The sequence below is a fragment of the Oratosquilla oratoria genome, chromosome 12 (assembly GCF_046742065.1).
Source record: "Oratosquilla oratoria isolate Oo_2021 chromosome 12, ASM4674206v1, whole genome shotgun sequence".
NCBI classification, from domain to species: Eukaryota; Metazoa; Arthropoda; class Malacostraca; order Stomatopoda; family Squillidae; genus Oratosquilla; species Oratosquilla oratoria.
In genome coordinates, this window is record NC_134788.1 from 43,185,047 (window position 1) to 43,257,135 (window position 72,089).

Here is a 72,089-nt window from a genome sequence, read left to right on the forward strand (position 1 = left end):
TGTGTGTGTGTGTGTGTGTGTGTGTGTGTGTGTGTGTGTGTGTGTGTGTGTGTGTGTGTGTGTGTGTGTGTGTGTGTGTGTGTGTGATTTACCATGGTGTTGGATTACGTGTTGGACTCGGGATCAACAACTATTTTCCCTCCCGGAAGAGAGCTCAGAACTTATATATGACCGATCAATGGGTAATACTGTGACCTTACACGCACACGCCCACCCAACTCCCCGCCCACAAGAGTTGAAGTAACGACTCGCAGTGCAGCGATACTGAAATATTTTCAGTCTTCGACGGGATTCGAACTCAGACAGCTGTAGTAGCAGTCGTGAACGCTTCCACAGCACCATCGAGTCGTTGTGTGTTTGTGTATTCACCTTGGTCCTTGGATCACGTGTTGGATTCGTGATCGACAGCTATTTCCCTCCCAAAGGAGAGCTTAGAGCTCGTATGACCGATCTATGGGCAATGCTATGATCTTACACACACACACACACACAACTCCCCGCCCACGAGAGTCGGAGTAACGACCCGAAGCGCAGCGATACCGAAATAATTTCGGCCCTGGGCAGGATTCGAACCAGATACTGCCGGCACCACCGTACTGATAGTCCAATACTCTATCAACCGCGCCACCGAGTCGCTCGCGCGCGCGCGGGCGCGTGTGTGTATCTACCTAGTTGTATTTACCTAGTATTATACGAGAAGGAAGCTATGCTCGTGGTGATCTCATCTTTGTATCTTTCAGTATCAAGTTTATTCTTAAAATCGTGAAATTGTATGTGTGTGTGTGTGTGTGTGTGTGTGTGTGTGTGTGTGTGTGTGTGTGTGTGTGTGTGTGTGTGTGTGTGTGTGTGTGTGTGTGTGTGTGTGGGGGGGAATTTTAGATTTGAAAAATAGGTCAAGTTATCCTGGGCCTACTGTCACAATTATAAGGTACACGAAACAACACTTGTCGTTCCAAACATGTCTATACTTAAAACAATGAATAAATAGATAGATAGATAGATAGATAGATAGATAGATAAATAAATAAATAAATAAATAAATAAATGAATAAATAAAATAAAAAAAAATAAATAAATAAATGAATAAATAAATAAATGAATAAATTAGACAAATAAATAAATAAAATACATAAACAGATAAAAACATGTTTCAGGAATAAGATTAAGAACGTATTTATCCACAGGGTCGAAGCGAGTAGGACGAAGTCTTGGAAAATGGGGAAGACTTGGTACGATTATCTTAAATGTTTTGGATTGAACAAAAGAAATCTGCTACCCAAAGAAAACATTTTATACATATTTAGCCTCACCTAAACGACTGAAGTGTATGAACGAGCAAGAAGGATTCCGTGCATATAATATTGCATGACATGGAACATGTTGAGATAGCATATGCCACGCAGTAAATATAATAGGACAGGTCGTTTACAGTCTTATAGGAGACATATATAATATTATTTTCCTACTCTTTCAGGATACATAACAAAGAGGCGGCATATCTACACAAGGTAACACAAAGTGAAGTAAGGGGATATCGTACTTTTTTTACGCACGACAAACTTTCAGGTCAATTATGGGGTGGAATTCTATTCCTTTTGTAGTTTCCACTTGTGTTAATGTTTTTTCTATGTTTTATTGCATATTAATCTTTACGTTCCATAACGTGGACCTCTAAATTTAGTGTAAATTTTTGTCTTACTCATCAAATGAATTATTATAGAGGATGTCAGCGTAAAGTGTGTGATTGTTAATATTCACATTGTTGTGTAAAATGCCATCCTGAAAATTGCGTTTCTTTAGGAATAGGTATAACATAGCATTTATGAAAACAAATTAGTTACTGTATACAAAATTCTATAAGCAGCCAAAATTTCACTAATAGCTTTGCGAAAATAATCAGTAAGGCCATCTAATTTTCCATAAATATCAACATCTAGCAATAACTTCAATCTGGGTAATTGTTATAAGTAGAAATATGAATACAAATATACATACCATTTATGTACATATATAGCGCTTTTTCTTTGGACAAAATGTTTATGGATGTAAACAAAGGAGAAACATGAATATTGCTGTTTAATCTTCACATAAATATAAAAGGTAAACGATTATTTCCTACATGGGATTGGTATGATAAATATCTCATAGAACAATGGTGGTCACTGAATTTACATTTGAAGCACGGTTTCCTAAGATAACGTACCATATTTCAATATAATCGCATTGATGGAATGCTCCATTTTGTACATAAAATATCGATAGCAGTTGATTAATTGATCCCTGAAGGAACTTCCTGCTGTAAAAAAAATACAATAAAATAATAGCAACATTAACTCTTACTTGATCAGTATAATGAGTATTGGATTAAGTCGACCGTCATTTACAGCTAATTAATTTTCCAATCTTTCCAAATTCAATTTGATGTGTTCAACAATGACAAAAGTGGTCGTAATATTAAATAAATGTTTTTAGTGCAGGTGGAATTTTTATTACATTTATGTGTGTGAGTGTGTGTGTTATAAGGATGGCTTAGTGAGCTAGATTTTTGTTTGTGGTAATTCTTTTTAAAAAGTAACACAAAATAATCAAGAAATCATAGAATACCTAAAGCTCATAACCCAAGGAGACTATCCAGGGTCACGTCTTACATCGAATTTTTATCTCTTACAAGACTGTCCAGCCTGTTTTAGCATCCACTCTCCTTTCACAAATCACACTACTGGGCAAGACCTTGACAAATCATACTGAAGTAGCTCATATCTCGAACATAAACTTCAGGGAACTATAGCAACTCACATCCATTGTTCATCTGTCATATGCCTGTCTAGAAAAGTGTGTAGTATATTTGCACTAACTAAACCATTGGGAACATTATTTCATACATATAAGTTACTTATTTTATTTCTACCAATTTCTCTTGTACAATGAAAATGAGTTAACTTGAAACCATTGCATTTTTTTGTATTTGGTCATCTTCGTTAACTTTTAATACTTTATCAATATAAAAATATCAAACTTATTAGTACCTCTGAAATACTTCTGTATCTTTATCATATCTTCCACAATTCTTACCTCATAAGTGAGATTTCTTATGAATATATTAAAGGTAGATACAGAGATGATCCCAGGCTTGATGAAATTATACTGAAGTTATATTTTGTTTTAGGTCTCGTCTAAATTATACAGTAGAGTTTTGGCTTCCATGGAGATTCAAGAAAAGAATGACAAAAATCATTCTGTGTCTATCTAAATACCAATTATTTTCCTTATATGGTTCCTCCCTTATAAGGAAAAAACTTGCTTTATAGGTATGAAATTATTTTTTTCTTCTGTTCTCTTGAATCTTCATGAAAGCTAAAATTGTAGTATATAATTTAGATGGCACAAGATATGATTTCAATATAATTTTGTCAAACTTGGAATCATCTTGATTGTTGTCTTTTATATTCTCTCAGTTTTTCTGTTATCTTTCTTTAGGTATAGTGACTATGCCACTGCATGTTTCAATTTTCAATTATTTTCTTCATTGTATCTTTTTCCATATAATAAAATCCCACTCTTATTTTCTTCAGCAGGTTATGGATCTGTCTTCTTATTTTCTTTATATGAATTTCTAGTGATAGATTATCCCTAATTAAGACTGCTAGGTTCTTTTCCTATATTGTATTTTTCATCAATCTTCTTTTATTTATTTATGTGTTTATTTATTAAATTTTTATTTTCATGTTTTTTTTTTAATTATCTATTTATTTTACTTTGGCTCACTTCCATGATTTTGCATTTCTTTGTAATTGAATTCATTTTCCAATTTTGGCTCCATTCATAAACCTTAACAAAATCTTCCTTTGACAGTTTTCAATCTTCCTCATTCCTCACCTTCATGATCTGGGAGTCATCTACAAATAAGTTTGTATAGCTGTCTATTCCATTTATCATGTCATTTATATTTAATAGAAACCTTAGGGATGTCAGAACTGAACCCTGTTGGAGGTCATTAGTCCCTCTTCTCCAGTCTCACTTTTCATCTCTCGCCACTGTTCTCCTATGTCTATCACTTAAAAAGTTTCACCCATTTCAGTATGTGATTATATAATACTAATGACCCACTTTCGGAGAAGAATAAGTGAAAGTAAAAAGATCCCTATATTTTGGTCACTAACTGTGATCCTCTTCAGCAGCAGAAGAGGATCACAGTTAGTGATCAAAATATACGGATCTTTTTACTTTTGCTTATTCTTCTCCAAAAGTGGGTCATTAGTATTATTTTACCAATGTGCTTTTTGACATTACTTTGTTGTGATGTGATTATATATAAAGTGGTGCTTCTCTTTTGGGTACTGCACTGGGTTTCAGTTCCCAGCCTTGAAACAGAAAACTGGGGCGTGTTCTTTGCAAATCATATTTACTGTGTTTATGGGCAGTGAAATGGATTTCATCCATTAGTCATGGCGGGAAACTATTTTATGTCCTTTTCAATTTTCCGTTTTTCTGTGAACCTTTTCTAATTATCAGTCCATTTCTCCTCTTTTCATGCATTTCTCCACTATCTCCTCCTATACTTAACCTTCATACTATAGTTCATCTTTTCTTTGCAGTCAACCCTATTTCTTGTTTTTTACCTTAAATCTTAATTTTGGAGTTGATTAATTGATTTATTCTATTATTGTAATACCCACACATGCACAGTAATAGGTAATTTTGTATGTTAACATACCTTCATTGGGTTGATACTTGCTCTGGTGTCCACAGATTTATTATTTTAAATTCTCTGTAGAAGTGCAACAATGGTAGCCAATCTAGTTTTTCATTTTTTTTTTATTCATTTCTTTTTATTTGGTAAGGCATGGACTAAAATAGTGTATATAATGCAGAAATAGTAAATGTTAGTATGCATTATTCATTGAAAAGTTAGAAAACATTATGTTAGATTTCCTGTGAAAAAAAGAAGAATTATGCATTTTCCATTGCAGATGGAAGAGGCAGATATTGACAGAAAAACAGTGGATACCATTGTCAGCAGCTTGATGAACCAGGAAAGGTTTGTTTAATGCAGTGTTAGTTTTCTTAATTAAGGAATAGAAGAGGGGGAAAACTGTGTAATTTGTGACTTAGTACTGTACATAGTACAGGTAATTAGATGAAGCTTATTATTCCAGCTTGTGGTCTTCAGTGCATGAAGTTAATGAAGAAACCAATACCTCAGCTAAGGAAGGGCTAGGTGATGACATACTTGGGATTTCAGCTTCATCTCAGGAAGATGATGGCAACGGACATCAGACAACAACAATAAACAAAAGACCGCATAAATGTTCATTGTGCACCTCAGCTTTTGCTTTGCCGTCTGGCCTGAAGCAGCACATGAGAGTACACACTGGGGGAAAATTATACACATGTCATCTTTGCGGCAACTCTCTTAGCAACAAATCTGGTTTGAACAAGCACGTGAGGAGGCATCTAGGTATAAGGACCCATAAATGCGTGTTATGTGAAGCAGCGTTTTACGATTCGACTCACCTACGTATTCATATGACAACCCACACTGGAGAACGGCCCCACAGGTGCTCACAGTGTAATTCTGCCTTTGCTGGCATGTCGGACTTGAAGGTACATATGAGGACCCACACCGGGGAGAGGCCCTTCAAGTGCCAGCTCTGCATGGCGACGTTCAGCCAAGCCGGGCACCTTAAAACCCACATTATGACGCATTCGGGAGAAAAGCCGTATAAATGTAGTTATTGTGTCGCTGCTTTTACGACCTCGTCGACTCTGAAGGCACATTTAAGAACTCATACAGGAGAAAAGCCTTATAAATGCTCGTACTGTGATTCCGCCTTCTCCCGTTCCGACCACCTCAAGTACCACGTCAGTAGTCACACAGGAGACATGCCCCATAAGTGTAAGGAATGCAATGCTGGTTTTTCCCATCCTGGCTCGCTCAAGTTTCATATGATGACACATAGAGGGGAGAAACCGCACACTTGTTCATTCTGCAACGCCAAATTCACCAAATTATCGCACCTCAATACCCACGTCAGAAGTCATACAGGCGAAAGGCCATTTAACTGCGAGTTGTGCGATGCCTCATTTTCTCGCCGGGACACCCTCAGAACACACGTAGAGACTCACAGTGACGAGAAAAAATATAAGTGCATAATTTGCGATGCTCTGTTCAGTCGCGAGTTGTCCCTGAAGCGCCACCTGCGTAAGCATAGACAAAACAGTTTGAATAATGATCAACCAAAGAATGAAATAGTAGAGGTTCTAATAAGAGAAGGAGAAGGCCATGTTGTCTTAAATGATTCTATCAGTAGTCCAGAAGCGGAGGATTTTGATGAGACGAGGCATCCGATTGAAGAAGTTTTAATCAAAGTTGAGGGTGGTCTTGACGCTTCAGAAGACTGCACGTCCATGAGTGAAATGTCATATTCTCAAATTGATAAAGTTAAAATTAAGGAGGAGAAAGAAGACCAAGGGTAAAGTATTTAATTTCTCTTGATTCTCATATCATTCTGCGTTTTCATTTTTCATATTAGTGAATACATGTTGTGTTTCAAACTTCTCTGATATTCAGGAAAAAAGAAACATATCTGACCACACAACCAATTTTATTCACCAAAAGATTTATCACTCCCTTCGTGATAGTACTATATCAGATATTAATATATAAGGGTTTACTTTGTGCATCTGAAATATGAAAAACTTAATTGTAATTTGAGGGTACATGACAGATATTCCTAATTTTACACTTGGTGATTTTTTAGTTTTAGATAAATTACAATACTCATATGACCACTTTACTACTACTACCTTGGGTGGTTCCAGGGTAGTAATCTTACTTCACATGTGATTAATCTGAGTTCAAACCCCATGGAACAGACAGACATGGGTGCTGGTGTTTGTCTACTATGATGCTGAAATTGTATTATTGTTGTATATGGCTGGATATGCGTGTGTGATGTGGTGGGAATGAAGAGTGGGATTGAGGGCTCTTGCATAGAATTGTATGTTGCCTATTTTCTTGTACTGTTCTATGGATATGATTTTGATCTCAAAGTGCAGATGACCCTATCGGGAGTGGTTTTGGTGTATACCATCATTATTCTTTAATGTTTTGCAAGATGGCTAGCAATGCTGTCCATTTTTGAAGCCTGTCAACCTCCTCACCTCCAACAGGAGGTGCAGCCCTAAGGTACTGGCACTTGGTCCTTGAACCGGACCCGATATCTCTCTTTATCAACTTCAACTTTATTTCTTACACTTTTTTGCACACAGAGAGCTGACTACCTGCAATTGCTCTCTCCATTCTCTACTACTTTGACCCAGTGATATAGAAACAGTCCCACACTTCTACAATGCAGACAACAGTCCAAAGTTTCTTCCCAGAGAGATCTGTAGCAGGTTCCAAAGACTGTTGCCATCCACTGCAGGGCTGTAGGTTTTCCATATAATGAAAACTGAGTCAATAACTGCTTCAATATTTTACAGAAGAGAACAGACCCTTGTTCCTAAGGTTCCCCACTTAGGTAGAGGTGTCTACACTATACTGTGAGAGGCTGCAACTAACAAGTGATACACTTTGTATTATTGTATATTACCTTAAAGGTTGCTGTCACATTTCCATGATCAATTACTTTCCAGATCTACTCTATGTGTTGCAGGCATACTTTGTAATTATGACCACCCTACTTTCTCTACTTAAGCTACCTAATCAGCATTATTGCATTGTATGTACTAAGTGTAAATGTATGTACAGATGAGTTCTAACCTTAAAAGATTTTTTAGTAATGCCTAATTTGAATATTAGGATGACTGAATTTTATAAGAATTACCACTAAACATCATACATTATTGAATGGAAATTTATAAGAATAATCTTTAACAGTCTAGTACACTCTCATAGGAAAATTTATATCAGGATCCGTAACCCAAGTGTAAATCAGGGAGTACCTGTATACACATTAAAATTGAAGGAGAATGGGGGTGTGAAAAAGTACTGTGCTTTTTTTTTTTTTTTTTTTTATCCAGTCAAGTCTGTGAAAGAAAACAAAAGTGGTAGTTCCAAGATGAATGAAACTGAAATGAGTTGCTGCAAATCTTAATGAATATACATTTTTTTTGTATACCTTATGTTGCAGCTTAAGAAAAAAGATAGATCTTTTATAAGTAGGATATCAGATGATTATTTTGTATACTATGAAATCCAGTTAAATCGAGTAATCTGCACAAAGCACCTTGTTTCAATGAAATTTTGTTGACAAGCACCACATAACAGACATTCCTTCACATCTCAAGAAGGGAATACAAGTTTAAACTGTGTAGATTTATGTATCAGAATAATGTATATAAAGATATCATTGATGTGAGGACAGTAGTCTTTGGAATAAAAAAGGAGAAAGAAATTATCATATCTTATATGGCTGTTTATGGAAACTTAGATTTACTTACATTTATTGTTTTCTTGAATTATACAGAATTAACTTCATAAAAAATCTTTCTTCCTGCATGGGCTCTAGGGAAAAAAGGAGGATTCTAAACTTTCAGTGTTCAATCGTTTCAATTTCAATCACACCCTGCACAGTGGGGTCTCTTGTTCTAATCCAACAATTGCCGGTGACATTTACTTGCCCTATAAATCTGTACAAAGAGGGCAAAATTGACCTTGATCATAACTAAGCACTTGGTGTGAGCTTACCTTTTTTAGTCCAATGGACTTTGTTCCATACTGGAAATTTTCTGTAATTGCAAATGCCTTTATAGATGTGTTATATCTCAATAAAGTGTCATAAATGTTGTGTTGGCGTGATTCAGATGTCCTGGTTATTGCCCACTGCAGATTGATTTTGGGCATGTTAAAGGTAAGAGAAGAAATAGACAGAAAAGCCATCACAATTTCAAATCTGATTTGGCAGAAGTGAGATTGTATGATGAAGAACTGGAATAGAGGAAGTTGAGTGAATCAAAATAAACAAAGAAGAAATGAGAAAATTTCTTTAAAACTTATAAAACCAGTGGAAACATATGTGCCACAGATGAGTGGGAGAGAAAAAATAGATTAATAAATAAAATATTTACATTGGCAAAACAAAAGAGACAATGCATAGAAGAGATGGCATAAAGATTATCATAGAAGAATGTACAAGAATAAAATTAATATACAATTAAAAGAAAAGAGGAAGAGAAATTTGAAAAGGATGTAATTGATAACTATAAAGATGAACGAAAGATATTTTACAGAACTGGTGAATGGTAAGCTGAGGAACAGAAGAGTAATATCCAAGTTGAAGGTTAGAGATAGTATATGAATAAGTTGAAATAATGAAATTAGATTGCCAGGCATTAATCACTAAGAGGAATTTGATGAAGAAAAGGAACTTAAAAGTGGTAGTACAAGAGGTGATCTATTTATTAAAAAATCTGAGTAAGATTTTGAGGCTAGATGGGACCTCAAATTGGATATTAAAGGGCGAAGAAAACAATTAGTGGAAAAAATAGAAAAACTGATTGCATGTTCTCTGGAAGAGGGGAAGGTACCATTGGACTGGAAACCTGCCAATGTAGTACCAATATCCAAAGAAATGGGGGAGATCCATTGACTAGTGTCTTTAACCTGCATGATTGCCAAAAAGGTTAAGAAATTTTAAAAGATGATAAATTAGTTTGAGAAAGGATTTTTTTTCATTTAGATTTAGAAAAGTCATGCATAATCAGCCTGCTAACTTTTCATTCAAGAATGGTAGTCTGCATAAGAGAGATGGTTAGGTGGATTGTGTATACCTGGCGTTGGCCTTCAACAAAATGCAACACAAAATATTGATATGAAAAATAAAATGTGCAGAAGGTAGAGGAAGGGCATTAGGATGGATGAAAGGTTTTCTAAATAAAAGATGTATGTGAACAATGGTGAAAGATGAGGTGCTGTGCTGAATTGGTAACAAAATGACCAGTGGAATACCACAAAATTTGGTTCTGCCACTAGGTATATCCTTATTGTATGTCCATTACATGATAGATGGAATACGAACCTGCACAAATTTATTTGCAGGTAATACTAACATCATGAAAAGAATGAATGGTGAGATCTTAAAGTTTATGACCACATAGAATTTATCATAATAATGATCATTATAATTATTGCCTCGAGTTTTGTGTGTAATGGAAAACCCATAGCCCTACAGTGACTGGCAACAGTGCTTGGGCCTTTGCACAGATTTCTTTGAAAAGAAAATTTAGACTATCAAATTGTGTTGTATTGGTGTGGGACTTTCACTGTATCAGCTGAGAGTAGTAGGAGTCATTGGCCCTTTTATGATCAGAGCAGGGGAAAATTAAAATGTAAAATTCTGGAAATTGGTCAAAGCAAATGGGAGATGAATTCATAATGAGAGCAAACAAGAAGGCTTTAAGAATTTAAATCAGATGGTTTGTTAGTGGAAAACCACATTAAAGAAAATGGGAGAGGCTTAAACTGCCAGTGAACATAAGAGTGGCATTTTATTACATAGGTGACAACATGAGAACAAGGTCAGATTTGTCCCATATTACTCCAATTTGCAGTAGTGTCTTCACTACACCAAAAGCAAGACAAAAGAAAAGAGATAACAAAGAGCCAAAATCAAAATTATCCTAGTACTGTTAGATAAGACATATGAGGAAAATAAATAGAATTACTTTTCACAGTGAAAGAATAAATGTAGAGAGGTGGGATGATACTTAGGTCAGAAAAAAAGGGAAATTGGAGAGAGGATATTGGAAAGTGCAGTTTTCCAATGTGGAGACATCAATTTGTGGAATAAGAATATTTAATCCAGTCCCATGATAATGAAATTAAAGCAAATTTTTATAAAGATACAGAGATGGTGCAGTGATCAGTGTTTTAGTAGATGCTAAACATCAGTCATGTCATCTTTTTCACAAACAAAATAGAATCCTGGGGGCCATATCTAGAAGAAAAAATCTAAAGTAAACTTAGAAATAAAATGGTTCTAGTTAGAAGAAAAACTAAAAGCTGTTACGAAAATACCTTTTCCTGGAAAGATTCTCTTTCACCACTTGAACTTATGTGGATGCTCACAAGCCAAGTGATTAGAGCGCCTCTGCTTGCAATGGAGGTTGAGGCGACTGCTGTTCAAACCCTCCCACCAGCGAGTTGGATCAAGGGCATGGTTCATTAAATTCTTTGCTACAAAGCCCTCTGTAATGGGCACCATCCTAGACCATTGATAGGAGTTGACGACATCAAACCAAATCAACTTTCATTCATTAAAAAATGCTGATGAGAAAACTTTATTTGTAATCATACTTGTCATTGTAAGATAATAAACTCATTTTGATATTGTACATTTTTTTTTAGTAAATCATAAGGTTTGTTTATTCCCTCCTATCGTAGATCTCATTATAAAGCGCGTTTGACCCGCAAACGGTGCAGAACGCAACGACAGTAGTTCTTTGCTACAAAGCCCTCTGTAATGGGCATCACCCTAGCCCATTGATAGAAGTTGACGACATTAAACCAAATCAACTTTCATTCATTAAAAAAATGCTGATGAGAAAACTGCATTTATAATCATATTTGTCATTGTAAGATAATAAACTCATTTTGATAATGTACATTTTTTTTTAGTAAATTATAAGGTTTGTTTATTTCCTCCTATCGTAGATCTCATTATAAAGCGCGTTTGACCCGCAAACGATGCAGAACGCAACGACAGTAGTAGAGTGGGGCCATAGAAATAAAGAAATTAGCCTTGCCATACAGGGCTTCAGCACAGAGAGTATTTTCAATGGAGAAAACACACAGTGAAAATAAAACCAGACCAGTGAAGTCTCTTACAAACGAAATTAGTCGAGGGGGGTGATTATTAAAAGAAAGTCTGATAAAAAAAAAAATAAAAAATAACAAGCAAGAAACAGACACGTAGTGGTCAATCCAGAATAAAATATTCGGGTGGCTAACCTGAATTTTGTAAATATAGAACTTTGGGGAGGGTAATCTTAATTTTGTAAATATAGATGACACTTTTAAACAGATGTACTCTGTAGCATGAATACGATTTTTTTTATATTAAAGTATGTGTTCTAACTTTAGTTTCTTTCAAAACATTGGACAAAAATAATACTTCATCTTACATTTTTAGAGATTTACCCTTTGTTATGTGTTGAATATCCTTCCAATTATTATCCCTGAATTGTTTTATTAAATGCTGGGGGTGGGGGAGGGGATTTACCACATACCAGTATACACGAGGCAGGTTTCTTGACCTCATTCCCCCTCCGCTGGATCCGCCACTGAAGACATCGTGTAAAAGAAGACAGAGATCAAATGCTGCCTCTTCATAAGATCCCTGAGGAAACGGTGACCGGACGTTTCGGTCACAGACGTTTCGGCTATGGGTCTGCAACCTAGGACGTTTGGGCCACGAGGGTGGCAATAAGTGGACGTTTGGGCCACAGAATATATATATATATATATATATATATATATATATATATATATATATATATATATATATATATATATATATATACATATATATATATTATATATACTGTATATATATATATATATATATATATATATATATATATATATATATATATGTATATAAGGATTACAAAGGCGGAGCATGCCAACAGGAGACCTTTTGGTCCATATCTAGGTCGGATGCGAAAAAATCATAATAATAATAAAATAATAAATAAAAACTATAATAATGTAAATAAATAAAATACACAAATAAATGCATAGGTATAGTTAAATAATAAACAAACAGGTAAATAGTAAATAATAATAAATTGGCATATAACTAATAATATAATAGATGAAAATCAGACAGACAAATAATAACAAAACAAAAACAAATAATATAAAATAAATTATAATCATTACAGCATCTTGCTTAGGTGTTTATCTAAATGATTCTTAAAGCTTCGAACTGAACTACATTGCACTACCTGTGCAGGAAGTTTATTCCATTCATTAACTACACGGTTGGCAATGTTGTTTCTACCTACTTCCAAATTGAATCTATTTCCGGACAGTTTGAGACCATTGTTTCTTGTCTGATTCTCATTCAATGTGAAAATTTTGTCACTTTTGATGTTGTCAATTCCCTTTAGAATCTTAAAGACCTGTATCAAGTCTACGCTTTTTTTTTAGGGAAAACAGATTCATATGTTTAAGTCGATTTTCTTATGATACATTTTTGATAATTGGAATCGGTTTTGTGGCTCGCCGTTGTACTTTTTCCAGTCTGTCAATGTCTTTAATGAGATTCGGTGACCATACGGAAACAGCAAATTCCAAATGTGGACGAACTAACGATTTATATAGCTTGTTAATGAGTGATGGACTTTTTAAATCAAAAGATCGCGCAATGAGTCCTAGAATCTTATTTGCTTTCTCAGAGGCTGAAATACACTGCTTGGATGATTTGAGGTCGTTACTGGTAATTACGCCGAGATCTTTTTCATTATTCACTTTTGTTAACGAATTTCCAAATAACTTGTAATTGTACGTACTGTTATTTCTACCTATGTGCATTACCTTACATTTACTTGTGTTAAATTTCATTAGCCACTTTTCAGACCATTGCTGTAATCTATCTAAATCTTCTTGAATATCTAATTGGTTTAAGTGATCATTTGCCATTCTGCACAGTTTTGTATCATCAGCAACTTTGGAAACAGTAGATTTTAGTCCATGGCCTATATCATTTATATATACTATGAATAGAAGTGGCCCAAGAATGGAACCCTGAGGAACTCCACTTGTAACATTTTTCCATCTAGAAGTTTTTCCATTTAAAACAACTCTCTGTTTTCGACCATTCAACCAATTACTAGTCCAACCTAATAGGCTACCACTTATTCCGTGTAAAGCTAATTTAGTAAGTAGTCTTTCGTGTGGGACGGTATCAAAAGCTTTTGCAAAGTCTAGATATATTGAATCTATATTGTTTCTTTTGTCATAATTCGAGATAACTGTGTTGTAGAATTCGAGTAAGTTAGTCACGCAAGAACGTTTCCGTCTGAAACCATGCTGGCTATCATTTATCAAACGGTTACTTTCTAAATGATGTTCGATAGCATCTCTGATGATAGTTTCCATTATTATTCCTATGATTGAAGTCAAACTTATAGGCCTATAGTTATTTGGCTTCTTTTTGTCACCCATTCTCTTGGGACATCTCCGGATATGATGGATTTCTTGAAAATAATTTCTAATGGAACAACAATCTCATTTTTAATTTCCTTTAAGATTCTTGGATGCCAACCGCCAGGCCCTATATGTATATATATATTCACTATAAACCCACTGTCGGAGAAATAACGGAAGTACAGGGAAACTGTATATTTCGACTACTATCTGTAGTCCTCTTCAGCAGAATGCTTACTAGAAGTTAAGGTACAAGTATATATGAGGAAGTGAGGGGTACATAAAAGGGGATGGGGAAAGTGGGGGGAATCGGGTTACATGCCCTTGAAATGGTTGGGTCAAGGAAGGACAGTTGGTGGTATTTTATCCGACCGCTCTTAACATTATTTTGTTGACCGCTAACTTCGTAATACAATCTGAGGGCCACTGACCTTTTGAGGTATTAAAGTTAGGATAATGTTTTATTAGAGGAGATTCTACAATTTTCCTTCGATAGCTACAGTGTGATTTATAAATAAATTGATGCATTATCCCAATCTAATCTATGGTCTTTTTGGCTGGCATGAAGGAACACAGCGGAGTTAACTTGTCCATATTTTATAGAGTTTTTATGTTCCTTTGATCTCGTGGACAAATCCCTGTCAGTTTGCCCCAGTAGACATCATCACAGTCTTTACTCTGCAATTTATATACCCCGGAGTTTTGGTCCACATCATCCCTCCGGTATACATTTACTACCTTTCTAAAAATGCTGTTTGGATAATTGTAAATGAATTTGATTTGGTTATTATTTTATTTATTTATTCATCTATTCATATATCTATTTTAGCAATCGGGAACAATTTATTTTGTGTATATCTTTTGAGGAAATATGTTTCGGCAACGGGTCTGTATATATACGTCTATATATATGCTAATAAGAACACGGGTACGTGTGTTCACTTATGCAAAGTAGACCACTTGGAAAAAAAGAAACTAACGAAGCAGAGCGCTTTCGTATATTACATCTTCAGTGCAACAAGTACATAGTGATAGGAATGCATAGAAAATATATACATTATACAAAGGAACAAGGACAGTTTGAATAAGCGTAGCCACCAATTACCCACTGTAATATATGTATATATATGCACAAGTTCATATTAAGTTAGCTCAGTTACACCCAGTGCTTATGTCAAGAAAGCGTTCCTGATGCGTGGTGCAATGCTATGGTGATTTTACTTCATAGAAAAGGAGACCAGAAGGACCTTAATAACTATCGACTGATTAACTTTTTATCAAACGTATATAAAGTATTCTCTAAGTCAAATATTAGATGGAAACCAAAATGATAGAACAGGCATGCTTTAAGAGTGGATATTCGACCCTAGATGGACCAATTAATCAAGAAAACAACAAAATACAATATAACTCTCTGTTTATCTTTTGTAGATTACGAGAATGTCTTTGACCCGGCAGAACAAATAGCATTACTAAACTCGCTACGCAGGGTACAAACAGATCGTAAGGGTTTTAGAAAAGATTTATGCGAAAGGTACTGTTAAAATTTTACTACATAAAGATACAAGTAAGATCAAGATCGAGAAAGGAGTACGGCAAGGCGATACAATTTCACCTAAATTATTTACAGCTTGTTTGGAAGAGATTTTCAGAGGGTTGAGTTGGGAAGAGAAAATATTAATCGCAAATATTTGAACCACCTAAAATTTGTGGATGACATTATTCTTATTTCACAAAGAGCAGAAGACTCGCAAGATATACTTAATGATCTGCACAAGGAAAGTCTCAAAATATAGGTTTAAAAATGAATAGGAGTAAAACCAAAGTAATCTTTAACACGAAAGTTCAAAGTGAAGAGATTTTAATCGATGATCAGAGACTTGAAGAAGTTGAAGAGTATAATTATTTAGGCCTGATGATGAAAGTGACAAAAGATCATTATTGTGAAATAAAAAGACGTATTACAATTGGAAAGTGTTTGTTAAGTATGATAAAATCCTGAGAGGCTCTCTATCTTTATGTTTGAAACGTAAGGTTTACAATCAATGCATTCTGCCTACAATAATCTACGGATGTGAGACTTGGAAACTGACGAAGGCGATGGAAACAAAGCTAAGGACTGCATAGAGGAGAATGGAGAGATCAATGATGGGAATAATGCTGAGAGACCGAAAGAGAGCAAGTTGGATGAGAGAACAGACTAAAGTGAAAAATATTGCGGAGGCGGTGAAAGAGAGGAAGTAGAATCGGGTAGGTAAGTTCGTACGAACGACTGATGAGCGATGGAGCAAGTGTGTTACTGAGTGGACGCCGTGAGATGGGAAGCGTGGAAGAGGGAGACCAGACAGGTGAAGAGACGAGATCGAGAAGTTTGCAGGAGTGACGTGGCAGAGGATGGCGCAGTCTTGTGAATTATGGGGTCCTATGGAGACCTTTGCTCAGCAGTGTACTCAGAATGGCTGATTTAATTATATATATATATATATATATATATATATATATATATATATATATATATATATATATGGAAAGTAGACCACTTGGATAAAAGAAACTAACGAAACAGAGCGCTTTCGTATATTACATCGCACTGGATGTAATATACGAAAGCGCTCTGCTTCGTTAGTTTCTTTTTTTCCAAGTGGTCGATTTTGCATAAATGAACACATGTACCCGTGTTCTTATTAGCATATATATATATATATATATATATATATATATATATATATATATATATATATATATATAATTTAGATAATAGGTTTATTTTTTATCAGCTGGGTCTACATAATAAATTTCAGCAAGGGTTTACTGGTATTTCAGTTTCTGTAGCCTTTTTGTTCTTCCTACCAATGGCACCTATTTTTTGTTTTTGCGTGAGTGGATCTATAAAGTACCACTAATGTCACTGAACTGTGGTATCTTTTAAAGACAGCACCGATGGTTGATGTGTTGTCTATCAAGTTGTTTCTTGTTGATTTTCAAGTCCGTTTAGTCACACATAAGATATTTGTACAGTATGGTCGTTATCTTTTAACTAACTCCGAAATTGCAAAATTTAGATTACCATTTCTTTAAGTCTACCAGCATTCTTATTCGGATCCTGCTAATTAGCGATCGGATCTGCCTTATAGCGGCCGGGATAGCCCGATAACGCCCGGTACTAACCGGGCTCAAATTGGTTGTATCGGTACAGCACTCGTATATATTAAAAGAATTTATATGTCAGAAATCATCGCGCAGGTTTTAAAAATTCAAAGGTGCTTATAGGACATAAAAATATGTTTGGGTAACTTTGATAGTAGTTTTGATATTTGGGAGTAAAGCTGTGACCGATTCTTAAAAGTTATTTGTGTATGTATACAGATATTGATTACGTTGACTATAGCATTTATCGAACTCGACGGTGGGAAAAGTAAATAGAGATATTTTTAGAAGATTATATAATGATTTTTATCAGTGTCGATAGATCAAAACAGTGTAAACACTCGGATGTAATTGTCATACCTCCACCCAAACATTAAAACGGGTAAATTGTGGAATAAGGAAATTATTTTGTTGAAGTTTTAGTATTTTTTAACAAATTCTTGAGTACCAACCTCGTAAGGCTATGTACTAAACTATGATATCAAATACTGATGGCAGATAGTTCCATTGGGACTTCGGAAATATCAGTGTTCACTTCATAACCATGTAGCACATAGGTGAATTCCAGCTCGATTAGTGTTCACTTTAGTACAATTTTTATTTGTTTTTATATTTTTGCAACATGTTTCTCCCAACAATACCTTAAGTTATTGATTCTTAAAAAAATATATATGGCATAATCAGCGAAATTGGAATAACAAATATATATATATATATATATATATATATATATATATATATATGTATATATATATATATATATATATATTTATGTATATATATATATATATATATTGCTTGGTTTTGATTGTGACCCAAATCTTTACCACAAATTTTTTAACTTAGATCTCTCCAATTGTTAACATGATATGAAAAACTACCCAATAATAATAGAAATTTGGGAGACAAAAGTGTCTTGGAATCATATACCTAACCTCTCTATTGGGGGGGGGGGTAGGGTTACATAGGGGCTTATTTATCTCCCCCCATCCTGCTCAAATTTATCTTGAATGGACAAGTTAGGTTAGGGAACTGATTCCTCAAAATGTATTTTGGAGGAACAGATGAACAAGTGCTGCTCCTTTGCTCACTACAGAATTCTTTGAATACCTTACATGGTGAAGTGCAGAGGCTGCATCATCTCTTAGGGGGACTCAGCGGAGATCCATCTCAGCTGCATCAGTAATGGACAGATTAATTTCTTACGTTCAAACATTATACACAGTAGAATCATTCATCTTTTCCTGAGTTGGGGAAGGGGTATTTCTCCCACATGGTACTACTATACATTGTTCATTTTACAATGATCAAGTTTTGAAATAGTTATAATTCATATATGTTGAAATAATAGTCTTGGATAACTCCATGTAATAACCTGGAGATGTAGGAAATAGTATTTTTGGTTTATTTCATAAAATAATTTGACAAGAAATCAAGCCAGTACAAATGCAAATAATGTAAATAATATAGACCGAGTCACAGGTAAGAACAGAATTGCCAGAGATAACTCGAAAATAATGTTAATTGAAATCCAAGTTATGAATCCACATTCATGTATCACCAAAAGTGATTGTTTTTTCCCTTTGAGACAAAATCATACCAAGAGGTGGTAAAAGTGAGGAGGATAGAATAGACGCATTCAAAGAAAGTGATAAGCCTATGTTAAGATGGAGTGTGTAGCATAAATCTTTCTTAAACCAGTATTCCAAAAATATGTCCCCCCCTCTAGTTTGAGATCCATAAACTATCTTCAGTAGCATGTCTGGATAATACTCTCAAACCTGACAGCTGATTTAATCTTCATTATTTCATGTAAAGGGATAATGGGACACAAAAGGGTATTTTTCTTATCAGCTGAGGAGGTTTTGGGAGGTGGGGTCAGTGTATGGAGGTTGCTGTGGTGAAACAGTGGGAATAAACCAGTTGATTGTCAGACTGCTGTTGAAGAATTGTGTTTTGCTGTATAACTTTTAACCCAAGGAGCATGTCAGGGGACAGGATGACCCTTTATTCCCAAGGTGCTCAGACAGGAGGGCTGGTTAAATAGGTTATGTTTATTTATGATGTGGCTGTGTGTTTTGACTAAATCAGCATCTTTGCAAGGAAGAAATGGCTTTTAGTACATACACACACACATATATATATATATATATATATATATATAGAAGTATATGTTATATATATGTGAATATATGTACATATATGTGTATATTATATAATATATATATATATATATATATGTGTGTGTATGTTTACATATATACATATACATGGGGTGACAGTCAGAAATTATTTGTATGGGAAAAATCCTTGGTATATGTATGTATGTATGTATGTATATATATATAAACATATCAAATCTAAAACCACAGTTGGAACAAAAGAAACAAATGGAAATAGTGAGTCTATATATTTTGGCTGTAGTCCTCTTCAGTGGTACAAAAAGAGAGAAAGGTACTATACTTATATAGCATTCTCTTACAAAAAGAGGGGCAGGGGAAGGACTAAAAGGTGCCCATTCTTACTTGAATGGTGACCTAGAAGTCATGCAATGTGGGGTCAAGTGAAAGATGTCTGTTGATGATGTTGGTGATCAAAAGTCCTGATGTTATGTCTGGAGACCACTGCTCCTTTGAAATGTTGATATTGGGAATTTATTCTCTCAATGTGGATTCCACCATCTTCCTGAACCTACAACCAGGTTTATACATGAGATCAGCTTTGTCCTGGTCGCCTAGTCGAGACAGTGATTAAATTGACTCATGTGCTGGAACACACACATATATATATATATATATATATATATATATATATATATATATATATATATATATATATAAACTCTTCTGCTGGGATTTGCACCCTCGTCAGAGTGGCTTGCTTCTTACAAGGCGAAGACTGTACTTGTCACTCCACTTTGCCTTGTAAGAAGCAAGCCGCTCTGGCGAGGGTTCGAATCCCAGCAGAAGAGTTTATTTCCAAATGTCAAAATGATACAAATATATATATATACATATACATATATATATATGCATAAGTAACCACTAGGAAAAGTAAACTAACAAAGCAAAGCGCTTTCGTATAATTACATCTTCAGTGCAGATACAAAGAAGGATTTATGCATTTGTTAACACATGTTCCTAGTGTTTTTATTGCATATATATATATGTATATATATATATATATATATATGTACAGCTGTGTCTTGCTACTTTGCTTTTGACCCAGGGCAATGGGCAAGATGCAGGAATGACCTGTCATCTGTGAAGAGCCAAGATAAGAGGGAGGGAGGGGGGTGAATGGGAGTGGCGTATATGGGGATGGAATGGGTGGGAGTGGATTTTATGCCTTTGTTTTTTGGCTACCTCCCTTGTAAGGGGGATAAAGCTTTGGTAAATATATATATATATATGTATATGTATATATATATATATGTATATATGATAATTCTTATAACAGTCACATGCAGGATTCGAACCCACTGCCTTCAGCCACTCATGAGATCACCTTCACGGAGCCTTAACCCACTACACCAACAAATTCTGTTGGTGTAATGGGTTAAGCCTCTGTGAAGGTGATCTTACGGGTGGCAGAAAGCAGTGGGTTCAAATGTCATAAAAATGATCAGATTGATGTCGCTGTTACTAGCGAATTTTCTCATGTATTTATATATATATATATATATATATATATATATATATATATATATATATATATATGCAGAAGAAATCACTTGAACGCGTGATACTAGTATGCAGACAAACCACTGGGAAAATGAAAGAGATGAGACCGAGCGCTTTCGTCTATTCAGACATTTTCAAGGTTTTGTTACATAAAAGAGACATGTATATATAGTCAGAAGGTTTTGGTGGTTCTCTCACAGTGCCATTTTGGCTCATGTGTCCGGACATTTGGTTTACAATTTTTGTTATAACAAAAATTGTAAACCAAATGTAAACCAAATTGTAAACCAAATGTAAACCAAATATTGTAAACCAAATGTCCGGACACTTGAGCCAATATGGCACTGGGAGAGATCCACCTTAACCTTCTGACTATATATACTTGTCTCTTTTATGTACCTATACCTTGAAAATGTCTGAATAGACGAAAGCGCTCGGTCTCATCTCTTTCATTTTCCCAGTGGTTTGTCTGCATATATATATATATATATATATGTATAATCAATGGGGAACAGTGTGGGTTTAGGAAAGGTAGGGGTTACTGCCTAGATCAGATTTTTGTGGTAAGGCATGTGAGAAAGCTTTAGGAAAATGTAAAGATGTGTTTTTTTTTGGGGTCTTAATGGATTTGGAAAAGGCTTATGACATGGTAGACAGGAAGGCAATATGGAAGGTATTGCAAGTATATGGATTGGGGGAAAGCTGTTAAGAGTTTTTATGAGAATAGTAGAGCCTGTGTTAGAATGAGAAATGGAGAGAGCGAGTGGTTTGAAGTAAAGGTGGGACTGCATCAAGGCTGTGTCATGTCACCATGACTGTTCTATGTGTACATGGATGGGGTGGTGTGGGAGGTAAAGGGAAGGGTAATGGGCAGGGGACTGGAGATGGTTGAAAAGAAATGGGGGAAAAGGAGATGAGCCAGTTGTTGTTTGCTGATGAGACTGTGCTTGTGGCAGGGTCAGAGGAGGGGTTAAAGGAGTTAGTGACTCTTTGGGAAGGTATGCAATAGGAGTAAGTTGAAAGAAAATGGGTGAGTAAAAGCAAGGTAACTAGATGTACAAGGGTAAAGGATGACAGTGAGTTGGAAGCAAGTCTAAAAGAAGAGAGGGTGGGGTGGCTGTAAATGGGGAGAGTGGAGGTGGAGGTAAATTGTAGTTTGAGAGAAGCAAGTAGATGCCTTGGGGGATTGAAAAGTGTTATGAGAAATAGGCATCTGGGAATTGATGCAAAGAGGAAATTATATGAAGGGGTGATTGTGCCAACAACATTGTATGGGGCAGAGACTTGGAATTTAAGAGAGGAAAAGTTTAAATGTGTTTGAGATGAAATGTCTGAGAAGTATGGTAGGGGTTACAAGGTTGGATAGAGTGAGAAATGAGGAGGTGAAGAGGAGAGTGGGAGTGGAAAAAGAGGTGGCAGATTTGGGTGATGAAAGATTATTAGGGTGGTTTGGACACATGGAATAAAGAGTGAAGAAGAATTAGTAGGAGAGGTGAAGAAAGCAGAGGAGGATGGAGTTAACCTAAGGGGATGACTGAGGATGAGATAGATGGGGTGAAAGGGGGTTTGTGCACGAGGGGAATGACCATTGAGCAAGGAAGGGAGAAGGCAGGAGATAGGAGTGACTGGAGAATGGCTGTGTATAAATAATGCTGTGATGCAAGGAAGGGAGGGAGAGCAAGTTGTTACATGTGAATGATGTTTTGATGCAGCTTGAAGGGACTTCTCCCTGTGTACTCTATTTTCTGCATGAGGGGACAGATAGGTGGGGGGTTGCCAATTAAGTGAAGTGGCTTTATTGTGGATGTACTGTGTCTTGCTATATTACTGCTAACCCAGGGCAGTGGATGGGATACGGGGATGATCTATCATCCATGAGGAACTAAAATGAGGGGGAGGAAAGGGTGGTGGATGGGAGTGGAATGGGCGGAAGTTGGTATGTGCCTTTTGACTTGGCTACCTCCTTGTAAGGGGGAAAAAGCCCATGGTATATAGATATAGACAATACATACCTGCATATACTCAATACAGATGCCATGCTGCTCATAGTGTATCTTGAATTTTGTGACCAGGGTAATTATTTTATCTTATCCCCACAAATTTGCATAAATACTGCTTAGAGATAAGATTTATATATGATTGGAGACTAATTTGTGCTCAAAGGAAAATGTGATGTCAGTTGTAACTTATATTCCTTTTTTCTGATAAACTTAGATATCTTTTTTACCACCTCCATGGTTAGATATTGTCGTCAAGGATAGAAATACTGATTATTGGATGTAGATATATAGAAATAGGTGTGCAATCTAATTTGTCAAGGAAACCAGTTTTGGATTATATGAATTTTTGGTAGTGGAGAAATGATATAGTCAAACCTCTGTTTTCGAACCTAATTCGTTCCAAAAGTCAGTTCCAAAACCAAATTGTTCGAAAACCAAATCATATTTTCCCATTACAAATAATGTAAAAGAGATTAATTCATTCCCAAGCACCAGATGAATGCTTATTTACCTAATTACACTTTATATATCATATAATAAAACATAAAAGTGTAAATCACATGAAAAACATTACTGAAGTAAATTTAATGACAAAGTAACACTGTACAGTTATTATGTAATGTTTGCACTGTACCTATTTGGCTACAGTGTGACAACAAGCAACAACTTTTCCACTTCCTCAAGCATTTGTGGTCATTGTTTACTAATAACGGTCATTCCTTTTGCAACATCACCCGACTTTATCACTTTATTCTTGAGAATAGTGCAAATTGTAGACTTTGCCATACTGTACTGCACAGCAAGATCAGATACACAAATGCCATTTTTGTATTTTGTGATAATTTCTTTCTTCACTTCGATTGTTTTTCTCAACTTTTCTTTTTTCCATGACCAGTATCAATTTTTGCTTTCTTTGGAGCCATGACTGAGGGCTAGTGTAGGAAAAATAAATGCTGAATGCAATAAAATTGATAACAAAAACACAGCATAACTATTCAGCTCAGTGGTCAATAGAAAACTGTTTACATTTCATTAGCGGCCACGTGTCAGCGTCGTTCGAGAACCAAATTTTGTTTGAAAACAGGTATTTCCAGCTCGAATTTTTCATTCGAAAAGCAATTTGAGCTCGGAGATATTTGAGAAATGAGGTTTGACTGTATATATACTTTTAATGCATTTCTGTTGAAAGTTAGAAAAAAAAAACTTGTTATCGTAATAAAGTATTGTATATATTCTTTCACCATTGCAGATAAAAGAAAAAGGCACTACTGAAATGCAGTGTGAGATGCCATCATCAGCAGCAGGATAATCTAGGAAAGGTATAACTTTTGGCTGAGTAATTCTTATCATGTAAAAGTGAGTCAAATTCTCTTGAACTGGAATTATTTGTGAGTGAATTTTTAACTATAAATAATAAATTGAAATATTTCTTTTCAGTATGGGCTCTGCCATCCTCAGGGTTGATGTACCAAAAAATAATCTCACAGAACATGTTTGATGATTCAACTTTATCTAAAAAAATTGAGGAGAAACCTCTCATTAAGATAGCCAAGACATTGATGAATATTCCATGTGGCCACCAACTCAAACAACTGTCATCAGTATTCAATATGTGAAGCCAATTTTAGTTGTCTGAATCACCTCCAAAGTCATATGGACAAAAATGACAAAATTACAGCTGTAATGGTTCATTTTTAGGGAAAAAATGTCAACATATGAGTAGACACCTCAGGAAAAAATACAAATGTACAATCTGTACCTATGCATTTTTAAGAAACGCTCATGTAAGACTTCATACGACACATTCAATAGGAAAACTCTACAAATGTTATGTGTTGGGGGCACCATTTAATTGTACCACAAATCTAAGAAGGTATTATTTCCTACACACTGGAGAAACATTTTATAAGTGTAGCTATTGTGGGCATGCCTTTTACACAGCTGATGATATAATGACTCACCAAAATAAACATACAGGGAAAAGAAAACACAAGTGCCTACTCTGTGATGCAGCCTTTCAAAAACCATCGGGGTTAAAGGAGCACATGGTAGTTCATACTGGAGAGAGGCCGTTTAAATGTAACATCTGTGATGTTGCCCTCGCCAACAAAAGTAATTTAAGTCGACATTTGAAAAGGCATTTAGGTGTCAAGACCCACACGTGCTCATTATGTAAGGCAACATTTTACGAAGCGCACAACCTACATACTCACATGATATCTCACACCGGCGAGAAGACTTACACCTGCTCAATTTGTAATTCGAGCTTCACGACTTTGTGCAGTTTGAAGAAACACAAGAGGATCCACACAGGGGAAAGGCCGTTTAAATGCCAACTTTGCTCAGCTGCATTTAGCCAAACGGGTCATCTCAAGACCCACATTCTGACACACTCGGGAGAGAAGCCGTACAAGTGTAGTCATTGTGATGCTGGCTTTACTACCTCCGGGAACTTGAAGACCCATTTAAGGATCCACACAGGAGAAAAGCCGCATAAATGTTCCTTTTGCTGTGCCGCCTTCTCCCGGGTTGATCACCTCAAGTACCACGTCAGCAATCACACGGGCGAGATGCCTCACAGGTGCCATGAATGCAATGCAGCCTACGCTCGCCCAGATTCTCTCAAGCTCCATTTGAAGGTACACTCGGGGGACACACCCCATGAATGCTCACACTGTAGTGCCAGATTTAACCAGCTGCATCACCTAAAGTTTCACATCACAAGTCATATAGATAAAAAAACCAATGCATGTGACGCCACATTGTCTGACTCTGACAACCTTGAATCGTATGTAGAGATGAATAAGGATAGGTTGCCACACAAGTGTACTTCTTGTGATGCTGCATTCAATCGACCATTGACTCTAAAGCGTCACTTAAGGACACACAAACGTAAGACTAAGAGCATGAAGCAACAGAGGACTCAATTAGAAGAAGTTTTTATCAAAGAAGAACTGGATTCTGCTGCCTCAGAAGATTCTATTTCCAGCAAAAATGGTGAACAGAAGCTTCCAGTAGAAGTTTTGATAAAAGTAGAAAATTCTGATATCCCCAGCACTGAAGCATCGTGTCCACAAAATAATGAGACTGTAGTTAAACTGGAGAATGAGGTGTCGAACAATACTGCTGGAATTTAAACAGGAAAGAACACAAGTTGTACCTATTTCTGACCTCATGACAACAGGGAATTGAGAAAAATATTAACCATGTAATCATTCACTAGCAAAGGAGCATCACCTCTTTCATAATATAGTTGAAAAAAATTACAATAATCTGGTAAAAAGACAGATAATGTAAAATAATTGGAGTCGGAGGAACCTGGAGGAGTGGAAAGTGGATAATATTTGCTTCCTGCCACAGGATGCATTGAGAGCCCATGAACACAATTCAAGTTCATTACTTTTGGTTTGCAGCGAGAATAATGATAATTGCCTAAAGTTTCACTAACTAGAAAACCTATAGCATCTGGCAGTGGTCCTTGGGCCTTGCTATATATTTCTCTGGGAACAAATGTTGCACTGTTGTTTATGTGTTAGTGTGGGACACTGTGTTGCTGGCTTATAATAGTAGTAGGAAGGGAACAGTAAATTATTGTCAACTGTTGTTTGTGAAAATATTGTGGAAATACTGTTGAACTTTGCAGAAACCATACGTCAGGCCTTTAGACTTCCTGTTGGAATTGAGGGTGTTGGTGGCTTATGAAGATGGGCAAGAAGGATATGCTTTTCTGACATCCATCTTGTTGTGTCTCACTGCATTACCTATGACCTCAATAGTGTGGTGGGGAACAGGGATGATCCTTCATCCACAAGGTGCTAAGGTGGGAGGAGTGATGGATTGTAGATGTGTGCAGGATGTGTGTATAATTTGACTTGGGGCAACCTCTTATAATGAGGGGAGAGGCCTTTTGGTATGTATCTTTCAGGAGGACCACCACTTGTAGGTACTGTACTTGTTTTTGTCTCAAAATGGGAATAGATTTTGAGTCTGTAAACTTGCATCCATATTGGATAAAGGGTGTGGTAGTAAAAAATACAGCTGATTGTTCTATTTCTTGGATATCAAGAGAATGGAAGAGAGCTGTGTTTCTTTTGTAGCATTTCCATTATTAAATCAACCTGGAAATAGACCAGTATTATTAGAATTGCCTTTTTCTTCCTAGAAAGACTATATTTTTCTTGAATTAGAATTAAATTAAACATCCTGTGTTTAGGTATCCTGATATGGAACTGTATACCTCACCATTGATTCTTGTTTCTCTCGATGTACCAAGAGTTTTGATACCTATCTTGTATTCTAGCTGTTTGACTAGTCTGTAACTGGTGAAAAAAATGATCACAAAACACTGTGGGTCTTGAATAAATCTGGTCAAGACCAACGTAACTTCTTCCCCAAGCTATTGGCCTTTCTCATTTTCAGGCTTTCAGAACAGTTTTGTCTTGATACAAGAGTAGGTCATGAAAGATTCCACAAGAACTTGATCTGTAAAAGATTTTATCTTTTATATACTGCCTTGGTTTTCCTGCTCTTTTACCTTTGTAAGGAATCATCAACACTTTGAAATGGGCTGATTTCTACTTTCCGGCACTGTTTCCATAACATTTCAGTGGTCTAACTTAAAAAAAAAAAAATCCTTATTGTTTTGCATGAAACATATGAGAGGTACAAAGAAAAAAGAAGAGCAAAACATAAGATAAAGGAGGCATAAAAGAGGGCAGATGTAAAATGGGGGAAGAGTATGACAAATTATTGAAAGTAATGAAAAATATGGAAGGAAATTAAGAGAAGAAGGGAAGATGAATCAAGTAGAGGAAAAAGGTACAAGGTGTTGATAGATGATAATGGAAGAGGCAACAGTGAGAGGAAGATAGGCAGAGTATTTTAGGGAGTTGCTAAATGTGGAGGAGGATAGGGAGGGAATGGTGGTTGCATTGGGAGGCACAAAGAAAATGACAGTGATGGATGAGGAGAAATAAGAAAAGATTAGGTTCAAGCAGTTATTAAAATGATAAGACCAGGTAAGGCATCTGGGTTAGATGGGTGTCATGTAGAGTGTCTGAAGAAGGGATGGACTGGCTGGTGTGGTTGTTTAATGTGTGTCTAAGGGAGGGTAGAATGCCAGAGGACTGGAGGAATGCCTGTATAGTTCTGCATCACAAGTGAAAAGAGGACAAATGTGAGTGTAGTAGTATATAGATCAATTTGTTGAGTGTGGTTGGGGGTTTTAATTGAGAGGAAAAGAGGGAGTAATTGGTGAGGAACAGTGTGGGATAAGGAAAAGTAGGGGTTATGTAGATCAGATTTTTGTGGTTAGACATATGTTAAAAAAGTTTTAGCAAGAGGTAAGGACATTTTTGGGCCTTTATGGATTTAGGAAAGGCTTATGACAGAGTAGGAAGGCATTATGGGAGGTTTGCAGATATATAGGATTGGAGGAAAGCTGTAAAGGACAGTCGAGATTTTTATGATAGTAGGTCCAGTGTTAGAATTCGAAATGGAGAGAGAAGTGGTTTGGGGTAAAGGTGGGACTGTAACAGGGATGTGTTATGTCTCCATGGTTGTTCAATATGGATGGGGTGGTGTGGGAGGTAAAGGCAAGGGTAATGGGCAGGGGATTGGAGATGATTAAAGGAAATGGAGAAAAGTGGGAGATATACCCGCTGTTGTTTGCTGATGATCAGAGAGGAGATCAAGGGAGTGACAGAGTTTGGGAAGGTATGCAATAGGAGAAAATTGGAGGTAAATGCGGGGAAAAGAAAGGTAATGGGGTGTGCAAGGGTAGAGGATGGCAGCAATTTTGAAGTGAGTCTTAAAGGAGAGAGGCTGGAGAAAGTGGATAGCTTTATGCCCTTGGGGTTGCATGTGGCAGGAAAGGGTGGTGTGAAGGTGGAGGTAGACTGTAGATTGAGAGAAGCAAGCAAGTGCCTTGGAGGATTAAAAAGTGTAATGAGAAATAGACATTTGGGAGCTAGCTAAGAGGAGATTGTATGAAGGGGTGGTTATGCAGACACTATGGGGGCAGAGACATGAAATATAAGAGAGGAAGAGTTTAAGTGTGAGATGAAATATCTGAGAAGTATGGTAGGGGTTCCAAGATTGGATAGAGCAAAAGGATACGGGAGACAGGGTTGATAAAAAGTATTGGGATGGTTTGAACACATGGGGAGAATGAGATAAGATTAGTAAAAGAAGTCTGGTAGAAAGAGGTGGAAGGAGTGAACTTGAGGAGACAGCAAAGAATGAGATAGGGTGAAGAAGGTATTGAACAAGAGGGGAATGTCTGTTAAACAAGAAAGGAAGGCAAGAAATAGGGATAGTTGGAGACTGGATGTGTATAGATAATACTGTTATGCAAGGAATGGAGGAAGAGAATAGTCATGTATGAATGATATTTTGACACAGCCTGAAGGGATTTCACCCCCTTCCTTTCATTTCTGCATGAGGAGACTAAGAGATGGGGTCTATGATTAACTGAAGCAGCCTTGATGTGGATGTACTGTGTCTTGCTACGTTACTTCTGGCCCAGGGCAGTGGGCAGGATGCAGGGATGATCTGTCATCCATGAGGAGCTAAGATGAGAAGGAGGGAAGGGCAGTGGACGAGAGTGAAATGGGTGGGAGTAGGTACATGCTTTGACTTGGCTACCTTCCTTGTAAGGGGGAAAAAGCTTTTGGTATATTGATAGAAAATATTCTGTGGCAGTTTTATCAGAAGTGTGCTTTTTTATTATTATAAAAACAGAAAAACTTACATTTTATTAAAAAAATTATATATATATTATAATTCAGTATAGACATATTGTTGATTTTTATACAAGGATTACTAGGAAAAGAAGCAAAGGTAGGTATGGTGAATTTTAAATCAAAATATAAAAAAAAAGAGAAATTTTGTAATTTACTCAGCTTAATACATTTTCATACCTGAAAAACACACAAAATCAATTCTCCATAACTTTTTATAGAATAACCCAAATGGAAATATATTTTCTTTGTAGTGATCATTGGATTTTACTTTTTAAATGTATGAAAATAACTGAAGTGAATCGCTAGTAATAGCTCATTGCAATCCGAATAATTTCAGACAGTCGAACTGGGGCTTCACTTGACTGTCGGAAATTAATCTGTATGAAAATAACTTAAAAAAAATTAGCTTAGCGGTTGACAATCTACAGTTTGTTTTGGTTCGTTTTGTAGGTAACACTTGGGAATATGTGTCTGAATCTCATGGAAAATAAATATAAAAAAGAAACATGCAATTCTCACCATATAACTTTACCAAGCAGGATTAAGCCATCGTGATGAGCTACGTACGTTCCCCTTAAGCTGTGCGCATGTGCGCGCGCAGATGTTTTACGACTAGCACACATTAAAAAAGTGCCCACAAAAGGTTTTCAAATTATATCAAAATCCATTCAATAAAAAAGTTCCACTCAAACATCAACTTATGAATTTTCTTAAAATATGTTAACTTGCTTACCGCCAAACCAGTAATTGGAGGTAATATGTAATACAAACTTACAGATTGCTGTGTATTTGCTTAAATGATAAGATGGCGACTCGTATGTATGCAAACATACTTTTCAGAGAAGGCAGAGTTTACACACAAACAAATATCCACGCACACTCACAACAGAAAATTAGAGGGAACATTGGTTGTGACGCGGTTGGTAGAGTCCCAGACTGTCATTACGGCGGAGCCGGCGGTACCTGGTTCGAATCCTGCCCAGGGCTGAAATTAGTTTAGTATCGCTGCGCTTCGAATCGTTACTTCAACTCTCGTGGGCGGGGAGTTGGGTATGCGTGTGTGCGCGCGCGCGCACGCGTGTGTGTGTAAGGTCATAGCATTACCCATAGATCGGTCATGCGAGCTCTGAGCTCTCCTCCGGGAGGGAAATAGCTGTCGATCGCGAGTCCAACACGTGATCCAAAGACCAAGGGGAAGATCCATCTCAACTGTGTCAATAATGGACAGACTAACTACATTCATAAAGACCTGCCCATCAGTCATAAAAAAACAAAAAACAAAAAAAACAACAAAAAAACAACAACTAGAAAACATAAATTTCAGGGAACACTTTCACTATATCTGAAAGTACTTTCGCCCACGTGGAGCAGTGGGTAACGTATCTGCCTAGGAACACAAAGGGTCCGAGTTCGAACCCCGGTCAGTGCAAAAATGCTTTCAGGACTTTCTAACCTCCACAACAGCGGACATCAGAGGGGGGTAGTCAGTGTTGCACACACACACACACACACACACACACACACACACACACACACACACACACACACACACACACACACACACACACACACACATATATATATATATATATATATATATATATATATCTATATATATATATATATATATATATTCACCTTGGTCTTTTGGATCACGTTTTGGACTCCTGATCGACAGCTATTTCCCTTCCGGAAGAGAGCTCAGAGCTCGTATGACCGATCTATGGGTAATGCTATGACCTTTCGCACACACACACACACACACACACACACACACACCCAACTCCCCGCCCACGAGAGTCAGAGTAACGACCCGAAGCACAGCGGTACTGAAATAATTTCGGCCCTGGGCAGGATTCGAACCAGGTACCGCCGTCACCCCCATGCTGACAGTCTGAGACTCTACCAACCGCGCCACCGGTTGTGTGTGTGTGTGTGTGTGTGCAATCACTTAATCAGTGTCGAGCTGATTGCACTAATGTCAGATTAATTCACAGGCATCCCAACACAGCAAAGAAAACTTCACAAGCACTTGTCACCATACATAAGGCAATGGGTTCCCAGACAAAGTAATACTTTTGGTTCATAATTTACCAAGATTCATTTCTGAAATTGGAATACCTTTGGAATACCCTGATCTTCCATGCTATAGTACTACAGAGAAGGAGGAGGAGGAGGATATTTTTTGTGGTTATGTACTGTGCTTATGATACCACATTCAAACTTTGAGATTACTATGTCACACCACTTGTGTTTCCACAATTATTTTCAAAACCTCTTCAATGATCCCTTTAGCTTTTATGATTAGAAGAAGCATCAACATTTGCTTGCTGATTTTCTGCAGTCTCCGTGCAGCCTTCCAGATTTGGTAAAATATAGAATGCCCATTGTGACTGATAGAGAATTTGGCATCAGAAACACATTTAAAGAAGTATTGCTAAATGCTCCCATCACTCTCAGATGGGCCCACATCAAGCGATGTTCAGAAACGGCAGATCATGCTGCCGTACTCTTTCTTGAGGGTGTTGTGATAAGTTTCGGACAAGCCAGAGAAATGAAACTCACAATACTATACCTATGCATTTATTCATGTATTCAATCTATTATTTACATTATTATATTTTTTATTTATTCATTTATTTATTTATCATTTTTGTGATTTTTTCGCATTCGATCTAGATATGGCCCAAATGGTCTGTCGGCATGCTCCGCCTTTGTAGATGCTTCGGAGAGACCGTAGTAGAATGTCGCCGTTGAGTAAGCGGAGCAGCACGCTCCCTGGCTTATGATGATCCCAATTGCTGAAGAGATTATGGAATCCAAACCCCTCTTCCATCATCTGCGTCCCTCCCATACTTCATTCTTATACAATGGACTCTTATCACTCCCGGTATTACTGTCAGTTCATCCTGCGCATCCCGTCCATGGGATTATCGTTATGATTTCGTAGTTACACCTCATAATATATATATATACATATATATATATATATATATATATATATATATATATATATATATATATATATATATATATATTTATTTATATATAAACATTGCTGTATTTACCAGGACATTTCATCGCAAAGCACGAGTGCTATTGTTTTGCACTTAGAAGTTGATTTTTGCTCCCCTCCCTCTCTTCTTTTGATAAAAAACGTTGCCGGCATTGCCGAAAACTGTCAAAACTATCATATATTCACCGATGTTCCGCTCCTATTACCGAACATCTGATCATTTGATTTTTCCTTTTGATAAATATAAAAAAAATCAAATGATATATAATTGTATCCAGTTATATATATATATATATATATATATATATATATATATATATATATATATATATATATATATATATATATATATACACACACACACACATATGTATATGCATATATTTACAATATATTGTATTGGGTCCGTGTCTCCTGTCGCGAATGCCTGAGGATGTAAACAAAACGAACGGGAAGGTGACACTTGATCTTTCCTATCCTGTCTTTGTTTAGACACCCACCGTCAAGGCCAATTTGGAAGTCTGCTCAATTGTCCACTCACGTATTCTAGGTAAATTTCAATCTTATTTGCAAGATATATTATTGTACAATAGTTTTAATTCCGATTTTTTTCTGCGCAGGTTTGTCTCTAAATACATATTTAGTAGATTAGACCATGTTCAGTGATATTATTATCTATATACTTTATGTATGTACTATGTTTTTCATCTGTGATAATCACAGATGAGAAACATAGTACATTTATAAATCACAATTAATACCATAGTTGGAACAGAAGAAAAGACTAGAGAAGGGTTGTAGATTAAGATTGGTAACTTACTAACTACAGTCCTCTTCAGTACAAAGAGGGAGGATGCTGTCTGTAAATTGAATGCACCCTATTACAACAAGAGGAACGAGGGACAGTACATAGACCACTAGTGATGTGATAATCATGTGGGGCGGGGTCAGGGGAGATGCCTGTTGACGATGCTTGTGATCATAAATCCAGATATGATGTCCGGAGACCAGTCCCAGACTTATGATCCCAACCACATCAAACAATACTAGGAAGTGTATCTTGTTAGGACTTCCACGAAAAATGTGCTTAATATTTTTTTTTTCCTCTGCAGATAGAAGAGATTGGTGTTACCAGAAACACAGAGAATATGTTTCATCAGCAGTCAACTAGGTAAATTAAAGTTTAAGTGCATCTTCATGAATAACTTTCGACTGACGAAAGTAGATTCTCAGAAAATAAACTAATTTGTTAATTGATTCTTCACGTAACTGAAATACCTCATTTCACCATGGAGTCCCCTGCAGTCTCGGTCATTAAAGAAGAATGCACTACTCATATTGAAGAGTGGCTAGAGGAAGATATACCTAGTAATTCAACTGTATCTCTGAAAATATGTGAGGAACCTTTCATAAGGAGTGATGCAGATGGACATTCACAGAAACAGAGAAAACACACGAGTAAAGGACCCCATATATGTCCTATTTGCGAAAAAACTTATCCCTATAGGTGTTTATTGAAACAACACATGACTGCCCATACAGGAGCAAAGCCATATCACTGTAATATGTGTGGCTTAGATCTTAGTAGTAGGTCATCCTTAGGTAAACATATGAAGAGACATTTAGGTATCAAGTCTCATATATGTTCGTATTGTAAAGAGGCGTTTTTCAGTTCAGATCAGTTGCGCGCTCACATAACATTACACACGGGAGAAAAACCGCACGGTTGTACACTTTGTGACAAAGCCTTCACCTTTCAGAAGTTACTGAATAAACACATGAGGATCCACACTGGGGAACGGCCATTTCAGTGCCAACTCTGCGTAGCCAATTTCAGCCAAGCAAGTCACCTGCAGAAGCACATAAGAACGCACTCGGGAGAAAAGCCGTATAAATGCGATTTATGTGATTCGGCTTTTACGAGCTCGTCTAATCAGCGGGCCCACATGAGGACTCACACAGGAGAGAAACCGTATAAATGTCACTTATGTACGGCTACTTTTTCGTACGCGAATCATCTCAAGTTCCACATTAATACTCATACAGGCGAGGGCCCCACTTGCAAAGAATGTAATGCCAACTTCAGTCGTGAGGACACCCTCAGGAACCACATGAAGGTACATTCTGGGGATACTCCTTATAAATGTTCATACTGCAGTGCTAGATTTAACAAATTGCGCAACCTGCAGTCCCACATCAGAAGTCATAAAAATGAACAAGCTTTATAAGAATAATATTAACTTATTTCTCTCTGACCTAAAATCATACTTCGTTATATAAAGAGATAAAAATCCATATATATATTATATATATACACACATATTTAATATATATATGTATGAATATAATGTCATGGCCCATGCATGCTATATATCTTAGAAATATACATATAAAGATGAAACTTTTATTCATTGTGATGCAGTGTCCATAGCCTGGAGATGGCTGGGCATAAGAAATGACAAGATGTCACAACCTTTTGCATTTCATAAAAATGTCTGATGTCATGTCCTTAATATTTATTTATTATGTGACTATTCTGTATTCTATGGGTATCAATTTGTATTCTCTATTATAAGAGGAATTTTTCCAGCACATTACATACGCTTTATTTGTTTTCTAATATGCATTATCATAGTTATATGTACATTTTAAAAAGTATGTGTGTTCCTCCTTTTATCAACAATGACTTCCCAGCTAGTCAAGCAAAATAGTTTTTCTCCTGGAAATTCATTAGATTTTGCAATAATTGTAGCACATTTTCTTGCAACTAATAGAATTGCTGTCCAAGTCTTACAAGACTCAAGAATTTATATTTTCTAGATTCAAAAATATATTTCAAGAGCTAGTGAACAAAAAGGAAGTTAACCACTTCTACAGTATGAAAGAATTCCATGACATCTGGGTTTCCAATCTTACACCCAACCCAAAGTGAAAATAGGCACATGTAAGTTGACTATTGAATAATAGTAAGAACTACAGGTTGTCCTCAACCATATTAAAACTTATTTTCAACGATTGAAAGATTTACACTTCAGATCAAAGAAATTTTTGTCAATTTGACATTTTGCTTACTATAGTAAGTCTTCAAAAGCAATATATGTATGTTAGTTACCTTACATACTTTACTAAATCTACTTAAAGATTAATATATTGATGATAGAAGTACCAACAATATTCCATTTATCATTGGAATTATTTTATGTTTAGAATAGGGAATATTTAATCTTTCCATTTTCTATTACGAATCTCAGTCTAAATTTAAATAAAAATCTAAAAAATATTACATGTGTTTCAGTTGGATTCCTTGTGTTGAATATTCCAATATCAAGGCTAAAAGAGATAACTATCACAAATCACTTTGTGTGTTTGATAATATATACACTGGACCTCCTAGATATTAATCTAATTGGTTAAAGCAGGTATTTCAAATTTAAGATTACATTAGATAAGACCTCTGTACACCCAGTTGCAAGGAAGTAAACATTTGTGGGTAACAACACCTGACACATTATGCACTCAAAGTAAACTAGTTTTAAATTTACACTACACAAAAGTTTTTTCCCCCTTTTAAGGGAAGTAGCCAAGTCAATAGGCAAGTACCCACTCCAACCCATTCCACTCCCATCCATCACCCTTTACTCCTTCTTAGGTCCTCATGGATGATGGGTCATCCCTGTATCTTGCTTACTGCCCTGTTTATTATTATTATTATTATTTTTTTTTTTTCAATGCTCAAGGAACATCAAACCTAGTACAAAAATGCAGCTATTTACAGAATACTAGTGACGCACAGGATACTCTCAGACCATAAACTGACAAGAGTTAATAATATACAGTTGAACACCCACCAAAATGCGGGAGTTACAAAAGAATTACATCCAAATGATCACCAGGTAAATTTCTACAAACATTAAGGGCTGATATTGTCAATGAGGCATCAAAAGGGCTACCATGGGACACTCAGGACAATAGTTCAGCCAGCTGTTGGCATAAGGGGCATTGTGCAGTCTGCATGATGGGTACCTTGGTATGTCTCTGGTCACACTGTGGGGATACCTGGGTACTGCCCTGGGTCAAAAGTAATGCAGCAAGACACAGCACATCCACAACAAGGCTGCTTCACTAAGTTGGGGATCCCTCCCAGTCTGCCCCCTATTTGATTCTCATTTATTATTAGTTATATGTCAATTCATTATTATTTACTATTTACCTGCTTGTTTATTATTTAACTATACCTATGCATTTATTTATGTATTTTATTTGTTATCTACATTATTATAGTTTTTTATTTATTCTTTTTTTTCACATCTGACCTAGATATGGACCAAAAGGTCTCCTGTCAGCATGCTCCGCCTTTGTAATCCTTTGTAAAAAAAAAAAAGAGACGACAAGGAGAAATCCCTTAAGGCTGTGTCAAATTATCATTCATATATAACTATGCTCTACCCCCACCCCCTCTCTTGCTTGCATCAAAAAATCATCTATACACAGCCATTCTCCACTCACCCCTATATCTTCCCTTTTATTTTCCTCACTCAACAGACATTCCCCCCCCCCCAATAGCTAAATGCCCCTTTCACCCATCCATCAATCTCATCCTTGCATATCCCCTCAAGTTCACTCCCTCCACCTCTGCCTTCCACACCTCTTTTACTGATCTTTCTTCACTCATTCTTTCCATATATTCAGCCCATCCCAATACTCTTTCATCAGCCCTATCTCCCATCTCCTTTTTCACCCCAGCTCTCCTCCTCACCTCCTTGTTTCTCACTCTATCCAACTTCGTAGCTACCATAATTCTTTGACATTTCATCTTAAACACATTTAAACTCTTCCTCTCTGCCTCTCTTTAATTCCAGGCCTCTGCCCCATACAGTGCCATCTGCACAATCACCCTTTCATATACAGTAGTCTCACCTTTGCATTCATTCCCAAATGCCTATTTCTCATGACACTTTTTAATCCCCCAAGGCATTTACTTGCTTCTCTCAGTCTACAATTTATTTCCATAAAACTATCCACTTCCTCCAGTCTCATTCCTCTCAGACTTGCTTCCAACTCATTACCATCCTCTCCCCTTGTACATCTCATTACTTTACTTTTACCCACATTTACCCTCAACTTTCTCCTATCACAGACCTTCCCACACTCCGACACTAAGTCCCTGTCTTCCATTATTTTCCTCATGACTCTGAAGTCACAACTCATAACATGTATATGATCATCGCTGTATTTGCTAGGACATTTCATCGCAGTATCTGATCAGTGCTGTTATTTTGCACTTGAATTTGTCTCCCCGTCTTTTAAGAACATTGCTGGCATTTAAAAAATAAATGTTGAAATTATAAAAAATTTCACTTTGGTATTCTGCTTCAGTAAATAAACATGTGACACTTATTTTAAGCATGTCTTATATCAATAGAAAATTAAATGTAAACAATTCTGAATGCTAAATATATATAGTCAGTAAAAGAAAATATATATACATTATATTGTATTGGGTCCATATTGCCAATCAAGAATGCCAGTGGGTGGGTATGAATCACCTATCAAGAATGCCAGTAGTTGGTTACAAAGAACCTAAAGAATAAGAAAGCAGCTGCCCCAAATGGTATGGAACCAGAACTAAACAAGACACTGGTAAATAACAACACATGTATGGAAACATTAACAAGGTGCTTCAAAATGGAGCTAGCAAGGAAGGGAAAACCAGAATGATGGAGAACAGTGGACATAACAGTATTAGAGAAAAATAAATAACCCTAAGTTAAGGATGTAAGAATTTTAGCATTGTCAAACATCTATAAAATGTTCATGTCATTAAAAAGAAAATGAGATAGAATGACATAGAGAAAAGAACAGTAAAAGAAAGGAATTGTAGGCAGGCTTTACAAAGGGAGGGAGATTGGAAGATAATATGTTCATACTACAATATCGCATAAGGAAAAGCAAAAAGGCAAAGAAACCATTAATAATAATGGCATTTGACTTTCAAAAATAATATGATACAGTAAGGAGAGAAGTATTAATAGAAACTATGAAGAAATATAAATTACACATAGATATAATTGAAGTAATAAGAGAAGTATAGGGCTACAAAGATGATAAAGCAAGAATAAAAGTAGGAGAGAAAGGAAGCGAGGAAATAGAAATAACCAACAGGATAAAACAAGGGTGCACAGAGTCAAAAACAATATTCAAGCTAATAATGAAGGAATTAGAGGAACGAGGAGGAGGATTTAGAAATGACAAATTTAAGATGAATGCACTATTTAATGCAGATGATGGATTGATAACAAACACAAACATACAAAAAGCAGAGACATAGAAATACTAGTAGAAATAACCAGGAACTGTGGACTGGAAATCAATAGAGAAAAAAGTAACATCTGAATATATAACATGAAGTAAAAGCCAACAGAAATAGCAAGAATCGGTGAGACAAACAAAATAAAATAGGTGTGACAATAAAAGACAAAGAACATTTATTCAAGATACATAAAAAAGAAGTGATAGAAAAAATGCAAAACGCTAGCAAACATAACTTACTTGATAATAATGAAAAGTTGTAATAAAATACTCAGAGGTAAGTGTGGTACTGTCATCAGTACTGTAAGCAAACAACATAATAAGCTTCATAGAAAGAGAAACAGAACACATGCAAAATATTGAAAATAGAGTACATAGAAAGATCTGGGGAGTACCTGCATATGCAGCATCAGAAACATTAAGAGGAGAAATAGGAACATCTAATGAAAACATGGATAGCAGAAGGGAGTCTAAAATACATAAAAAGTTTAATGGAAAGAAACAATAGTTCATTAAAGAGTATATGGAAGGACGTATAGGAAGATACAAACAGCAAATAGAACAAAATAACACAAAAATATGAGTGAAAATTATATAACAACACAAGGGCTAAAACACATGAAAATGAAATAAATAACAAATATAAAGCAAGAGACCTCAAAAAATGGCGAGGAAATGGAAAAGAAGACTAAAGATATACAGTATAAAGAATGGAAAGTTGAAAGAAGGAAAATTTATATGATAACAGAACCATGAAAAGGATATTATAGATAAATGCAAAGAGCAACCCAAGCTATTCTATCGATATGTGAATGGCAAACTTAAAAACAAGAAATGGTGAAACTCCGCCAAAGGAATATAGAATACACAGAAAAATTAGAAATGGCCAAAGTCATGAATAATCACTTCAAATCTGTCTTCACTAGAGAGAAAGGACAATATTGGGACGAAGGTAATGAAAGGCGATCTCCCCCCATGAGTGAGATAATAATGACACAAAAAGAAATATTAGAACACCTATCAAACTTTGACATCAGGAAATCACATGGCCTGGATGGAAATGCAAATTGGATTCTAAAAGAATGCAAAGAAGAACTAACAGACAAAATACATAACAAAATAAACTGCTCACTCAAAGAAAGAAAAATACCAAAAGACTAGAAAAATGCAAATATTGTACCAATATATAAAGGAGGAAACAAAGAAGAACCAACTAACTATAGGCCAGTCTCACTAACAAGCAGTATAGGTAAAAATTGTGAGAAAATCATCAAGAATAGATTGGTAAAACAGCTGGAAGACAACAATATATTAACCGAAGACAATTTGGGTTCAGACAAGGAAGATCATGTACCACAAACTTAACATGTTTCTACTCAAGAGTAATAGACAAAGTGCAAGAAAGGAATGGATGGGCTGATTGTGCCTTCCTGGACTTACAAAAAGCTTTTGACAAAGTACCACACAAAAAATTATTAAAAAAAAAAATGGAACATATTGGAGGGATACAAGGGAACCTTCTGAAATGGATGGAGGACTTCCTGATTGGTAGAAAGATGAGAGTAGTGTTCAGAGAAAAATATTCAGACTGGAAAGAGGTGATCAGTGAAGTACCACAAGGATCTGTATTGGCTCCAATAATGTTTGCTATTTATGTGAATGACATGGGGGATATGAGATGTTACATGGGCTTCTTTGCAGATGACACCAAACTGTTAAGGAAAGTAAAAACTGAAAAGGATTGTGAATCACTGCAGGAAGACCTGAATAAGGTTTGGAACTGGAGTCAGAAATGAGAAGTGGACTTGAATATTAAGAAGTGTAGCATAATGGAGTTTGGAAAAAGCAAAAACAGAATATCAGGACAATATAAAATTGGAACCAAGGAGGTAAAAAAGGAGAGATCCGAAAAATATTTGGGTGTAATTATCTCAAACGACTTGTCCTATAACAAACAGATAAACAAAGTTGTCGGAGAATCCTACAACATGCTAAGATCAATAAAAGTGGCATTTACATATCTGGACAAAGAAATGATTAAGGCCTAGACCAGAACATGCAGCGACATTGTGGTCACCTAGTACCAAAACGAATATAAAGAAAATAGAAAGAATCCAGAGAGCAGCAACAAAAATGGCACCTGCACTTGCAAACTTGTCATATGAGGAAAGATTGGCTAAACTGGAGTTACCGACTCTGGAGCAAAGAAGAGAGAGAGAGGTGACCTACTGACCATCTACAGAATCATGAAAGGCACAGAGATACTCGATAGAGAGGACTTGTTAAACTGGGACAATGAAATAGTGTGCGCAAAAACCATTCATGAGTTTAAGAGTAAAGTAGACACTGCGAGATAGAAAGGCGGGACGTCACGAACGTAGCTCCCCTTCCCGCAAAATACAACTAGGTAAATACATCAATATCGTACAGAGCAACAAGTAACTACTTGCCACTACGGGAAAGAATAAATCACCAGGAGGAAAAGAGAATATGCAAACTGTAATAATGATGAAGAAGCCCTAATACACTTAATACAACTCTGCAAGGAACTTAAAGAACGAAGGAGTAAAATTAGAGACCTAGATAGAAATGACAACATCGATTAATACAGAAGAGGAATTCTTATTCGAGAGAACAAATATAAAATGTAAACAAGATTTATACAAATTATGAAAAGAGAAAAGAAGATGAAGGAAGCATGTGGTGTATAGACAAGAAAAATAATTAAAGGAAACTGGAATAAAATTGAAGCGCTTCTCAAGCATTTAGTCATATAGCTGAAATATAGAGGTGTGCCGTTACGTCATAACACCTCGAACTCAAACCTGATGTAAACAAAACGAATGGGATGGTCACGGTGTCGTTTTGCCTTCAATTGTCCACTCAAGTATTTTAGGTAAATTCCCGTCTTGTGTGCATAAGGTAATATTGTAGGATAGTTTTAATAGTGAAGATTTTAGCTTTGTTACCGAATACAGGTTTTTAAAGCAGATACTTAGATCTTGTTCAGTAGTATCTCCATAAACTTAATGTGTGGTCATACGCAAGACCGGTCATGCTAATCAGTCACTGTCCTCCACCATAAAACACCCTCAAACTTTTATTTTTGGGATCATGTCAAGATTAGCGAACCCAACATCCTCATGTCAACAACAGCGAACCCAATGATCTTCATGTCAAGAAGAGTAAACCCAAAGATCCTCATGTCAAAAATGGCCAACCTAAATGTCTTCATACTAAATTTATATTGATGAATAAACAATGAAAATAATAAGGTAATATTAAATTTCCATAATTTTTTTTCTTCTAAACTAGTTACTGAAAGGATACTGCATGGCGATTACAATACAGAACCCTGATAACCTATCAACTGTATATTTAACCTAACCCTAAGGCTTCCTGAATATATAAAAAACAGATATTAAACCCAGTGTATGAAAACTGCTATTAAACCAATGAGGATTCATAAAGGTTAATTAGTGAACAGAAGCTTTGAAATATAGTCAGTTATTGATATATTTATGTACTGAATTACCAAAGTGTTTATGTTAATAGTGAACCAAATTACACTTGTAAAGAATAATGAACCCAATAATCTTCTTGTATAGAATAGCTAACCCTGCTGTGTTTAGGTTTGATAATCTTGATATGATCCATTTTTGTATTTTGGTTTTGCTGAAATCGTAATCAGTTACATGCATAACCCTGTTTGTAACCAAATGATATTATATTCATTATTTTTCACATGTACCACCAACGTATCAGGTACATTAGGACAACTGTTAGGCTATCTAGTGGGGTCATACTAATTAATGACAACTGCCATCAATTCCAATTATATTGACTATTTTTAGTCAATGTTGGCATAAGTAAATTATTTGTGCTGTATATTATTGAATCTGCAAGTTAACACAAGAACATAAGAATGCAGGAGACTGCACGAGACCACAAGGCCTACACTAGGCAGTTCCGCATCCATCACCACCTGTCATCCCCATCCATAAAGTTGTCTAATCATTTCTTAAAACAACTGATAGTTTCAGCACTTACTACATGGTTACTAAGTTTATTCCATTTGTCAAGTGTTAAGCATTGGGTTGCATTAGTATTAGGAGTCATGATTTGATACACTACTGAGAACTTGGAATTCAACAAAAGCTTCAAGTTGCCATGTTTGTGTTTGTTGGGCATTCTTTATTAGAAGTGCACATCTATGCAATATAGCATTAGAAAATCATAACACATCAACATAATATATGTTATTCTTGGCAGAAGTCAATAACAGAAAACATTGCTAAAAGCGATACACAAATGAACAAAGCCACAGAGACTCCTTGAGACACCATCTTTGTTTTGATAGATTCGGAGGCTGAAGATAACATCACTGACCTTGATGACCTCTAGAATTACAAGTACCACATTACTAGACGCGGGTTAAGTAGGTAGGTAGGTTAGATGAATTGATCATACTTTAATATCTTTGGCCTCCACGTCTACCAAAACAAAGATGGTGTTGCAAGCAGTCGCAGTGGCAATGTTCATTTGTGTATCACTTTAGTAACTTTTTCTGTTATTGAATTCTGCCTAGAAAAACTTATATTACATTGGTGTATTATAATTAACAATATTTTAAATTTTCTATTGCTATATTGTGTATGTGTGCCCTTTTAATAATTTACCATTTGTTGTTGATTATCTTGACGTTGGTGTGGCCAAAAGCTTAATTATATCCATGATAAAACATGGCACAAATAGTCTATTAATGTCAATATTAACTAAAATCAATGAATATTATTCAAGTTGTTGGCAGTTGTTGGTAATTAGAATTAGTGGTCCAGGACAATGTATCTGCCGGGTGCATTTTGCACATTTTTTGCCCCCAAACACATGTGAGGAAAGCATGAAAAGGAAGGTTTCCTAGTACCTTCATTCCACCCCATTTAGTTAATGTTTTCTAATGTCAAATGGCTTCATTCGCCTACCAGATTATACTCCATCAATGAACTCCTAAATGAAGAATCATATTTTATTCAGGCATCAATGATGCTGGATAATTTCATCCATCTCTGTGGTGCCTCTTATGCAGCAAGAGGGTTGAACCTGCATATTCACACCTTTAGTACAAAAAAAAATTGTAATAATAATTTATGCTTTGTCATCCAACAGTAAATAATGTAACTATCCATAAACAGGTATGTAGACTGGATTGTGTTCAAAGAATTGCATAATGCATGTTATATGATATATATAGATTGAGATTTTGGTAATGTTTACACATAATGAAATAGGTTTGTGCTTTTTTCAACTAGGAAGTATATCGTGTCATGACCACTATGAAAAATATGTTTATATTTTTATTTTTCCTGTGCAGATAGAAGAGATTAATATTACCAGAAATACAGAGAATATAAGTTTCATCAGCTGAGTCAACTAGGTAAGGAATTTAAGTACATCTTCACGGATACCTTCCAAGTGACAAAATCAGATTCTCAGAAAATATACCAACTTGTTAATTGATTCTTCACATGATAGAGGCATATCTTTTCAGTACGGGGCTCCTTCAGTCTCTGGCATTAAAGAAGAATACAATACTCTTACTGAAGAGTGGCTAGATGAAAACATGGCAGTTCCGTCTGATAATTCAACTATTTCTCAGAAAATATGTGAGAAAGTTTTAATAAGGAGTGATACAGATGGACATCTACAGAAACATCAGAGAACATGCACTGATAAAGAACCCCATAGATGTTCTGTGTGCGATAAAACTTTTTCTTATAGGCATTTATTGAAACAACACATGACAGTGCATACTGGAGCAAAGTCATATCACTGTAATATCTGTGGTATAAATCTTAGTAGTAGTTCATCCTTAGGCAAGCATATGGAGAGACATTTAGTACTCAAGTCCCAAAGATGTTCAGTTTGCGAAAAGGCATTTTGTAGTTCAGACCAGCTGTGTGCTCATGCATTACACACAGTAGAGGAACCTCACAAATGTACACTTTGTGACAGAGCCTTCACCTGTCGGAAGAGTTTGAAAATACACACGAGGATCCACACAGGAGAGAGGCCATTTAAATGCCAACTCTGTGTAGCCACTTTTAGACAAGTAAATCATCTTCAGGAACACAGAAGGACACACTCAGGGGAGAAGCCCTTCAAATGCTGTTATTGTGATGCTGCTTTTACCACATCTTCTAATCAGAAGTCCCATATGAGAACTCACACAAGAGACAAACCCTATGAACAATACATGACGGTGCATACTGAAACAAAGCAATATCACTGTACTATCTGTGGCGTAGATCTTAGTTGTAGGTCAGCCTTAGTCAAACATGTGAAGAGACATTTAAGAGTCAAGTCCCATAGATGTTCAGTTTGCAAAAAGGCATTTATTAGTTCATACCAGCTGCATGCTCATATAAAATTACACACAGTAGAGGAACCTCACAGATGTACACTTTGTGATAAAGCTTTTGCCAATGAGAAGGGTTTGAATATACACATGGGGACCCACACAGAAGAGAAACCTCACATTTGTACACTTTGTGACAAAACTTTCTTATATAAGGCTGGTTTGAGTAGACATATGAGGGCCCACACAGGGGAAAAAACATTTAAATGTCAATTTTGTGTAGCCACTTTTACCCAAGTAGGTCACCTTCAAGAACACAGAAAGACGCACTCAGGGGAAAGGACTTACAAATGCAGTTATTGTGATGCTGCATTTAGCACCTCATCTAATCAGAAGTCCCATATGAGAACTCACACAAGAGAGAATCCGTATAAACAACACATGACGGTGCATACTGAAACAAAACAATATCACTGTAATATCTGTGGCATAGATCTTAGTTGTAAGTCATCTTTAGTCAAACATGTGAAGAGACATTTAGAACTCAAGTCCCATAGATGTTCTGTTTGCAAGAAGGCATTTTGTAGTTCAGACCAGCTGTGTGCTCACACAACATTACACACAGTAGGGAAACCTCACAAATGTACACTTTGTGACAAAGCCTTCTCATGCGTGACTGATTTGAGCATACATATGAGGACCCACACAGGAGAGAAGCCCGACAGTTGTAGACTTTGTGGCAAAGCCTTCTCATCTAAGACGAATTTGACTAAACACATGAGGGTCCACACAGGAGAGAGGCCATTTCAGTGCCAACTCTGTGTAGCCACTTTTAAACAAGTAGGTCACCTTCAGGATCACAGAAAAACACACTCTGGGGAGCGGCCTTACAAATGCGGTTATTGTGATGCTGCTTTTACGACCGCTTCTAATCGGAAGTCGCACTTGAGGACTCACACAGGAGAGAAACCGTTTAAATGTCACTTATGTATTGCTGCCTTTTCACATGCAAATCAACTTAAGTTCCATGTTAATACTCACACAAGTGAGGGGCCTATTTGCAAATAATGCAATGCCATCTTCTGTCGGTGTTGGACTTCCTCATGAACTACATGAAGGTACACTATGGGGGTACACCTTATGAACATTCATGTTGCAGTGCCTTTTCACATGCAAACCAACTTAAGTTCCATGTTAAAACTGACACAAGTGAGGGGCCTACTTGCAAATAATGCAATGCCATCTTCTGTTGGTGTTGGGCTTCCTCATGAACTGCATAAAGGTACACTATGGGGGTACACCTTATGAACATTCATACTGCAATGCTAGATTTAACAAGTTGCAGTACTTGCAAGAGGAAGAGTCATAAAAATGAACAAGCTTTATAAGAATGATACTAACTTATCTCCCTCTAACCTAGAATCAAATTTAGGTGTATGAAGGGATAAGAATCCATTTGTATAAATATATATATATATTTATGGTTACATGTCACACACTCCCCCCTATCAGGAGGCTAGGACGGTGCCCCTCATAGAGGGCTTTGTAGCATGGAATTTAATGAACCATGCCCTTGGTTCAACTTCGCCAATAGCAGGATTTGAACCGCCCTCACCTCGACCTTCGCCCCAAGTAACAACGCCCTAACCCGCTCAGCCAGCAAGCTTCCTTGTATATATGCAAATATAATATATATATATATATATATATATATATATATATATATATATATATATATATATAATATATATATATGTACATGTCAATATAGGAGAAAGGAAACTTGTAGGCAGTAAGTACTTTCGTATATTACATCTTCAGACTAAAAAAAAAAAAAATTTTTTTTTGAGTTTGAATATGAAATATACGAAAGTACTTACTGTCTACAAGTTTCCTTTCTCCAGTGTTTATTTTGCATTTTTGTATCATGATGATGTGATTGCTTGCAATATATATATATATATATATATATATATGCAATAAAAACACTAGGAGCGTGTGTTCACAAATGCGTAAGCAACCACTAGGAAAAGTAAACTAACGAAGCAGAGCGCTTTCGTATAATTACATCTTCAGTGCAGATAATTCCTTCTTTGTATCTGCACTGAAGATGTAATTATATGAAAGCGCTCTGCTTCGTTAGTTTACTTTTCCTAGTGGTTGCTTACGCATATATATATATTTATAGATATATACACTGCTCTCATGCTTTCCTATAATCTCTTCAGTGCACTAGTGATAGAGGCTTTCCCCCCTTATTGCTGGGAGCCCCTGGCTTCCTTTTCAACATCTTAGTGACCACAGCAAAAATAACACATAAAGGGAAAACTGGGGAGTAACCATATGGTGTAGCATACAGTGCACGTGGAAGAATGAGACAGCCTTGCCAATGTTTAGTTGCCGGGTGGCAGTGTTGAATATCACAAAGTTAAAGTTGAAAGTTGCCGGGTTTCAGTTCTGATATTGGTCTCAAAGGATCTAATCAGAACGTCAGCTGAGGCAAGCCTCAACCCTCAACTGTGGTGCCCAGTCATGGCAGTAACCTCCCTAGTAAAAAAAATTCAACTCACAGATCTGGGGGAGGTTCAGTCTGCTGATCCCATGATTATGAGGCCAGCATGCTACCACTGTACAAGTCAGGATCTAATATAGAAATATAGCATGGATATTGTTTTTGTTATTTAGTACTACATGTATCTATATGACACACAGGAACCCACAGTCAGAGAAGGGCTACAGTTGATAGCTGAAATATAGGATTCTTCTTTATTCGAAGTTTATTTTCTCCGACTGTGGGTTCCTGTGTGTCATTTACAAATGTGCTACTACATTTCTGCTTAGAAAATGTATCTTTATGCTTACACTACATTTACACTTAGTACTACATTTTAATACTTACACTACACTTACATGTTACTAATACTTAGTACTTTACTTACACCTAGTACTTTACACAAAAGCAAACTGGATGTGGAGAGATACAAAAACGGGTCAAAACGAGCATAGCTCTAGTCCTGTAAAATACAACTAGGTAAATACATAAAGGTCAGAGTGCAATAGATGAAGTAATTTTTCTAAACTACCAACTCCCTTTGAGAAATGGTCTTATAAACTATCACAATTGATTCTACCATCATAATCATATTTTGATTAAAATATGTGTTTATAAGAGCTGATTTCCAAAGATTTCCGAGACTCACACCCATTCATCATACATCGGCAGAATGTCATAGGACCCAACATTGTATCTAGTTAATTGCACCTTTAAAGTGATTATTGCATACACACTCATGGTTTCTATTGACAAATGTCACAGAATTTAACTGAATCTGAAGAAGAGTTAGTGGAGGTCATTCATAATCCATCCAGCCATATATGTTTGAGTCCATAAAATGACACCAAACATCAAAAGATGATCAGGAAATCACTGAACATGCCAAAGTTTACCTTCTTCAAGATGATGATGAAAATGGGAAGTCTGACCATAGTAGTAAAGAAAGTGGGGAGGAACAGGATAAGGAAGAGGAAATCCAGGGATACAGGGTAGAAAGAATAGGAAATACTGATTGGTGTGTCTAGGGGTAAGCTGACCCTAAAGCAAAACTAGATCATCATGAATTGATGCCATGGCCATAGGCCTAACTTCAACTTTACTTACCCACCCCCACATCCCCTTGGTTGGACCAGGTGTGGTGTGTGTGTGTGGGGGGGGGGGTAGCCATTGGCCTAGGCCGGGGGTCGGCAACCCGCGGCTCTTTAGCGCTGCCCTAGTGGCTCCCTGGAGCTTTTTCAAAAATGTTTGAAAATGGAAAAAGATGGGGGAGGGAAATATATTTTTTGTTTTAATATGGTTTCAGTAGGAGGACAAACATGACACAAACATTCTTAACATTTAATTATAGCTGATATAGATACATACAGCATGTGTTACCTTCATTATAAGGCTTATATAAGGCTTTTAATTTTTTGCGGCTCCAGACATATTTGTTTTTTTGGTCCAATATGGCTCTTTCAACATTTTGGGTTGCCGATCCCTGGCCTAGGCCTAGTGCTAGTCATGACAGTCTCATGTCACATAGGCATAGGGCAACAACACTGACCATAACCTGGAAGTGTTGGGAAAGTCAGCTCCATGGTCTCACAGGGCCTAGGCATGTCATTTGTGTAAGGTGTCATGCACTTTTTGTGAATCTGCACAGATGGATATTTTTTAAAATGTGCAGCACCAATAATGAATTTATGATTGGGCACACACATAACAAATCTGTTAGACATACACACATGAAGCTAACCTTACCTAACCTAGTTATGAATCTTAATGTGTGCATGTCAAATGGATTTGTTGTATTTGCATCTAATCATGAATTCATTATTGGTGCTACACATTTTATGAATATTTGTAAACTGTATAGATTCACAAAATGTGCATTAAATAGGCTACATAGGCCTGTAGTCTATTGGTGGGGGGGGCTTGTATGTGCATGGAACATCCCCCAAGTTAAGTCTTGAGAATCATAAACTAGACCATGAGAGATGACAGAAAAGTTTAAGTAAACCTTTGCTACATCAGCAATACCTAAGAATTTTTTTTATGTAGCCCTCTTATATATATTAAAAAGAAACAAAAACTTACATGAACATATGTAGCTGAAATTGGCATATAGTACTAGGGTGGTCGATGAATGGAATAAACTTAGTAACTATGTAGTAAGCGCCGAAACTATCGGTTGTTTTAAAAAACTATTAGACAACTTTATGGATGGGGATGACAGGTGGTGATGGATACGGAGCTGCCTAGTGTAGGCCTTATGGTCTTTTGCAGTCTCCTTTATTTCTTATGTTCTTATAGTCTTGCATAAGGGAAAAATTATACTAAACATATAATTTTGAGATATGAATATTATGAGAAAGGTATTGTGCCATAAAGGGGTCAAATTGGATTATTAAATGATGTAACCAATATAAAAGTATGACGAAAGAGCTAAACAATGTATTTTCTCGTCTCTGTCCCTGTGGTAATAAAAGGAAGGACTTTTATATTTTAATGGAACCTTATGCATGAAAATGTTTGCATTTATATATGTTAGGATATTATATATTACAAGGGCGGATCCCAAAACATCAGAAATAGGATAGGGGTAGATCAACAAGTGTGGAAATTCAAATTACTGATATTGTTGGCTTTTTGGGTACATTCCTTAGTCATTTTTATATGTGGCAAGCTACACAGTAGACCTTGATTTATTAAATTTTCTCACTGCTATTCAATAGATTTTGTTTTACAATATGTGACTAGCGATATTTGACTTCTCAAATGTCACATTTTTGAGGATTCCTGAGCTTGTTTTCAAAGTGCAGAGGATTTTTTCACAGCTTATTTATCTTTTTATTTATTTTATTTTTTTTAGGTTCAATAGTAAAAAAATTCTATGTGAGTGGTCAGCAATGCTTTTTTATTTACTCTGCTTGGAGTTTTGGAAAAAGTGTCAATTTGTGCACTCCGACCTTTAATACTACATGGACCATATGTGCACTTTTACAGTTTTATTCCAGTCACCATGAAGAAAAAATTCACAAAAATGATCACAAAACACTTAAAAGTAAGACTACTGCCTGCACTATTTGGTAGTTGCTTTTGGCATATTAGATATGTAAAAAAAAAAAAAGAAAGTTTGTATCTAGAGGTTCCAATTTATATTATATATATATATATATGAAAATAAACTGGTTCCAATTTATATTATATATATATATATATATATATATGAAAATAAACTGTCCTACTAGGATTCGAATGCTCACCTGAGCAGCTTACTTTTTATAAGACGAAGACCATACCGTCACCCCACCTTGACCCTTCAAGACGGAAGAACTTAGTTTACAGACTAATTGTTCCACTGAGGGCACCTAGTTGAAATGTGGTATGTACTGTATTTCATCAAATCCTTTATGCAGGCTAGTCTTCCAACAAATGTTTTTGTGTCATCACGACATTTGGAAATAAACTCTCATACTGAGATTCAAATGCTCACCTGAGCATCTTGCTCTTTATAAGACGAAGACAATACCATTACGCCACCATGACCCTTCAAAACGGAACAAATTGATTCACGGACTAATCGTTCCGCTGAGGGCACTTAGGTGAAACGTGGTATTTACCGTATTTCATCAAATCCTTTATAAAGGCTAGTCTTCCAACAAGTGTTTTTGTGTCATTATCACATTTGAAAATAAAATCTACTGGGATTCGATCCCTCGCCTGAGCAGCTTGCTTCGTATAAGGCGAAGACCATACCGACATGCCACCATGACCCTTCAAATCCCAGTCTTATTGTATGAACCTAGTCATGAATAATCATGGATTCTAATCTGTGTTTTCCATACCCACCTTTTCCAACTTGTCACAATGCCTCAGCATATGTAGATATGGATATATCTCTTGTTTATGCATGTTCCACATTTTCACTTTCATGCAGTCTTTTATTGAAGGGGAAATGTTCTACATGATTTCTCACATTAGTGTTGAGTAAGAATTATGGGCTTTATTTAAGTTTTGGTTATATTTCAAGTTTCAAAACATAAAACTACTCAGAATCCCCAAGTAGCAGTGCAGGTCTTTGAATGAAAGACCTGCACTGCTACTTGGGGATTCTGAGTAGTTTTATGTTTTGAAACTTGAAATATAACCAAAACTTATATCAATTCATATGTCTTGGAAATGCATGCACAGTGTTGTTTCACCCCAACCCCATCCACTCCATTGGTAAATATTTTCATTTGGTGTTTTTAAAAGGCTAATACTGTGAGTGATGATCAATGGTTGTTGTGTGTGTTCATTCATATATTTACCTAATTGTACAAGACAGATAAGGAGCAATGCTCGCTGTGTCCACTCTCATGCAAGAACTGGGGTAATGGATTGATTGTCACAGGAGTATAAAGAAAGAAGAGGTGAGACCCTAGGAGTAGTGAAAAAAGATTTAAGAAAAACAGAAACAAGAGGTAGTGAAGGATTAAAAATGTCTTATCATTCTCCTGAGAGTGTATATTTGTCTCTGAACATGAATAAGGTTGTGTAACTTGCTTATAGAAGTGTCACTAGAATCCCTAAAGTATCAAATGTATATAACTATGTAGCCAATACCCCAGTACAGGGTGTTAGAATAGTTTAACTGGAGAACCAAGAAGTAGGGTGAAGCAATGCATGCATGATGTTAGAGTATATAATGATCACATGCAAAAACAGTTGCTATTAATATCTGGATGCCTAGAAGGAACAAATGCTATTGTTCTTGTTAGAATCATGGGTATGATAGTTTGATGTACAAGTTTACATAGTTTATATTGTATAGAGGGATTTAAAGAATATATTTGTCATGTTTGACAAATTTGTGTCGTACAGAGGATGTCCACTAATTGGGAAAGTAGTGGCATTTTGTGGAAATATACCTGTGATGAAATACCATCAATCTAGAAAAATTAATGATAATTAGAAATTATCAAATGAATTATCATGCTAGGAGTGTTTATAGCACATGAGAAGAAGGCTGTTGTATGTGTAATTTTGTACATATTTTGTGAATTCAAAAGGTTGATAGAAAATTTGCACCTTTTGAAGTGTATCCATATTTTAACCAACTGAATACCATATGACTTTGTTCAGTATATCTGCATATTGTTATCTTTGTTATGTCTTAGCAAAGAAAGCCCAATGTAACATTTTCCATTGGTCAGAATTAGCATCATGGGAAGGCCAAGCCACTTTTAAGTACACTTATAATCATCCCTACAATGTGCTATGCATTTTTAAGTATATCCATATGTATATATTCTTATGTAGGTGAGTAGATATCTCACTACCATAATCCCATTGTATTCTTTGTGGGAGATTGTGTTAGCAGGTCTGATTATTATAGTATATAATAGAAACAAATTATATACAAATGTTTGTATAGGGAATGTAAAGGATGAGGTAGCAATACATAAATTGCAGAATATTTTTGTATTCTATGAAAATATCAATTTGGTGTTTGCCATATACAAAGAAATAATTAACAGTAGTTATTGACAGCATCATAGCTTAGATAGACAACTGGAATATTGATTACTGATTATGTGTTTCACTTAGTAACTTTAAAACAGAATGCTAACTTTGCTTTGTGTTATGTTTGGCATGAAGGGAATCAAGGATAGGTATCTGGTTTTGGTCCTGCCCATTGAGCTGCCCATTTTCAAAGCTTGTAAACCCTCTTGCCTCTTTGTGTACCTGCATCCTTGAGGGGCTGACACCAATACTCTGGACTGGACCCAAGGTCTCCAATATCAATTGTATGTCTTACATATTTTTACACATTGAGAGAGCTGACAACCAGCAGTTTCTCCCATCATAGTACCTTCAGCTGGTGGCATAGAAACAGTCCTATACCAAACAACTGTAAAGCTTTTTTCCCTGAAGAATCTGTGATGCAGTGGTTTTCCAGTCAATGAAACTTAGGATAACAATTATTATTGTTGTTTGGCATAAACAAGATTAGAATATTTCATGAAACTTAAAAAAAAAAAAAAAAAAAAATCAGCATCACACTAGAGGAGTGATATATTTCTTTTTTTTTTCTTTCTTTTTCAATAAGGTGGACTTACTACCTCAAAGTGTATACCTACCCTGCTGTAGGACAAGTAGAAGTCATAGTTTATTGGAAATACTGCATATGGGTGCTTTGTGAAAACATACAGATGGGAGTTTATATAGTAACTTGTTATCAAACTAGTATTGGTAAGAAAAAGGTTTCATATAACCATTTTTTCCAGTGAACTAAGCATGACAGTTTTTATCTAGTTTAGCCCATTTAATAGATTTTTTTACATATAGTGTGGAAAAGATTATCACATTTCTATATTCTTTTATTTGCATTACATTTCTCAAGTTGTATTGAAACAGTTCATGAGGCATACAAAATAGTTCATGTACGTGTTGAAGTGATATTACAACATATTTGTGCTTTTCATTCAGTAAAGGAAATTTAATTATCTTTGTGTACAATCTTTATATATGGAAACCGATGCTGTGTATTTTAGTTGTCATTAAAATTGTGAAAGGAACAGTATGTATTTCATTAAAAATTCAGCAAGTCCCCAACATTTTGTGATAAATATTTATGTAAATATCTTACTACCATTCACCATCAAAGATAGTGATTGGGGGTGGAATAGGTGGGAGTGGAATTATGCCTTTTGACTTTTGCTACTTCCCTTGTAATGGTGAAGAAGCCCTTGGTAAATGTATATAATCTTACTACCACTCACAATCAAATTACAAATGAAAATATGTAGTAAGTGCTAAAGGTATTTCATAACTTGAAAATGATAAGATGAAATATAGTATCTTAAAATAAAGATCTGCCAAGAATAAGTAGTTTCATTAAAGTGTGAACACCATGCCTTAGGAGATTAAAAAATCATGAGAAATAGGTATTTCATAATGAATGCAAAGAGGAGACTATATGAGGTGATTGTGCTGACAGCACTATATGGGGCAGAGACTTGGAATTGAAGCGAGGCAGAGAGGAAAAGTTTAAATGTGTTTGAGATGAAATGTCTGAAAAATATGATAGGGGTTACAAGGTTGGATAGAGTGAGAAATGAGGAGAGCGAGAGTGGAAGAGGAGATAGCATATAGGGTTGAAAGATTATTGGGATGGTGTGGACACATGGAAAGAATGAGTGAAGAGAGATTAGTAAAAGGTGTGTGGAAGACAGAGGTGGATGGAGGGGACAAGTGAAGATGAGATGGATGGAATGAAAAGGGCATTGAGCAAGGATAGAAGAAGGCAGGAGACAGGGGTGAGTGGAGAAGGGCTGTGTATATATGACGCTTTGATGCAAGGAAGGGAGGGGGTTAGAGTGGTTATGTGTGAATGATATTTTGACAGAGCCCTAAAGGATTTCTCCCCATCTCTTTTTCTGAATGAAGGTCACCAGTTGAATGAAGTGGCCTTGATGTGGATGTACTATATCTCGCTCTATTATTTCTGACTTAGGACAATAAGCAAATTACAGGAATGACCTGTCATCCATGAGGATGTGAAAAAATAATGATAGATGAATAGAAAATATAATAATATAAATAAAATAAGTAAATAAACAGGTAAATAGTAGATAATAAAAAATTGACAAATAATAATGAAAAGCAAATAATGATAAACAAGTTAATAATATAAAATAAATGGTAGACATTACAGCATCTTGCTTAGGTGTTTATCTAAATGAATTCTAAAGCTTCAAACTGAACTACGTTGCACTGCCTTTGCAGGAAGTTTGTTCCATTCATTAAGTACGTGGTTGGCAAGGTTGTTCTTACCCACTTCCAAATTAAATCTATTTCCTGACAGTTTGAGACCATTGTCAGATTCTCATTCAATGTGAAAATTTTGTCACTTTTGATGTCAATTCACTTTAGAATCTTAAAGACCTGTATCAAGTCACCTCTAAGTCTACACTTTTTCAAGGGAAACAGATTCGTATGTTTTAGTTGATTTTCATATGATTTATTTTTTATATTTGGAATCAATTTTGTGGCTTACCATTGTACTTTTTCCAATCTGTCAATGTCTTTAATGAGATTTGGTGACCATACAGAGACAGCATATTCCAAATGTGGATGAACTAATGATTTACATAGCTTGTTAATAAGAGATGGACTTTTGAAATCAAAAGATTGTGCAATCAGTCCTAGAATCTTGTTTGCTTTCTCAGAGGCTGAAATACGCTACATAGATTTGAGATCATTATTGATAATTACACCGAGATCCTTTTCACTATCCACTTTTGTTAACGAATTTCCAAATAACTTGTAATCGTACTTATTGTTATTTTTTACCTATGTGCATAACCTTGCATTTACTTGTGTTAAATTTCATTAGCTACTTTTCAGACCATTGCTGTAGTTTATATAAATCTTCTTGAATATCTAATTGGTTTAAGTGATCATTTTCCATTCTGCACAGTTTTATATCAGCAAATTTGGAGACTATAGATTTTAATTCGTGGTCTTTATCATATATATCTATTAAGAATAGAGGTGGCTCAAGAATGGAACCCTGAGGAACTCCACTTGTAACATTTTTCTATCTAGAAGTTTTGCCATTTAGAACTCTCTGTTTTTGATCAGTCAACCAATTACTAGTCCAACTTAATAGGCTACCACTTATTCTGTGCGAAGCTAATTTAGTAAGTAGTCTTTCATGGGGAATGGTATCAAAAGCTTTTGCAAAGTCTAGATATATTAAATCTATATTGTTTCTTTTGTCATAATTCGAGATGTGTTGTAGAATTTGAGTAAGTCATGCATCATCTCAACCTCAGCCTTCCTCTGAAGTTCATTCTATTCATCTCTGCTTTCTGGTCTATATCATTTATACTAAGAATAGAGGTGGCTCAGGAATGTAACCCTGAGGAACTCCACTTGTAACATTTAGAACTCTGTTTTTGATCATTCAACCAATTACTAGTCCAACTTAATAGGCTACCACTTATTCTGTGGGAAGCTAATTTAGTGAGTAGTCTTTCATGGGGAACGGTATCAAAAGCTTTTGCAAAGTCTAGACATATTAAATCTATATTGTTTCTTTTGTCATAATTCGAGATGAATGTGTTGTAGAATTTGAGTAAGTCATGCATCATCTCAATCTCAGCTTTCCTCTGAAGTTCATTCTATTCATTTCTGCTTTCTGGTCTATATTGTTTATATATACTAAGAATAGAGGTGTCTCAAGAATGGAACCCTGAGGAACTCCACTTGTAACATTTAGAACAACTCTCTGTTTTTGATCATTCAACCAATTACTACTCCAACTTAATAGGCTACCACTTATTCCATGTGAATCTAATTTAGTAAGTAGTCGTTCATGGGGAATGATGTCAAAAGCTTTTGCAAAGTCTAGATATATTAAATCTATATTTTCTTTTGTCATAATTCGAGATGACTGTGTTGTAGAATTTGAGTAAGTCATGCATCATCTCAATCTCAGCTTTCCTCTGAAGTTCATTCTATCCATTTCTGCTTTCTGGTCTATATCATATATGCTAAGAATAGAGGTGGCTCAGGAATGGAACCCTGAGGAACTCCACTTGTAACATTTAGAACAACTCTGTTTTTGATCATTCAACCAATTAGTAGTCCAACTTAATAGGCTACCACTTATTCCGTGTGAATCTAATTTAGTAAGTAGTCTTTCATGGGGAACGGTGTCAAAAGCTTTTGCAAAGTCTAGATATATTAAATCTATAGTTTGTCATAATTTGAGATGACTGTGTTGTAGAATTTGAGTAAGTCATGCATCATCTCAATCTCAGCCTTCCTCTGAAGTTCATTCTATTCATTTCTGCTTTCTGGTCTATATCATTTACATATACTAAGAATAGAGGTGGCTCAGGAATGGAACCCTGAGGAACTCCACTTGTAACATTTAGAACAACTCTCTGTTTTTGATCATTCAACCAATTACTAGTCCAACTTAATATGCTACCACTTATTCCATGTGAATTTAATTTAGTAAGTAGTCTTACATGGGAACGGTGTCAAAACCTTTTGCAAAGTCTAGATATATTAAATCTATATTGTTTCTTTTGTCATAATTCGAGATGAATGTGTTGTAGAACTTGAGTAAGTCATGCATCATCTCAATCTCAGCATTCCTCTGAAGTTCATTCTATTCATTTCTGCTTTCTGGTCTATATCATTTATATATACTAAGAATAGAGGTGGCTCAAGAATGGAACCCTGAGGAACTCCACTTGTAACATTTAGAACAACTCTGTTTTTGATCATTCAACCAATTACTAGTCCAACTTAATAGGCTACCACTTATTCCGTGTGAATCTAATTTGGTAAGTAGTCTTTCATGGAGAACAGCATCAAAAGCTTTTGCAAAATCTAGATATATTAAATCTATATTAGTTCTTTTGTAATAATTTGAGATGAATGTGTTGTAGAATTTGAGTAAGTCATGCATCATCTCAATCTCAGCCTTCCTCTGAAGTTCATTCTCTTCATTTCTGCTTTCTGGTCTATATCATTTATATATACTAAGAATAGAGGTGGCTCAAGAATGGAACCCTGAGGAACTCCACTTGTAACATTTAGAACTCTCTGTTTTTGATCATTCAACCAATTACTAGTCCAACTTAATAGGCTACCACTTATTCTGTGTGAATCTAATTTAGTAAGTAGTCTTTCATGGGGAACAGTGTCAAAAGCTTTTGAAAAAGTCTAGATATATCAAATCTATAGTTTTTGTCATAATTCGAGATGACTGTGTTGTAGAATTTGAGTTAGTCATGCATCATGTCAATCTCAGCATTCCTCTGAAGTTCATTCTATTCATTTCTGGTCTATATCATTTATATATACTAAGAATAGAGGTGGCTCAAGAATGGAACCCTGAGGAACTCCACTTGTAACATTTAGAACAACTCTGTTTTTGATCATTCAACCAATTACTAGTCCAACTTAATCGGCTACCACTTGTTCCGTGTGAATCTAATTTGGTAAGTAGTCTTTCATGGGGAATGGTGACAAAAGCTTGTGCAAAGTCTAGATATATTAAATCTATATTGTTTCTTTTGTCATAATTTGAGATGACTGTTGTAGAATTTTAGTTAGTCATGCATCATCTCAATCTCAGCCTTCCTCTGAAGTTCATTCTATCCATTTCTGCTTTCTGGTCTATATCATTTATATATACTAAGAATAGAGGTGGCTCAAGAATGGAACCCTGAGGAACTCCACTTGTAACATTTAGAACAACTCTGTTTTTGATCATTCAACCAATTACTAGTCCAACTTAATAGGCTACCACTTATTCTGTGTGAATCTAATTTAGTAAGTCGTCTTTCATGGGGAACGGTGTCAAAAGCTTTTGCAAAGTCTAGATATATTAAATCTATAATTTTTGTCATAATTCGAGATGACTGTGTTGTAGAATTTGAGTTAGTCATGCATCATCTCAATCTCAGCCTTCCTCTGAAGTTCATTCTATCCATTTCTGCTATCCATGTTCTTCATACCAGTCTTTCTTCATTCAATTAAATATACCACAGCTCCCTTCCTACACCCATTCTTTGTGTCACCTGCAGATTCATCCATACATTCTTGTAACACCCAACATATTTGTCAACAAGTTATCTAAAAAGATATATAATTATTTTTCCTATTTTTCCTGCTTATTTACCTACTTATTTACTTGTTCCTCTCTTGAGGCCCTTCCTCACAGTCATGGTACTCCACTGCTGCTTCTAGATCTGGTGTCCTTGTGCTGAATGTCCACTTGATCTGGGATGGTGTTAGAAGTACTACATCTGCTGGTGTAGCCCGGTACTGGGGGCTTGCCTTGCACATATTTTAGGAACTTGTCCAGAATAGTTTTGAATTTGTCTACTGGGCAACCAGTGATATTCCTCAGATTTTTGGACAGTGCATTAAAGAATTTATGCCCATCATGTGCCAGATTAGACACAAGCAGGGTCTTGATTCTTGCTGCGGCTTTGGATAGTATGTTCTTTCTGTTGCACATGTGTCCTATTCTTTCCATGTTTGTGGACTGCAGGAGTCCTGAAGCTGTAGGTTCAGTCACTTTTTACCCCAGGACCTTACATATATAGATAGCTCTGTATCTCTCCTGTCTCTTTTGTTGTGAGTATAGCCCTAGCTCCTTCAAGTAGTCCCAGTAGTCAAGGTCCCACAGTTACACTATTTGTTGAGTATTGGAGCTCTACACAGCTTATAACAGTTATATACCTCTCCTTTTGTAGGGCAACCACAACTGGCTACAGTAATCCCGTAGTCAAGGTCCCACAGTTACACTATTTGTTGAGTATTGGAGCTCTACACAGCTTATAACAGTTATATACCTCTCCTCTTGTAGGGCAACCACAACTGGCTACAGTAATCCCGTAGTCAAGGTCCCACAGTTACACTATTTGTTGGGTATTGGAGCTCTACACAGCTTATAACAGTTATATACCTCTCCTCTTGTAGGGCAACCACAACTGGCTACAGTAATCCAGTAAGGGCTGTACTAGAGTCTTCCATAGGGTTAGCATCACTTGTGGCTTCCTAGTGACAAAGGTTCTGAGGACTCACCCAGCCATTTTTTGGGGCTCTTGTTACTGCCTCTGAAATATGTTGTTGGAAGCAGTAATCTTCACTCAGGGTGACACCCAGACATCTTACCTAGTTCTAGGTTTTCTTCCAATTTCTGGTGGGTGACTTTATGAAATAAATTGTAAGGACTGAGAAACATTACTGAATATTGCAATAGAGAAACACAATGACCCAGTATGTGAAAAAATACACACAAAAGAGACCATTCAGCGAAACTGGACCTGTGACTAGCTAAGAAACCAGATATTAATTTTTGGAGTACATGTGTTGTGACCAATAATGGGCGGTGGTCCAGCAAGGTGGACAGCAAAGCTGCCCATTTTCAAAACCTGCCAACCCCCTTGCTTATATCTGAAGGTGCAGCCCAAAGGGGCTAACACTCAATTTCCATACTGGGTTTAAGATATCAATGTCAACTGTATCTTATACTTTTTCACACATGGGGAGCTTACAACAAGTGACTGCTCTCCTTCCACTATCAGATTTAGCTGGTGACTCGGAAAGTCTCACACTAATACAACACAGTTGTCCAAAGTTTCTTCCTGGAGAGCTCGGTTGGAGGACCTAAGGACAGCTGGCAGCTACTATGGACACAAGATAGGGTGACCATGTATTTCCTGAATTCCAGTTGACAGGAGAAAAAGAGCTGAGAAGTATATTGCTCAGAAAAGGTAGATACAGTTTTGGGAAGATATATATATACATATTCTAGCACATTGAGGAATTTATACATGCTAATAAAACTGAGTGGAGAAAAAGGGAAAAATATTTAAAAACCCGTTAAATTTTGGGCATGATTAGATATGTATCAAGGATTTGTAATATGTATATTCATATGTATGGGTAAGGATGTTTTTTGGGGCCTTTATGGATTTCGAGAAGGCTTATTACAGGGTAGACAGGATGGTACTGTGAGGGGTATTGCAGATATATGGGATTGGAGGAAAACTAATAAGGGCAGTTAAGTGTTTTTACTAGAGTAGTAGAGCCTGTGTAGTTAAAATGGAGAGAGTAAGTGGTTTGAGGAAAAAGGTGGGGCTACGTCAAGGTTGTGTCATGTTGCCATGGCTGTTCAATGTGTATATGGATGGGGAGGTATGGGAGATTAGTGTGAGGGTAATGTGGAGGGGATTGGAGATGGTCAAAGATAATGAAGAGAAGTAGAGTGGGAAGTGAGGGTTAGAGGAGGGACTAAGGCAGTTAGTGACAGAATTTGGGAAAGTATGAGATAGTAGAAAGTAAATGTGGATAAAAGGTAATGAGATGTATGAGAGGAAGCAAATCTTAAAGGAGAGAAGCTGGAGGAAGTGGCCTTGCTGTGAATGTGCTTTCTTGCTGTGTACCGTAGTTTCTTACTCAGGCAATGGGCAGGATACAGAGACGACATGTCATCCATGAGGAGCTGAGAGGGAGGAGAGGGTGGTGGATGGGAGTAGGTATGTGCCTTTTCATTTGGCCACCTTCCTTTCAAGTGGAGAAAAGGCCTTGTATCTTCTAATAGTCTTGATTTTTTTTTTTGCCAAAGATAATTTAACAAATTATATAGAATTTACTTTGGCTAATTATATTTGGGCTTCAGTTTCTGAGCTAGTCATGCATTTATCTTCGAATTTTGAACCAGGGTAGCTTGAAGTTGGATATCAAATTCTTATACTCGTATAGTTGATCAAAGCTGTCTTCATTGATCTGTTAAGGAATGTTATTACACTATTAAAATTATTCTGCCTAACATTTGAAGACTTTTCAAATGGGAGAAACTTCCAGTTGACACTAAAATATTAGTTTTGAACATTACTAAATCAACTTTGCATTTCATCTCATGTAGCCGCAATTGCAACCATGATTGAATTAGTAGCACAAATTACCCCTACTTTACCTCCATTTGAACTCCAAAGTTGAAATATATTTACAATTAGATGTCTTGATCCAAGACTCACCAACCGCCACTTGTTCATATATTTGGGCTCAGGACACAAACCCACTTCAGGAACTGGACCAGGACACAAAATACCTGTACCACCAATTCCCATTGGGTTTATATCCTGGGCCCAGACATCTGCACAAGTGGAGGTTGGCAATTGTTGGATTACGAGAATTAGGTGTAATATATTTTTGACCTAATACTTAGGATATAAAAAAAAATACTTGTCAGAAATATACATTTCTTTTATAACATCTCTGGGTTGATCACCATGTGAGTAAAGTTTTTACAATCTCTTACAAGAGGTCAGGAAATACCTTTATTTACTTATCCCTAATCTGCAAAGTAGGATAAATCAAATTCTGAAAAAGACAATTCGGTATAATCTACTTCTAGCCCAGTATCTCTTTCTTGATTCTGGTCACCTTTACAAGGTTGAAAGGGTATAAGTAAATTGGTCATCTCGTGAATTCAATGCTATATAATTTTTTCCCACAACCACCTTCTTTGATTACATCTTGTTAAAGCATCTCTCTTCATGTACCAAGGTCTACTTTGATAAGAATTCCTTGTATTGGAGGCCTCTACTCATAACCACTGCCTCATTTTGAATTGCCAAAACACGGAGTGGGCTGAGTCATCAAGGCCCTCTTTTGATATTAGGAATAACTCTATTAGAAGCTTCTAATGACCAATATGGCTCTATCAGTTTTCTAATGTGTGCCCATAAGTAGTGTTTCAAAGCCAACTCTTTAATGAACTTGGCATTACCAAATGTACATTTGTTGGATTTTTCATCTTCGTAAATCTTCAAATGCGACTTATGGATGTTCTAATAAGGAAAACTGGCATCACACTTGGTGACTCTTGAGGTGGAACTTGAGGTAATTCCTTTTGTTAAAGCTGCCACTACAGTATGAACATTTATACGGTGTGTCCCCGACATGTACCTTCAAGTGCTGCCTGAGGGAGTCGGGTCGAGAGTAAGCTGCACTACAGTCCTGGCACTTATGGGGCAATGTACCTGTGTGAGTACTAACGTGGTACTTGAGATGGTCGACTCGGGAGAACGCGGCGCTGCAGAACGAGCATTTGTGGGGTTTTTCTCCTGTGTGGACCATCAAATGGGTCTTAAGCGCCCCTGCGAGGGAAAACGCCGCCACGCACTGACTACACTTGAACGGCTTCTCTCCCGAGTGCGTCATAATGTGCATCTTCAGGTGACCCGTTTGCGTGAACGAGGCCATGCAAAGCTGGCATTTATACGGCTTTTCTCCTGTGTGGATCCTAATGTGAACTTTCAAGTCGGATATGCGTGAGAAAGCCGACTCGCACAATGAGCATTTATGAGTTTTCTCTCCTGTGTGAGTTATCATGTGTTCCCTCAAATGAGGAGCATCGAAAAATGCCTTCTCGCATATCGAACATTTGTGGGACTTGATACCCGTGTGCCTCTTCATGTGTTTGCTCAAAGACGAACTGTGGCTAAGACCTAATCCACATATGTTACATTCATACATCCTCGCTCCTGTATGCACAGTCATATGCTGCTTCAGCATTGATTTAAAAGCAAAAGCCTTATCACACAAAGAACATTTTTGTAGATTTCTACCCCTGAACCTTCTCTTCTGACCCTTGTCGTTACCAACTGTATGAGGAAATATTGTGTTGCTGGGTAAACATTTCTCGAGTTGTTCTGTGTCCGTATCTGTGAAGTCATTCTCAATAGGTTCCGGATCCAAAATTGAATGACCAAAACCTTCTATAGTTTGCGCTGCTTCAATGAGGCTACTATTTTCTTCCTCATCTTTGGGCACTTCAGGAGAATCTATTCTGAAAGGAGAGAACTGACTTGATTACTTGTAATCAACTACCAAAACTTGGTTCTACTTACAAAGGTGTGTCTTTATTTTATCCATCATTAAAAAACTATTCAGTTGCCAAAAGTGTACCTTTCTTGTTTCAAACAATTGATAGGAATGAGCTCCTCCTCTGCATTTTGTGCACTATCCATCTCTTACACCTGCAACGGAGGAAGAATGCATAAGGATTTCCAACAGCAATTCTCTACCCACCTTTATATCACTCATACTATACACTTCTAAACCACCTATTAAATCTTTAAAATACATTATCTTAATTATATTCAACTTCTCTCACATACTAAATACATGTTCTATACAAAACTGCAGGCACAATAACTCTTTCAAATTATTTAATCTATACATGCACTCTCAAAATATATTACTCCTATTTTCCATTCCACCAAGACATTTACTTGCTTCCTTTGCTTTGTAATTTGCCTCCACATTCACACCTATGATCCACCACAGATTCTTAAAATATCCCACGTCCTCATACATTTCACCCTTCACACATTCGGTCTGCCACCATCAATATCTTCATCTCAATTTTATCTATATTCATATTTCCTCATAAAATTTTCCCCTCATATACTCTGTCAAACTCAAGTTACCAGCGGTTTCAATCTCCCCGCAGAATTAGGTACAAGCTGTGTTATATGCAAATAACAACTGATTCAACCATATACTTTCACTTTCACTAATTCTAAACCTGTATCTAGTACTTTAATATTGACTTTCCTTACTAATCCATCCCTACACACCAAATAAATAGTGATATCACACAACACCTACCAAAATGATGTGGCAGTATGAGTGTAGCTCTTATTTTGTGTATTATAGATAGGAAAATAGATTATATAAAAATAGAGGGAGAATTTCAAGTTGGTCTTGACAGTGGACGTCAAAATAGAAGGCAAGACAAGACAAAAATATCAAACCTCACCTCATACAGGACCTATCCATACACAACTTTTGACCTCTTTCGACTTCCTCCTCTTCCAATATGCTCCTAAACATTTCTCTGTGAACACTGTTATAAAAATTGTCCAAGTGTATGAATATCTATAATATCTCTTGCTAGCCGCTTCTTCAACATCTGTCTTACCACAATTTTTTTTTATTGCAGTATCTTCCTTCCGTCACTGCTACGGGATCCGAGTGTTTACTTTGTTTACATCCTGCGGAACGGAAATTAAATTGTAAAGAATAAAAGCGCTGTATTAGTTTACGAAACACGTTCTCTTTTTTTTATCTGTAATTTTGCACAAAACAAAAATTGATCTGTTGAAATTATATCAAGCATATATTTGTACTGTATTGTTTTTAATTAGTTGTATTTGAGACTTGATAGTGGGTGAGAATTCACATTTTTGACAATTGTAGAACCACAATAATCAGAAACAAAACCAAAACAAAACGAAACAAAACAAAATAAAATAATACAAAATAAACAAAACAAAAACGATTCGTTGATTTCGCAATTTCTGTATTATTCAGGTATGCATATATATATATATATATATATATATACACATAATATACACGTATATATATATATATATATATGTGTGTGTATATAATATATATATATATATATATATATATATATGTGTTCATATATATATATATATACATACATATATATATATATATATATATATATATATATATGTATATATATATATATATACATATATATATATATATATACATATATATACATATATATATATATACATATATATATATATATATATATGTATATATATATATATATGTGTGTGTGCGTGTGTGTGTGTGTGTGATTCACCTTTCACCTTGGTCTTTGGATCACGTGTTGGACTCGTGATCGACAGCTATTTCCCTCCCGGAAGAGAGCTCAGAGCTCGTATGACCGATCTATGGGTAATGCTATGACCTTTCACGCACACACCCCAACTTCCCGCCCACGAGAGTCTGAGTAACGACTCGAAGCGCAGCGATACTGAAATAATTTCAGCCCTGGGCAGGATTCGAACCAGGTACCACCGTACTGACAGTCTAGTACACTGCCAACCTCGCCACTGAGTGTGTGTGTGTGTGTGTGTGTGTGTGTGTGTGTGTGTGTGTGTGTGTGTGTGTGTGTGTGTGTGTGTGTGTGTGTGTGTATATATATATATATATATATATATATATGCAAAGTAGACCACTTGGAAAAAGAAACTAACGAAGCAGAGCGCTTTCGTATATTACATCTTCAGTGCAACAAGTACATAGTGATAGGAATACATAGAAAATATATACATGATACAAAGGAACAAGGACAGTTTGAATAAGCGTACCCCCTGGAGAGCGGAAGGTCATTGTCATGTATGTATGTATGTATGTATGTATGTATGTATGTATGTATGTATGTATGTATGTATGTATGTATGTATGTATGTATGTATCCTATCTGAGAATTGACATTCTGACGTGGTGGATAGGCTTGAGAATCTTAATGAGTACAAAAGCTATGTCGATAGAGAGACAAGCTCTGCAGGGTCACCTATATCGAATAGGTTTTGTAAGAAAGATCAGACAAAGAGCAGCTCACACGCACAGTCGCAGGACCCACTGCTAATTGGCACGTCCCTGATGGCGAACAGGGAAATTCCTCATAGATATATGAAGTACCGTCATAATGACGGCGTGGACCATTGGGCACCCTATAGAAATAGGGCTTCACCGAATATAATGAATAAGAAGACACCAGAGAAATATCTCACCAGAAACCAGTTGGCACGGAGGTGAGATTACTGCCAAAAACACCCTTCATAGCAACCATGAACAGCACAACCAAAACAAAACCGGGCGTTCCTGTTGGATCATCGTATCCTAAAGGTCCAACCGCATTGCCTCGTGTGCTTACGGGCAGTGTGTCACCGAATGTGAGTAAGCACTGTCCAAGCAGACCCTAGTCTTGGACATTAAACAACATGAAGAAAATGAAGATCTATACTTACAACGTAAGAAGTCTCTCAGAAGACCACAGGCTGGAGAGTTTAATGAAAGAACTAGACATTAAGTGGGACATCGTAGGGCTGAGCGAAGTCCGAAGAGCGGAAGAAAAGCTGATACAATTGTAAGATGGTCACCACCTGTTCTACTATAGAGGTAAGGACAAAGAAAGATCCAGTGGAGTAGGGTTCTTGATCAACCAAGAGGTTGCTGGTAACATAGTCAAATTCAGTAGTATGTCTGACAGAGTAGCATGGATTGTGATTAGGCTGTGTAAAATGTACATACATACATACATATACCAAGGCTTTTTCCCCCTTCCAAGGGAGGTAGCCAAAAAGGGAAAGGCATAAAAACACTCCCACCCATTTCATCCCTAAATACACTCCACATCCCTCCCACCCTTCCTCTCATCTGAGCACCTCCTGGATGACGGGTCATCCCTGCACCCTGCCCACCGCCCTGGGTCAGAAGCAGTGTCGCAAGACACAGTACATCCATAGCGAGGCCGTAAAATGTACACTCTAAAAATAGTTTAGGTTTATGCACCAAATTCACAGAGTTCAGACGATGAAATTGAGTTGTTCCATGATGATTTAAGTCAAGTAATGGATCAAGAATAAAGTAAGTAGGGAAGATGGGAGATGAGCCGTGCATTGGGAAGTTTGGAGTAGGTGAAAGAAATGACAGAGGCGAGATGTTGGTCAATTTTGCAGAGAACTACAACATGAGAATAATGAACACTTTCTTCCAAAAGCGTGTAGGTCGTAAATGGACCTGGAGAAGTCCAAATGGAACAACAAAGAACGAAATAGACTTCATATTAGGAGATGAGAGCAAAAGCGTTAACAATGTTACTGTGATAAATAAAGTAAACATAGGTAGTGACCATAGGTTGCACAGCAAATTCAATTTCAAGTCCGAGAGAAATGAACTAATTTTGAGAAAGAAAATCAGCCTTGCAAAGGTTAAGGATAATAATAAGAAATTTCAGGTAGGAATTGAAAATAGATTTGAAGCTCTAAGAACAAACGAGGACACCGTGGAAGATATTAATTTCAATTTAGTGAATATCATTAGGGAATTTGCAGAAAAAGTAGGAAGTACAAAAAACATCAGGGAAAACAAATACTCCAAAGCTACAAATGACCTAATTAAAAGAAGAAGGATCATACAGATTAAAAGCAGGAGAGACGAAATAGAAAGAGTAGAACTAAACAAGCTTATCAATAAAAGGCAAAGATTAGAGAAAAGAAAGAGAAACGTAGAGGCAATAGAGGAAACTATTTCACCTAAACTATTTACAGCTTGCTTGGAAGATATTTTCAGAAGATTGAGCTGGGAAGAGAAAGGTTTAGATATTAATGGCGAATATTTGAACCACCTAAGATTTGCAGATAACATTATTCTTAATTTAGAAAGAGCAGAAGACTTGCAAGATATGCTGAGTGATCTAAACAAGGAAAGTCTCAAAGTAGGTTTAAAAATGAATAAGAGTAAAACCAAAGTAATGTTTAACACGAAAGTTCAAAGTATAGAGATTGTAATTGATGGTGAGAGTCTTGAAGAAGTTGAGGAGTATAATTATTTAGGGCAGATGGTGAAAGTGACGAAAGATCATGATAATGAAATAAAAAGACGCATTACAATTGACTGGAAAGTGTTTGGTAGATATAACAAAATACTGAGAGGCCCTCTACCTTTACGTTTTAAACGTAAAGTTTACAATCAATGCATTCTGCCAGCAATAATCTACGGGTGTGAGACTTGGAAACTAACGAAGGCGATGGAAGCAAAACTAAGGACTGCACAGAGGAGAATGGAGAGATCAATGATGGGAATATAACCCTGAGAGACCGAAAGAGAGCAAGTTGGGTGAGAGAGCAGACTAGAGTGAAATATATTGTGGAGGTGGTAAAAGAGAGGAAGTAGAATTGGGTAGGTAAGTTAATGCGATCGACTGATGAACGATGGAGCAAGTGTGTTACTGAGTGGACGCTGCGAGATGGGAAGCGTGGAAGAGGGAGACCAGACAGAAGGTGGAGAGACGAGAGTGAGAGATTTGCAGGAGTGACATGGCAGAGGTTGGCGCGGTCGTGTGAATCACGAAATGCTATGAAGTCCTTTGTTCAGCAGTGGATGGCTGAATTTATATATATATGTATATATATATATATATATATATATATATATATATGTGTGTGTGTGTGTGTGTGTGTGTGTGTGTGTGTGTGTGTGTGTGTGTGTGTGTGTGTGTGTGTGTGTGTGTGTAAGACAGATTGAATATTTTTAGAAGCTCTGCCATGGGATTCGAACCCTGACTCGTAGCACGGTTGCTAGCGTCTTGACCTCGTGATTATGGACGTACGGGTCAGGGTTCGAATCCCATGGCAGAGCTTCTAAAAATGTTCAATCTGTCTTTAACATACACAACTTGTCGGAGGGCTCGCCTAATACGGGGATTGGATGAAAATGAGACTAGATCTTCTGATGTTACGTGAAGTGTGGTCGGGGACTTGTACAGTCCTTTTGAACCATCACATGTAGCACGGTTGCTAGCGTCTTGACCTCGTGATTATGGACGCACGGGTCAGGGTTCGAATCCCATGGCAGAGCTTCTAAAAATGATCAGTGTATATACATCCATATATATATATATATATATATATATATATATATATGTATATATATATATATATATATACATACATATGCACAAATTTCACATGTCACACGTGAATCACAAATAGGCAAAGTCCACTAGAAAGAGGAAAAACATACGGAGTCCGAGCGCTTTCGTGATATATTCACATTATTAAGAAGTACAGAACAGTGTGTACAAAAAAAGTGGAGCTACGGAGTATAAACAGGACAAGTGAGACATTTACCCTCCTCTCCGAAGCCTGAAAGCTCAGGCTGGGTCCCTCGGCGAGGTCGTGGGAACAGATCATTATTATCACATTAACTTTTAAAATATGTACTATCTATATTATTGGCAATATATGGATCTAATATATATAATCCTAAACTGTTATTAATAAGTTGGTCATAATTGTATTTAATGATTCCTGACTCTATGACTCTATGATATTTCTGTTATATTCTTACACTGTATAATTTTTAAGCATTTTTCCATCATGATAGTGGGTGGGATTGTTGTTTCGCATGTTATTGCGATGTTCACATGTTTTTATATCACAAAAAGTTTCGCTGGTGTAAGACTTGCTCCATCCTTTGCAATGATGCACGTATATGAACATCGCAATGATGTAAGAAATAAAACAAAAAATTGAAGAAGGAAACTTAGGATAACTGAACAGCATACATACATACATATACCAAAGTCTTTTTTTTCCTTACACGGGGATAGCTAAAAAGAAAAAGGCATAGAAACCACTCACACCCATTCCATCCCCTACATATTCCACTCCCCTCCACCATCCTCCCTTCCTCTCATCCTGGCACCTCATGGATGACGGGTCATCCCTGCATCCTGTCCATTACCCTGGGTAAGAAGCAATGTCGCAAGACACAGCACATCCACAGCAAGGCTGCTTCATTAATTCGGCGACCCACCCTCTCCGTCCCTTCATGCAGAAAAGGAGATGACGGGGAGAAATCCCTTCGGGCTGCGTCAAACTTGTTCTCATACATACTTCCTCACCCCCCATCCCCCACCCACTCCCCCTCATGCATCACAGCATCATCCATACACAACCCTTCTCCATTCACCCCTATCTTCTGTCCTCTCCCGTCCTTCCTCAACGGACATTCCTCTCTTTTGTAATGCTCCTTTCACCCCATCCACCCATTTCATCCTAGGACGCCCCTCATATTCACTCCTTCCACCTCTGCCTTCCACACCTCTTTTACTAATCTTTCTTCACTCATCCTTTCCATGTGTCCAAACCATCCTAATACTCTTTCATCAACCCTATCTCCCACCTCCCTTTCCACCCCTATTCTCCTCCTCAATTCCTCATTTCACACTCTATCTAGCCTAGTAACCCCTATCATACTTCTCAAATATTTCATCTCAAAAACATTCAAACTCCTCTCTTCCACTCTTATGTTCCATGTTTCTGCCCCATACAGTGCTGTCGGCACAATCACTCCTTCATATAGCCTCCTCTTGGCATACATTTCCAGATGTCTATTTCTCATTACACTTTTTAAACCACCAAGGCATTTACTCGCTTCTCTCAATCTACATTCTACCCCCACTCCTCCCTTTCCTGCCACATTCGCACCCAAGTATCTAAAACTATCCACTTCCTCCAGTCTCTCTCCCCTAACGCTCACTTCCAGCCTGCTGTCACTTACTCCCCTTGTACATTTCATCACCTTACTTTTGCCCACATTTATCTTCAGCTTCCTTCTTTCACACACCTTCTCAAACTTTGTCATTAACTTCCTCAATCCCTCCTCTGATCCTGCTACTAGCGCAGTGTCGTCAGCAAACAACAACTGGCTCATCTCCCACTTTTCTCCATTTTCTTTAACCATCTCCAACCCCTGGCCCACCACCCTTGTATTCACCTCTCGCACCACCCCATCCATTTAGAGAATGAACAGCCAGGGTGACATAGCACATCCCTGACGAAGTCCCACCTTTACCTCAAACCATTCACTCTCTCCATCTCTAATCCTAACACAAGCTCTACTACTCTCGTAAAAACTCTTGACTGCTCTTAACAGCTTTCCTCCTATCCCATATATCTGCAATACCTCCCACAGTGCCTTCCTGTCTACCCTG

General features: G+C 36.6%; 5 protein-coding genes across 9 annotated transcripts; 4 read left to right on the forward strand and 1 right to left on the reverse strand.

The window, feature by feature from the left end:
• Positions 1 to 2,031: 2,031 nt before the first annotated feature.
• LOC143031546 (uncharacterized) lies at positions 2,032 to 8,791 on the forward strand. Its single transcript, XM_076195536.1, has 3 exons — positions 2,032 to 2,100; positions 4,971 to 5,038; positions 5,157 to 8,791. Exons 2-3 carry the CDS (start codon positions 4,971 to 4,973, stop codon positions 6,475 to 6,477), a joined length of 1,389 nt encoding a protein of 462 aa, XP_076051651.1. The 5' UTR covers positions 2,032 to 2,100; the 3' UTR covers positions 6,478 to 8,791.
• Positions 8,792 to 17,294: 8,503 nt separating this feature from the next.
• LOC143031547 (uncharacterized) lies at positions 17,295 to 27,133 on the forward strand. Of its 4 annotated transcripts, none has more exons than XM_076195539.1 (3): positions 17,295 to 17,415; positions 24,235 to 24,304; positions 24,423 to 27,133. In XM_076195539.1, the coding sequence occupies exon 3, from the start codon at positions 24,701 to 24,703 to the stop codon at positions 26,120 to 26,122; it is 1,422 nt and encodes a 473-aa protein (XP_076051654.1). In that variant the 5' UTR covers positions 17,295 to 17,415; positions 24,235 to 24,304; positions 24,423 to 24,700; the 3' UTR covers positions 26,123 to 27,133. The 4 variants fall into 4 exon arrangements, with proteins under 4 accessions (XP_076051654.1, XP_076051655.1, XP_076051652.1 ...); XM_076195540.1 differs by lacking the exon at positions 17,295 to 17,415 and adding an exon at positions 17,514 to 17,570; XM_076195537.1 differs by lacking the exon at positions 17,295 to 17,415 and adding an exon at positions 17,549 to 17,684.
• Positions 27,134 to 33,172: 6,039 nt separating this feature from the next.
• On the forward strand, positions 33,173 to 36,006 carry LOC143030716 (uncharacterized). The gene is made up of 2 exons (XM_076193905.1): positions 33,173 to 33,294; positions 33,857 to 36,006. Exon 2 carries the CDS (start codon positions 34,034 to 34,036, stop codon positions 34,970 to 34,972), a length of 939 nt encoding a protein of 312 aa, XP_076050020.1. The 5' UTR covers positions 33,173 to 33,294; positions 33,857 to 34,033; the 3' UTR covers positions 34,973 to 36,006.
• A 7,589-nt stretch (positions 36,007 to 43,595) lies between these two features.
• LOC143030717 (uncharacterized) lies at positions 43,596 to 46,621 on the forward strand. Its single transcript, XM_076193907.1, has 2 exons — positions 43,596 to 44,245; positions 44,425 to 46,621. Exon 2 carries the CDS (start codon positions 44,674 to 44,676, stop codon positions 46,474 to 46,476), a length of 1,803 nt encoding a protein of 600 aa, XP_076050022.1. The 5' UTR covers positions 43,596 to 44,245; positions 44,425 to 44,673; the 3' UTR covers positions 46,477 to 46,621.
• Positions 46,622 to 62,720: 16,099 nt separating this feature from the next.
• Positions 62,721 to 65,532, reverse strand: LOC143030718 (uncharacterized). Of its 2 annotated transcripts, none has more exons than XM_076193908.1 (3): positions 65,460 to 65,532; positions 64,442 to 64,512; positions 62,721 to 64,322 (listed from the first exon to the last, which is right to left on the reverse strand). In XM_076193908.1, the coding sequence occupies exons 2-3, from the start codon at positions 64,501 to 64,503 to the stop codon at positions 63,341 to 63,343; spliced, it is 1,044 nt and encodes a 347-aa protein (XP_076050023.1). In that variant the 5' UTR covers positions 64,504 to 64,512; positions 65,460 to 65,532; the 3' UTR covers positions 62,721 to 63,340. The 2 variants fall into 2 exon arrangements, with proteins under 2 accessions (XP_076050023.1, XP_076050024.1); XM_076193909.1 differs by having other exon boundaries at positions 65,298 to 65,511.
• Between the last annotated feature and the right edge of the window lie 6,557 nt (positions 65,533 to 72,089).

Bases quoted from the DNA above. Each gene is read 5' to 3' on its own strand.
- LOC143031546 (XM_076195536.1), top strand. From the start codon at position 4,971: ATGGAAGAGGCAGATATTGACAGAAAAACAGTGGATACCATTGTCAGC. The intron at 5,039-5,156 runs GTTTGTTTAATG...TTATTATTCCAG, and splicing joins AGCTTGATGAACCAGGAAAG to CTTGTGGTCTTCAGTGCATG.
- LOC143031547 (XM_076195539.1), top strand. From the start codon at position 24,701: ATGAGTAGACACCTCAGGAAAAAATACAAATGTACAATCTGTACCTAT.
- LOC143030716 (XM_076193905.1), top strand. From the start codon at position 34,034: ATGGAGTCCCCTGCAGTCTCGGTCATTAAAGAAGAATGCACTACTCAT.
- LOC143030717 (XM_076193907.1), top strand. From the start codon at position 44,674: ATGGCAGTTCCGTCTGATAATTCAACTATTTCTCAGAAAATATGTGAG.
- LOC143030718 (XM_076193908.1), bottom strand. From the start codon at position 64,503: ATGGATAGTGCACAAAATGCAGAGGAGGAGCTCATTCCTATCAATTGT. The intron at 64,323-64,441 runs GTACACTTTTGG...CTCTCCTTTCAG, and splicing joins AATTGTTTGAAACAAGAAAG to AATAGATTCTCCTGAAGTGC.